At 35.0% G+C, this 60948-nt stretch overlaps 2 protein-coding genes across 15 annotated transcripts in view; both read right to left on the reverse strand.

Annotated features, from left to right (window-relative positions):
- Positions 1–49, reverse strand: part of LOC129801107 (uncharacterized) — a 7747-nt gene extending 7698 nt beyond the window's left edge. The window contains exon 1 of the mRNA XM_055845869.1: positions 1–49. This exon is cut by the window's left edge and continues 24 nt beyond it. Within this exon, the coding sequence (XP_055701844.1) occupies positions 1–49 (49 nt within the window).
- Positions 50–9330: 9281 nt separating this feature from the next.
- Positions 9331–59362, reverse strand: LOC129800517 (rho guanine nucleotide exchange factor 18). Of its 14 annotated transcripts, none has more exons than XM_055844959.1 (19): positions 59143–59362; positions 58393–58510; positions 42928–43158; positions 42232–42338; positions 41981–42159; positions 37034–37157; positions 34613–34749; positions 33799–33870; positions 33182–33288; positions 28986–29106; positions 23635–23706; positions 23205–23370; positions 20306–21291; positions 20126–20232; positions 15591–16640; positions 15412–15538; positions 15218–15332; positions 10447–10550; positions 9331–10373 (listed from the first exon to the last, which is right to left on the reverse strand). In XM_055844959.1, exons 1-19 carry the CDS (start codon positions 59182–59184, stop codon positions 10151–10153), a joined length of 4188 nt encoding a protein of 1395 aa, XP_055700934.1. In that variant the 5' UTR covers positions 59185–59362; the 3' UTR covers positions 9331–10150. The 14 variants fall into 14 exon arrangements, with proteins under 14 accessions (XP_055700934.1, XP_055700944.1, XP_055700941.1 ...); XM_055844969.1 differs by having other exon boundaries at positions 15412–15517; positions 58393–58521; XM_055844966.1 differs by having other exon boundaries at positions 58393–58521.
- Positions 59363–60948: the final 1586 nt, after the last annotated feature.

Raw genomic sequence — 60948 nt, forward strand, 5'->3', positions numbered from 1 at the left:
ATATGGCAATTTTTGTGGGATTGGGTGTGACTCTTGCAGTTGTGGTCATTGTTGTTGTTGTGGTGAGATGATTATCCTAAAATTTTATTGTGCAGGCTTAAGTGATAACGTAGGTACTTGTTTGAAGGTTGTACTTCACTCCAGGAGAAAAAATAGTCGAGATCGTAGATCAAGTGAAAGAACTACTACTACTGCAAATTCGGCGGAAAATCCTAGGAGATGTAAGATGTCCTCAGATTTATGAAAAATACAAAATTCTACTGAAAGGTCTTCCTTTCAGATGGCCTTGTGAAGCCAGAAGATCAAATCCCACAGCCCAGAAGATGTACCAGAACATCCAGAGATGATCCAGAGGTATTTGTGATATCGCAACGAAGACAGGACAACACCCGTCCGGCAGCTCAATTGCCTCTTCAGCCGAGAAGGGTGAGAAATCCTCCTCAACAGAGACTCACAGACGAGCAGATTATTGGTAAGCCCGAGCCTACCCTTACAGAAACCCCAAAACTCCCCAGAATCACTTCGAAATGATCTTTTAGGACTGGATCCACCACCCTCCTATGAGATCGCTATCATAGAATCTGAGCGCGAGAGAGAGCCCCAAACCGAAGTGAGATAAATCCATCCACAAACTGTGAGGAATTTTCCAAACCAAATGACTCCATACTTTTACTTCATTCTTCTGTAAATAATCACCCAAAAGTGTAAATAGATTTTTTATCACCTAAAAGGTGTCTCACTGAGGTTTCACCGATATTTCACTGTGATTTAAAAGATTTTTATTTGGGAAAAATGTGTATTTTGTAAATTTAATTAATTGTGGTTTATTTTAAAAAGATTGTCGAGATGCAGACGGTTTTTGCTAAATTAACTGAATTAATGACAAATGTTTTAATAAAATTATTACACTGAGAAAAAAGAGGCTGCGATTAACTGTTTTTCGTCATTACTTTAACGCTTTTTGCTTGTAAAAATATATCAACATTTTTTAATGTTAATTTTACACCTTTTAAGGGTAAAATTAACATGTAAAAAGGGTAACTTTAACCCATAATACACCTAAAAAGGGTAATATTTACACCGTTTTCGCATCAATACTGCAGGGTAAAATTAACATTTTCGGAATGTTATTTTAACTTTTTCTCAGTGTAGTTACATTATAGTAATTCTTTTACTATGAAGGCTTCTTATTATAAGTCAACAGAAAAGCTTCGTGAGTGCATTGATTGTTTTTGAAGAAATTTCAATTTAATTTAAGGCTGAATCCTTTAAGGATCGAGGGTCAAAAAATGTTGGTCACAAAAAATCACTTTTTCTGACTTCACAATACAAAACACAATTTTGAAAGCCTTAGGAAAAAAATAGGTCTCCGGTGCGGTGTTCCAACACTGGTAAAAATAAAAGGGTCAAATTGACCCTTTTCAAAAGGATGGATCGTATTTGACCCTTTGAAAGGTTCACTTTTGTATCTCTTGAAATTTAGTATGCACATTTATCACGAATAATCATGTTTTATTGTAAACTTATTACTGATATCATATTTCTCTCATCTGAGCGAACACCAAAGATCACTTTTTCATTGTTTTTTTATTCGTTTATTCCGGAATTAAATAGATGTCAAAACCGTGACCCTTTCGAAGGGTACCTGGTGACTCTTTCAAAGAGTCAAATATGATCCATCCTTTGGAAAAGGGTCAATTTGACCCTTTTATTTTTACCAGTGAATCGTCCTTAAAGGCTTAAAGCTTAGACAAACGACCGATAGGGGAAAGTACTCTCCCTTCGAACGTTCATGCTTTCGAATAATGTGAATTTTCTTTTAGTTTTCCTAAGAGACTTACACATTTCTATTAAATATTAGTTGGCTTCACAACTAATATTACAACTAATATCACAAGCCTCCAAGATTACTTTTCATAGGATTTGGACTGGAATTGCTCGAGAAATTACCCACTAAAGAGCGGAAATTTCCCAAGTAGATCATAAGTGTTTCCATTGGAATTTTCTTCTTTCGAAAATATGGTAATTTCCTAGGGAATTCCAGTGGAATTCCTAGAGAAAGAGATTTCTCTAGGAATTTCCATTATCGTTCTGTAGGATTTCCCAATGAATTTTCGATATTTACGTCAGGGCCTTTCTACCTAAAATCTCCGACGATTTCAACAATGAGAATTAGGGTGAAATCTCTGGAAAAATTACCCCGCTGAGCTGTTGACGTTGACATTTTCCAAAGAGATCGCTTTAAATTCCCTTGGTAAATTTTCCTTAAAAATTCCATCGGAAAATTTAACTGGCTCCCAGTAAATTCCCGATGAATTCAAGGGGAAAATTTTATGACGAAGTTTCTACCATCATTCTTGGAGATCTAAAGAGGAAATTTCCTTCTTGTGATTGGGAAAATTCCTTGGCCATTCCTAAAGGATTCCGCCAAATTCTCCGAGGAATTCTTCGAATTTTCACACGGAGTTACACGAAAATTTCGTGGCGGGAGAAATCCCGGGGGAAACTGTAAAAGTTAAGCTTATACTTCGGGCGAGATGGTTTTCTGATTGGAAAGTTCAAAGAATATTGAATATTTTTTAAATGAATAGGGGAATTCAAGCAGCTGTGTGAGGGAGCTCCTTAACTAAGTAACAAAAAGGATAAGGTAAAAAAGGAAAAAATTGAAGAGATTTAAAAGAAAAGTAAATACAAAGATAAGAAATAATAAAAGAATAAAAAGTGTGGGGATTTTTTATGGTTTTTCCCAAGGATTCCCCTGAGAATTATCCTCAAGTTTTTCCGATCTTCCCCGAAGATTTCCCAGAGATTTTTGTGAGAAAAGTTTCCTAGTTTTTCGGACTCCTGATTTTTCACGGGAGTTCACGGGTATATCCCTGGGTAAAATCTCTCAGTTTTTCTCACTATTCTCGGAAAGTTCGGAAAGTTCCCCGAGATTTCCTTAAGAAAAATCCCCGTTTGCCTGTACCATATTACCGGGGATTTCTCAAGGACAGCCTGAGGAATCTTCTCCCCCGAGGTGGGGAAGATTCCCTAGGAAGTTGCGTTACTTATGCCGATTCAGTTTTGTTTCCTGGCCTCCCCTTTCTTTTCCCTATAAGTACTCGTTGGAGAATTTTCGGTGAGGAAGTGTTGACACTTTTTGGGCAGATTTTTTATAAGGGCTGTACGCAGAAACGTCAAAATGCTATCAAATATTCAATTTTTACGAAAATTTCACAATGTTATCACTGGTGTGATTAGTCCTGTAGGGAAATTCTCTAACAGTATGACAATGTCATGTAACAAATTCAATTTTTTTTAATTAGTTAATTCTTAAATGCGAATTAACTAATTGAAAGTCAGATTCATAGCAGTTATTAAGAGCTTTATAGAGCTCCTAGCAATGGCAATTCGATGCTCTCTAGGCTTTAACCCTTTAAGGACAATTGGGTCGATCTGGACGATCTGTCTTTAGAGGATTTTCGAAGATTTGAGGTTAGACTGTTTCATGTTTTTCTTTATGTGTGCGCAAAATAGTTAATTATTCGTGTAATATTGTGTGATTTATCAATTAGCTGAGATTTCCCAGTGCAATACTGACTGAAGAAGATAATATTTTGATAATTTATAATTTATTGTATGCGAAATTTGTTTCGATGAATATCATAAAAATTAAAAATGAAGTAAACAATAATACATATTTTCATAAAAATTATTGTTTCCTGTGTGCAAGTCTTCAAGAGTCTTTGAGACCAAAAATTGAATGAGATTTTTTAAAATTAATTTTTGATCGTTTTAATTTTTACTCGTATTCTAAATTTTTTTTTTATTACAAATATATTGAAGTTATTTATCTTTCAAAAATAACAGAGCAAACGAGTAAACTAGTCGTCTGGAAAATTTTGTGCTTTTTTACCTTTAAGGACGATTGGGTCATATATGACCCATAGTTTTCCAGGACTCCTAGGGATGGAAAAATTTCTTGTTAACCGTAAATCTCTTATTTTGGCTAAAATATCGAGGGAAACTTGATTGCGTTGAATTTCGCTCAGCGGAAAGCTTCTCGTCCTTAAAGGGTTAATGTTGCCCTTCTAACGAATTTGCCATGAAGATTTGTCATATGACATTGTCATATCGTTACAGAATAGCCCTACTGAAAAATTATTGGTGATCAGAGGACGTGCTATGGACCAAATGGACTAAGATGTTTAAAGAAAAACTCTAAATGTTTGAGCTCAATAGTTTAAACATATATATTTGTTTTCTTTCTGTCCTATATACACATCAAAATCTAAGAGTCTCTCTATATTCATATTAATTTAATTATAAGTTAATGCTGCAATTAATATAGTGATCAGTGGACAGTTTTACATCAAGTAAATAGGATTGAGAGAGTAAATAAAATTAAAAATTAATTAAAATAAATGCCGCTTGTAAAATATAGTAACACAATTATTGGGATGATTTCTTGCTGAAAAGATGTTTTTTTTATCTCTCTGAAAATATGTCTTATGAGGAATGTTTCAAGTGATCCAAGTGATAGTTAAGTCTTTTTTATATTTAAAAAAAATCAAATCAAAATTAGTATTTTATCTTTCTGAAGAAAGAAAAAAAAAATAAATGGGTAACACAGCCTCTTCGTAAATATCTTTTTTTTTTCTCTAAGTGTCTTCTTTTTCTTTCTTTTGTAAATTTTCTTTTTTTTTTTTTGTAAAAATAAACCTTTAGTTTCTTTTTCTTTAAGTTTAGTAAAGATTGAAAAAAAAAGAAAACAATCTTGGAAATGAGTGATTAATTCATTTTGTATAGACGAAAGTTTTTTTAGGCCATTTCCATGTAATACATTTAATTTTTTTAGTACTTTAATTCTTGTATTTCTTTTTTTTTGTTTACTAGACAATATAACATCTTTTTCTCTAAATCTTTTTTTTTATTTTCTTGTCAATAATATTGAGATATAACACGTTAGAAAACGATTAAAGTCACAAACAGATTCAGTGCCATTCTTGATCATTTCTTAATGCATTTGCTTTTGAGGAAATTATTGATTTTTATTTTGTTTTTTAAAGAAATTACTGGTACGTTTTTTTGGAATTCTAATGTTTTATTTTGAGCAAGGGACAATTAAATTTTTTTGGTTAATTTTGTGGACAAATGGCAATTTGGCACTTTCAATCAGAATTTTTATTTTTTTATCTAATTAATAAAACCATTATTTTCCTGAAGTGATTTAAATTTTTTGCCCAAGAAATCTCTTCATTTGTTGAGCTTCTCTAAAACTCTTATTTATGTGATTTCTTTTTCTACACAATATGTTAAGAAGAGGTATTATTTTCACCTTGTTTTCCTTTCCTTTCTGAATAACAGACGAGTACAAAAATAACAGCATTTTTTCCTCTACTCCTTCTTTTTTTTTAAATATCATTTTGAGTGAATTTATTTGCTTGAAAAATCTCTCTGCCATTATAAAAAAAAGTGTAACTAGAGACTTTCAACAGTTTATATTTCTTTTTGCTATAACAACTTCACATTTAATAAAGAATCTTCTGTCTTTTTTTTTAGCAGCAAGAGAGAGAGATTTTTTTAATGTTTTAATTTTGAAACACTTTTATATATTTTTCAGTTACTACTTTTGACGTTTTCTCGATAAGTCTGAGCTTTGTTTATTCTTTTAAAATCTTTCATTTTTTTTTAGTAAATATTTATCTTCTATATATTGAATTTATTTACATATAATTATTATAAAGATAATAATAACATGTAAAGATAGGAATAAAATTCACCTCATTTATTTTTGTTTTTGAGATGCATTTTTTCTGAACTTGAGGAATATTTCAGTAATGTTTTTTTTTTCTTTTAATTCTCTTCTTCACATCTCAATATAACACTAATATTGTATTGTCAAGAATGTTTAGATATTACGATTATTACGATTACTTTTTTCATTTTTAAATGTTTTTTTTATCAGTTAAAGTTACACGAATGTCTATTTTATGCTTTTATTTGCTCTCATTTTCTAATTCCGCAAAGAGGTTATACTGGAATGTGAGGTTATGTTAGACATAACCTAAAAATACTGAGGCATATTTTTTGTTGTGAAAACTCTAAAATTTCCATCTGAATACATTTTCATGCCTTAATAGAGCTGTCAGGTGTAATCTTAACAAAACAAAAAAAAAACACATGCACACACAAAATTCTAACCTAAAAAAATATTTAGGTTAGAATTTTGAAAATTAACAAATTCGTACATCAATAACTTTTTTTTAAAGAATAGAGTTTCCTGTAACATTTTGATAAAGAAAGAGGCGTCTATTTAACTTTGCGAACCTCTTCTAACAGCCCTCTCTTGAACTTAATTTGTAAAAAAAGAGTAATGTCCTAATTCAAAACCATTTCCAGACGCTTTAACTTCAACAGAAGATTCAACACAATAAGTTCATATTTTTTCTGAAGAGAATTACATAAATTTGCTCCTTGACTCTTCTAGAATGTTACTGTTTAGTGAAAATTCTTTAAATATAATTTGAAAACTTCTTAAATACAAGAAAAATACGCGAGCGTAAAATGCTGCAATTGGAAACATATTAATCCAAATAGAGACAAGAAAACTTTCTATTTGGAGACAAACAGTGTAAGTGAAACCGCGACGAAAGACTTCCAAAACCTTGTTGAGTTGCTCCTGAGTGCAGGATTTGTTCTTATTTTTGGTCTTTTCTCCTTTCCCATCTAAAACAATAGGAAAATCTATCCAAAAAAATCACATTTCCGGGGTTTCCTATTGAAGCATTTGCAGACACTTCAGAAAAACCCTTTTTTTGTTCACTAAATTATTTCATTTGAAAATTTCACGTGCCATTAACAATAAAGATTAGCACTTAATTTAACTAAAATTAGCCAGAAATATGACATAAATGTTAATCAAAACGAATAAACAACAGTCATCTCATTGTGTTTTTCATTGGAAAACATGGTCGATCGATGAAAAATTCAATGGTGAAAAGGTACACTTTTAATTTTTCTGAGAAATTAACAAATTAAAATTTGTGAATATGAATGGATTTTCGCTTTATTTGGAGCAAAATTAACTAAATAATGAATCTGTGGTATAGACAATATATAAATATAATAATTTAGTACTGTATTTATCATGAAAACAATGACGTTTCCATTTAGAATAGAGAAAAATTTCCATTTGGAGCAGGTTTAGAATTAGCTTAATTTACCCTAAAGCATTTTGAGCTAAGAAATGAAAATAAGAGAGAACAGTAATCCAAATGTTGTGTTTTCTCCCGACCACCTTCATTTACATTTAAGATATCGTATTTTCGAAGTGGTTCAATATCTAGTTAAACTACTTTGGAAGGCCTATTTCTCAAGTTAATTGCTTTAATTAGGATTCTTTTTTTGGAAGGTCATGAAATTTTCATCACGACAGCATTGGCTTTTATTGGAAATGATTCGGAAAAGTCTGTTTAAAATTCCATGGAATATTAATGCAAAGTGGGTAAAAAACAGTGTCTATCACCTACAAAACGTAGTATCATCGTTAATTTGCCCAAAGAAAATGAATCCATCAGAAATATTGCACAAAAATCAATAGTTTCCAAAGACGCTGTTGAGAGTGCCATCTAGATTTTCAAGAAAACTGATGGTTTCAGCTCCGAAAACGCTCCGATCGGCCCCGAATTACCACGACACGCGAAAATATCTAAAGTACAGTAGACTCTCTCTCAATTGGGCACTTGGAGCGAAATGTCATCCGGTTTAACGATAGATTTGGGCGTCAAAGCCTTTGTAAATTCCACAAAAAGCGTTCAATTTTAAAGAATCACGATAAAATAGGAAGAACTACTGCGAATTTGAGCGAATTACCTTCATAATTAAACGTGAAAATTGTTAACAAAATTTTTCTCCCAATTGAAAAATAGCCGATTGAGCGACAGTCTACTGTATATAAATTGGCTAGTGTTACCAACTGTCAAAAAAATTATCTATGTTTCACATATGTATCTAGCGTGCCGAAAAAACTTTTGAGTTCATTAGCTATTTTCTGTCATTGTAAAATGAATTAGCAAATAATAGTAATACAAAATAAAAGCCAATTTGATATAGAATAGGCAACCGAAAACCCCAAATTGGCAACCTACGTAGTTTCGGAGACATCTCGTGAAATGTGTACGAAAACAGGAAAAAAAATACACTAAAACTGGTCGCATTTTTCAGGGCTAATGTCACCACCCTGGTTTTGAGTAATTTAAAATTCTGTTCAAATCGGTCGTGAAGGGATTATGAGCCAAAAAAAAATTTCGTCTGAAAATCAATTTTATTACTTTTAAAACTATTTTGAGCAATGTTTTGAGTAATTTATAAAACGGTTCAAATCGGTTGAGAACCGGTAAACGGTAAATTATGCAAAAACACTTTAAAGGTATAGGCATGTCCCAGCGAGCACAGTTAATAGTTAAAAACGCAGTGTTTTCAGCATATTTTCGCGGATCGGAGATATTCGGCTTTAAAGTTTTTCAGATAATTTTTGTGCATTATTCTTGCAATTTTCTACATTTTCAAGTGAAACTTGGCATTTTCCAGCCTAAAGAAAGCTCTAAAAGTATGTCAAGTTTGAGGTCTCTATCAATCTACCTCGAATTCCACGCATTTCAAGGTTGCCCGTAATGAATCTCAGCTACCATAAGCTTATCTGGACTTCGAATTTGCCCCCAATCCGAATTTGCAATGAAAGAATCACTCCTGCCATAAGCCCAGTCAGGCTTATCACTGGGTTTCTTTCTCATATGAATATTTATGTAAGTAAAAAAAACTGTTCTCAGATGAGCAACATTAGAGTTTATGATACCCAAAATATTCACTGTGCGATTGTTCTTTTTGAGGTTAGATTCAACATAACCTCACAAATAAAATTAACCTTTTTGGTTAGTCTATAATTAGAAAATGAGGCTCTTTTTCTTCTTCTTCAATCTGAATGATTAAAAAACAGGAATTAAAGATTATATTCTTTATATCTTGCTATTGCATACAGAGAAAAATAGTTTATTTTTTTAATCAGCTCTCTCACTCTCCCATTCTTCAGTTCTTTGCGATTTTTTTCCGGATGAATTTCTCTCACTTTATTTTTATTTCATTTTCTTCTGATATAACAATTAATACCAGAAAGTTCTCAAAAATCATATCAGCCAAATCTCGGAGAAGCTTTCTGCTATAAATATTGCATAATATTGTCAATGTAGAATTAGGATTGAATTTTTTTAAAGACTTTTATAGTATTTTTTTCATTTTATCTTCTGAAATATTCTCATCAATTTAAGTACAGTAAATATCACGATAAAGTTTTCTTTTTTTTAAACTTTTTAACGAAGAATTTTCTTTTTCATCTTGCGCTTGAATTTATCTTTTTTTCTTTTTCTTTTTGATATGAAAAAATGAAAGCTTAAGAATTGCTTGTGATTTTTCAGTTTTTCTTTTTTACGTCATCAAAGAGGAAAATTAAAGTCTTATAGGATTTTTTTTTATCTCTCCAATCATCAATATTAATAAGTTGCAATTACGTGACTTTATCTCTTTTCTTTTTCAACATGAATAACAATTATTTTCTGAAAAAAGTACCATTTAGCAGAGTTGTTTTTCCTTCATCTTCTTCATCTATTAATAGTTCTTTTTCAACACAGACTTTTATGTTTTTCACTAAAACACTGTGATTATATTTATTTAGGATGATTTTCTGTCATTTAAATAAATAGATTGCCTTTTGTTTTAAATTCTTCACTATCAAATTTTTATCTCATTAACCTTCATTTCAAAGGGGACAAAACAATACTGGAGTTCACGATAATTTAAAAAAAAAAGAAAAAAGTGTAAAAGACTTACAATTAAAAAGTGAAATACGCATAATAAATTCAATCTTATTGACAATAATATAAATTAATGGGTGTGATTTCTTAATATTGAAAAAAAATATTGCATTTTAAACTTATGCTAGTAAATTGTTAAAGATTAATTAAAAAAAAAGAGAAGGGTCATTGAAATGATTCAAAAAATAAATTATTGTAGTTATACTTTGCAAAAAAAAAGGAATGATGCTGAGATTCGGGGCTGTTACCTGCATTTTTTTCTTCTTCTCCTTTTAAATCTGCACCTCGAGGGCCGGTCATCAGAAATAGATCACCTCCTCCTCGGTCGTCGGAGGAGGTTGCTCTCTGGCGGCGGGACGTGGTGGTGGCTGGGGCGGTGTTACTGTGGATGGGAGCTGGGCATACACGGACATGCTTCGTTGCTGCTGAACAACCGTCGCCTGACCACCGGAATTGCTTGTGAAAGCACCATCAGTGCTCCGAAGGCGATGCCTCTCCGGAATCTTGGGATATGTATTCGTCCTAAAATTGCAGAGAATTCCATTCCTGTCACAGTTTCAATCAATAAAAGGACAAGATAAGAAAAAAAACTTACTTTAATGGTGGATTGCCTGCATGAGATGCTAATGGCTGTTGAATAACAGCCGGACTACTTCCTGTCCGTGAGTGATTGGAATTCACTGAAGATGCCGCTGGAACCTGATCAAAATGCCACAAAACCAAATTAATTCTGAATTAGAGGTTTGTTTGCTTTGTCGGCTTGGTGCATAATTCTGTTTTCGACAAATTTGAAGTATATTTTGAGTATTATGACTTAGCTGCTATACAGTAGACTCTCTCTCAATCGGGAATATGGGGCACAATGTCATCCGGTTTAGCGATAGAATTGAGCGTCAAAGCCTTTGTAAATTCCACAAAAAGCGCTCAATTATAAAGAATCACGATAAAATAGGAAGAACTACAGCGAATTTGAGCAAATTAGCTTCATAATTAACGTGAAAATTGTCAACAAAATATTTCGCCCGATTGAAAAAGAGCCGATTATTGAATGAGAGTCTACTGTACCTCAAAAGCACTATCGCATCATTTACGGTCTATCAGTTCATAATCAATTTAAAAAACCGATTCATCAATCACCCAAAAGATCCCCCAAAATAGTTTTAGAAGTAATAGAATTGATTTTCGGACTAAATTACTTATTTCCTCATAACCAGTTAATTATCGGTTCATAACCGATGGGCTATAAACCGGTTCAGAACCGATTAAAACCGGTTCAGTTTTATCGGAAATTCCAAGACCTTTCCAACGAGCCCAAATATGTTACTATTCGGATGAGTAATACGCTCTATAGAGCCTGTTTAACCTTTAAACTTGAAAAACCGTAATCGGAATTATTCAACGGTATTTTCGTATAATGACAAAAGATATGAATTTCATAATGTGGGGGCAATGCGAATTAACACTTTATTTAAATGGGGAATGGACCGGCTTGTGAACAATTAACTGGGGTGGGCCCCAGACTGGTACACGAGGAGCTATCCCTAAACACGTCTGCCCTGCACGACGGTCCGCCAAGAAGAGAGAGAGTTCTCCCTTTCTCTACTTGCATGCATATTCGTTACTAATAGTCCTATAAGATACTCGCTTGACAGTCGTCTTCACCACCCTCAGAGGTTCTGGTCCTGGGAAGGAGACTATTGTCTCGAAAAGAGTGGGAATTTTGCCAAAGCAGAGCCTTTGTTGCTTATGGCGCGTTTTTATTGCTTCTACAATAGTGAATGAAATCCAGATGTAGTCATATCGCTTGATAAACAATCATAGTGGCTCGGGTTCTCGGTTCCCCGAAAATATGTATTGTGACTGAGACTTTAACGACTTTTAGGTAGGAAGGGACCAGATCCTAGCCCAGTGACCTTCAGGAGACGTAGCGTTAACTTCAACTTGACAATTTATTGACCATTGGAGATCTATATGCGTACCGTATGAGGTTTGGCATGAGATCGGACTTGGACAGTCGGTATTTACCTTTATAGGATAGAGCAGGTTGTAGGAACCACGACAGCAAGGCCCGTTATTCGTCGGACTTAGTTTTCCGTTCTATGACGGTACTACAGCCGGAGTCAACGACGTGAACAGTGTCTGACACAGTAGAAGTTAGTGCTAAAGCGTGGAATCGTTTGCATTTCCCCAAAACTTGATATGATTTTGATAGTTTCAACTATTGTTTACTTTTTGTTTGTCAGTTTTCATTTTTAGTGCATTTCATTAGTTTTATTTTGATACCACTCTCGTTAAAAAATATTGATTTTTGGTTAAGATATCTCAAGAAGATTGAGAGAATCCGACAACAGATAGTTGACATTTGCCTACAAAATCCAAATGCGACTTATGCGGAAATAGGAAAACTCACCGGAAAGTCGAGCTCAGAAAGCTTGCTCCGAAAGCAAGCTTGTGGTAGTAAGCCTGGAATTCAAGACCGCGACATGGAGAAAACGGTGCTGGGGTACTTTAAGAGGAACCCTTCTCTATCCCTCCGAAATGTGGCCAAAAAGACGGGTATTTCACACTATCTAGTTCATAACATTAAGAAGAAGAATGATTTAGTGACTTATTAAGCCTAACCTGCACCTCATCGTAAAGATAAGCAACAACAGTCCGCCAAAACAAGGTCTAGAAAGCTGAATGATCATCTTCTTAAAGGTTTTGAAAGATGTGTTTTAATGGACGACGAAACCTTCGTGAAAGCCGACTTCCACCAATTGCCTGGACAACAATACTATACGGCAAAGACTCGCACAGGTGTATACAGCATGTATCGATACAAGAACTACACCAAGTTCCCGAAAAAATACTTGGTTTGGATGGCAATTTCCTCGTGTGGTCTTCGAAGTCAAGAATTTTTCATGACCGGGATCATGAAAAAAGAGATTTACATACAAAGAGGCAGAAGACGTTTCAAGAAACGTCTTCTGCCGCTCTATCGAAGCCATGATGTTCCACCATTGTTTTGACCAGATCTAGCATCAAGCCACTAGGCTAAGGATACGATTGCGTGGTTCAATGACAATAGACTAATTTATATGCAGAAAGAGTTTAATCCGCCCAACACACCGGAACTGCGTCCTATTGAAAACTATTGGGGAATTTTAAAGCAGGACCTCAGGAAAAAGGCTAAACCAGCTAATAGTTTGCCTGATTTTAAGCAGAAATGGAAAAACGTCGTCAGAGCCCGTGGAGAAGAGCTTGTCAATAACCTGATGAGGGGAATTAAGAAGAAGGTGCGGGAGTTTGTTAACCAGCCATTGGAATAAAGCAAAGAAATGGTTTAAAAGAATCACAATAAAATGACCTTTCCAAATCTGCATTAGGTTGTTTTTTTTATCTACTGCAACTAAGATTTGAGAGCCATTTTTCCGTGGGGAAATTCATTCGATTCCACACTTTAGTTGAATACACGGCTGGAGGTACCTTGTCAACCAGAAAAACGGAAATGACACTTCCCAAGAATAAAGATGTTGGCCCTTCTACCAGTCAGATGAGGCATGAGCTTCGTCTCTCTTCCCTTTCGTTCCCGAAAGGAAGAAGAGGAGCAAAGGCCTCGACACTTTAATTGAGGCGTGACGGCTCAATTCAAGTGAATCCATCTACTAACCTCGACGACTAACTCAGAGACAGTTTACGTCAACTAAATAGGTATCCATCAAAGAAAAACTCCGATTCTGAAATATAGGAAATACCTCTGCTGCAGTCACGGTGTTAGAAGAAGTGGGCTTAGAAGCAGACAGTGACCATGAATGGGGGCAACAGCCTCGATGCTCTCTCTGGAATTAATCTGTTGGATCTGTTCTCCAGGGTAAGTAAAGAGTAACGACCATGGCATTTCAACAACCGTTCTCTCAATGTTGGAGAAGGCAAGCTTGTGCAACAAAGATGGTCACGGAAGCAGGCAACAGCCTGGTCACTTACTAAAGACCAGTCAAGCATTCGCGGTCCCAGTCTTCTTTGGGATATCTGTGACCAATCCCGCTCAAGGAGACGATTTCGGGGAACCAATAGTAACTATAAAAAACGCTAAGCTTGATATCTTCTTGGATGGTTGTGTAACACCCCTAGTTCAAGCCCAATCCCGTACTCAAATAAATATAAAAACAAATATAAAGCGACTCAAAAGAGTCGCTTTATATTCTAGCCCAAGTTATTTTTTTCTTCCAACCAAGCCTGGTTGCCTTTTCCTCCTGAGGAAGAGACCTCAAAAACTATTTCTGGTTAGGGTTCTCTTCTATAATCCTATAAGATCTGTAATTTTCAGGGACAGAGGAATAGAATTCTTCCGAACCGGGCATTCGAGAGCCTGGACTCTTAGATTTCCGACTCTCCCAAATCCGAGATTTACGAGTCCGGAAGTAGAGTCCAGACTCCCGAACTCCAGACTCGGAAGCGTTCGAGACGAGAGTCCGAGGTTTGGGAGGCTGGAATTTCGAGACTTTGGAATCCAGAAGTCCGGAAGTAGAGCCCAGACTTTACTATATTAGTCCGAAGTTCTGGCGTTCGAGAGTAGACTTCCAAATTATTCCAAGTCTACACTCTGAAGTTTAGAAGACCAGACTCCTAGAACTCTTAAACTTTTCCAAGTCCGCGATTTGTTTGGCTGCCTTTTCGTTGCATTTTCACCGAGTTACTTCTGCCGGGTCGCGGCTGGCATCCTTTTCGAAAAAATATATGAGTTGCCCGGGTTCAAAAACTCAGACAATTAGATATTTTGCCTTTCAATATCTAGCATACTAATGTCCAAAGTCCTACCCTCATAACGGGATTCTGGGAAATTAGTTTTCTCTTAATCTTTTCTAGGGCCATATTTATTATTTTTTATGTTTTTTAGAGGTTTCCAAAAGAACCTTTATGGAACTGACCTTGAGAATGTTGTCTTAGACTTATTCCAAGGTCATTCTCTCAAGTTGTTCAATCAGTAATACTCTGGAAAACGATATAAAGTTTGGTTCGTCCCTGACATATTCAAGCAAAACGCCATATGTTCTTTTTGGAAGTTCAATAGGAAAGTATTTGTAACAGGCATGTGATGTTCTGACTTAGAATTGATAAGACGTACTTCCAGGACAATATTTTGACCTTGAAGTAAGTCTTAAAGAATTTTTCAAGGTCACCGGCGTAATAAACGTAAATAAAGTTAGAGAATTTCAAGTATTTTAACGATTCGAAATAGAAGCTACCAAGAGTTCTTCCTATCTAGAGGTTCGGAAGGCTGCTGACATGTTTCTTTCAGATTTCGCGAAGGGAATGGAATTTATGAGACAAAGAAAATCATGCACCAAGTCAAGATGTTTTGTAGATTAATTCACTTCACTTACTTTTTTATCAGCTAGTTTTAGTGGAAACATTTGTGTGACATTCGCACTATTGCTACTCGGTGGTGATGTAAGTGCACTACTGGACACATTTGTCTTCTCCGTGGAAGATTTTGTGCTGGAAAATCCGTGATTACACTCTGGGTTAGCGAAAGAAATTTCGAGAAAGAAACAGTTCAAGAAGAAAAGATTCTCACCTGGACACTGAAGATAATTTCAGAGGAAGTTGCTGCTTGACACTCGTCTGACCTCCTTTCTGGGCATTCGTTGCACTGAGCAGAGTTACTGGATGTGTCTTGGAAACTGTTGAGAAAAAAGCAATTGCTGAAAGATTAATGAAAAACTTCAAAAGGATTATCTTGTTTTTGAATCTTACTGCTGGAAGATCTCCATTTGTCTTTGCGACGATCAACACCTTGACTGTCTGCATGACTTTCGGCGTCCTTCAAGTGAGGCGTAGAGTGTCCATCATCGGGATGATTGACGTGTCCGGGAACTGGAAGAGCAACATTTGGTGAAAGAAGGAGTCCTTGATTGGACAGAATCTCCATCTTTCTGTACAGTTGCTCCCTCTGCTGCTTAATATCCTCCTGCTCAGCTCGAATATGTTCCCATTCCTTCTTCAATTCCTCCTTCTGCCTCTGCTCTCGTTCATCCAATTCCGTCACCCTCTGCTTCTCATACCTCATGAATTCCGTCTTCTGCTCCTGCAATTTGTCCAGCAAATTTCTCACCTCTTCCAGCTGATCATTGTGCCGATAGAGATTCTTGCTGGTATCCTTGAAGCTCATCAGTTGCGCCTGGAGACTCTGGATTGTCGTCATTTGCTGCGAAATGATGCACAGAAGCGTGTGGAGATTGTGAGAAACTTGCAGAGCAGCAAAATTGTGATCCTTTATGGACACATTCTCGCTGCTACACTTGGAATTCTGCGAAGCTGGTGATAGTGTCGAATCAACTTCAGATGTCATCGAATCTCTCTTCTGACCCATTATAACACCCGTGGGCAGAGTCGACAGAACAGCATCCCTCCACGGATGATTGCTCTGTTTATTGCGCCTCTCATCGAAACCCCCAAAGGTTTCTGCCCTTTTAGGCAGAGTCGGAGAGATATACATCTCACTGTGCTTCTCTCCTACAGAACTGAAGGATCGCGACAGAGGCAATCCCGTTGCAGCTGAATAGAGAGTTGCTGCCAGTTGACCAATTTCCTGCACTGTGTACAGCACACGCTTCCAAATCTCAATGGTATCACAGTCATCTGTTACGAGTTCGCGGTACGAGCCAAAATTGGCCAGGAACTCATCAGCTCCCATCTGATTGCCACCCTCCCCTGCATTCTGACTATCTAGCCACAGACTCAACTGTAGCGCAATCTTCTCCTCCAGGATCATTGCCTGCTCCAGATCCTTCTGTCTCAATTTATCTAAATCGGATTGTATTTGGTCGGGAGAAATAGGGCTCCGGTTAGAAGAGGGGATACAATCCTAAATGAACACAGTTCTAAGTATGTGTTCTTTAAGGAAAGTGTTACATAACAGGGAAAATTTCAGTTTTCATAACTCTTATGCAAGGTTGAGCGACCGGTCTGTCACCCATGTGTCATACGTTACCCATTACTTTGAGTAATCACGAAACACCTAGCTTTAACCAACTAATGAGGGTTAGTTGGGAAACAAGGGAAACAACAAGGGAAAATTCCTCAGTTTTGAAAGCATTCCCGGTTTTATCAAGAGCACTCAACGGGTCAAGTGGTAGAGTACTCACTCTATGATGCAAAGGTTCCGGGTTCGAATCTTCTTCAGGTCACCAGGCGTTTTTATGGAGTTAAAGTTGTTCGGATTGTATCCAGTGATCTTCATTCCACTAAGATTTCTCAACGGTTACCGAGGCTACTACTGTATAGGCACTAAGATTTCTCAACGGTTACCGAGGCTACTACTGTATAAGACTACGATCCTGCTAGTCGTCAAGTATTCACATAAAACTTTGGGTCCTCAGCAAACAGAATTGCGAAGTCTTGGCCGTGTTTGAGAGGAGGATCCTACGACGGATTTTGGCACCGTATGTGACGAGGTGTATGAGCGCTACCGAGGAGGTAGTGTCATCGTTGAGCAAATACGTTTCAGTGGACATTTTCGGAGGGAAGCTCCGTCCGAATGCGGCAACACAATCTATGGAGTCTTCAACCCTAATATCAGAAAACTCACTCTTCATGAAAAGTTCAATTGTCTCCTGATGATTGAAGAGTGTCTGATGCTGTGTCTCCGAGATCTTTGTGTGAGCACCCTGGAACCCTCCCGCCAAGGTTATACGATCCCCCAATTAACGAAACCCAGTGATTTTTGACATCACTCGACCACTGAGGAAGACACGGAACGTGTCGAAAGCTCTGGTAGAAGAGTGAGTTTTCTGATCTTAAGGCTGAAGACTCCTCAGATTGTGTTGCCGCGTCCGCACGGAGCTTCCCTCCGAAAATTTCCACTGAGGCTGAACGGCAATTTCCCCCACAAATACGTTTCAATAGACTCCGGTGCGTTGGTCAAATGTTTCACAAAGATGAGAAGAACGACCCAGCCTGAAGTCTTCAAGGATGGACTCTACATTTCGAGAGAACGAGGCAAACCCAGTCTTCGTAGTACCAGGTCTTCGTAGTTTGGATCGGGACACCAACTCGTTAGGGGTGCGGAAATGAGGAACAGTCACGCGTAATACGCTTTACCGGCGACGGATCCTTAGCCAGGCCAAGATCAGCAATTCACTGTAGCACCGATTAAGTTAGTAAGGATAGGTAAATCAAGGTTGTCTTGCGCAATAGGTACTCTCGCAAGCTCCTGATTTTCTCGGACTCCAGATGAAGATACGCAAAGCGATGTGATGCAATCATCGCAGATGCTTGTGTCATTCATTCACATCTATTACACTTTTTCAGATTACACACTTTTCTGCAGTACACTTTTATATCACCAATGATCTTGGTAGAAATTGCAAAACGGTAGGGACCTTGGTAGGGACTTTGTTCTTTATCCACAGGAAGAGACCCCAGAAACTATATCGTCGGTTGCGGCTACCTCTGTCGTATTTGCATTTGTTTTGTATCTGCATTCGGAGCAAGCTACAATACAGACGTCCCCTTTTGCGTGAAATGCTGACACAAAAGAAATGCAGATACGACAGAGGTAGCCGCAACTGATGATATGTCTGGTTAGGATCCTCTATAATTCTATAACCTCTGTAATTTTCGGAATAAAAAAACAGAGTTCTCCAGAATTCGGCGTTTGGGAATATGAATCCTTAGGCTTTGGAACTCGAGCTTCTGATCTTTCCCAAGTCCGAAATTTGAGAGTCTGGTAGTAGAGTCCTGACTCCCGAACTCCGGACTCGGGAGAGTTTGAGAGTCTGGGACTTCTAAAATTTGGAGTCTGGAAGTAAAATTTGTAGTCCATAGCTTGAAAGTCCAAGAATACAGACTACTGAATTCTGCCGAGTCCAGAGTTGGGAAGACCGGACTCAAATAAGTTCGAGAGTCCGGAGTTCGGGAATCTGGAACTTCGAGAGTTTGGATTCCAGGAGTCTGGAAGTAGAGTCCAGATTCCAGACTGTCGAACTTCAGACTCAGCAAAGTTCAGGCGATCGAGAGTATAGACTCCCGAATTCTCCCGAGTCCAGACTCCAAAGTTCGAAAGACCGGACTCCTAAGACTCCTAAAGTTCCTAAAGTCTTCCAAGTCCGGTATTTGGGATTCTGGAAGTAAAGTTTAGACTCTCGAACTCCGGACTTGGGAAGTCTGAGACTTCGGGAGTTTGTAGTCCAGGAATGCGGAAGTAAATCCCACACTCTTGTCCTTCAACTCGAGAGAGTTCAGAAGTCCGGAGTTAAGGAGTCTGAAAGTACAAATTCCTGAATTCTAATGACTCCGGTGTTAAGAACACCGGATTTTTGGGACTCCCAAACTCTTTCAAGTCCAGGAATTCGGAGTCCGGAAGTAAAATGGAAACACGTAAAGTTCGGACTCGGAAGAATTAGAATCTAGAGTTTGGGAATCTGGGACTTTGAAAGTTTGCAGTCCAGGAGTGCGGAAGTAAATACCAGACTCTTGTCCTTCATACTCGAGATTTCAGATGTCCGGAATTAAGGAGTTCGAGAGTACAGTCTCCCGGATTCTAATGACTCCAGTGTTAAAAAGACCGGATTTCTGGGATTGCCAAACTCTTTCAAGTCCAGGATTTCGGAGTCCGGAAGTAAAGTCGAAATATGTAAAGTTCGGACTCGGAAGAATTAGAATCTAGAGTTTGGGAGTCTGGAACTTTGAAAGTTTGGAGTCGAGGAGTCCGGAAGTAGAGCTCAGACTCTCAAACTTCAGATTCAGGAATTCAGGTCTTTTAGTATTTCTGTTTCTCTGATTCCACGGTTCCTTAATTCGAATATCTTTTATATGAATCATTGTCTCACTCATGGAAATACACCCACAGATATGTTATTTAGCCTTTGACCTTGACAATCGGCAGAATGGATGTTTCAAGGTTGTTGGCGTATACAAATAAATCTTCCACCCGGATACTAACACAAATTTTGTAAATTCTAGTTTAAATATTTTTCAGGATTAGCCTGAGGGCAGAGTTTTCATCGTTTTCTGCTGGGATTAGGAGCAACGCTAAGACACCGATGGTCGTTACCAAAGGAAGTATATTCTCCTTGCAAAACAATATTTTTTGTCTTCGTAACTTTGTAACACTTTCCCTAAAATTATTATTTTTAACATCTACAACAACATCAAAATTAGCCCTTTTAGATACCTTCAAGCTCACTAGTTCCCATTGCTTTATTTTTGAAAGCGATTGAAAGGTGCAAAATTTGTAATTGGTCAAATTGCAAAAGCTCCAAAACATTCTTTTTTTTTCAGGTACTTACAGATTATCTCTCGGACATTCGCCTGGCGAGCATCAATAAGCTTCTGCTTCTGCTCCACCGTCATATCAGGCTCCAATTCATCCGATGGACAATCGAGAACTGCAGCCCTGTTGATGAAACGTATTTTCGAATTTAAGCCCTATATAGGAGGATTTTCTTGGCTGTAAAAGAAATGCTAACCTTATTGCCTGAATCCAGATATTTTTGTCCTTGGGATTTTGTACTTTGAGCTCATACATTTCTGGATACGTTGGATTGGAGGAGATGATGTAGATGCCACGGGATTCAGTACCAGCCTTCTCCCGGATCAGTAGTTTCTGCAGCGAAACAACTCCAGCTTTGTTTTCCGGCGTGAAAAATGTATATTTGTGAGAATTTTCCTGAAGAAAGAACAGACAGTCCGACAGGACAACCACAAGGACTGTTTGCATCTTTGATCTTCCCTGCATTAATGTAGCAACACCCTCAAATTTCAGCTTCCGATTGGCATTTATTATGTCGGATTTCTTGAATTTATCCTCCTTGTAGATTGCATAGGATTTTGCATCGATCTTCTTGAAGATACTCAATTGCCTTTCCTCTTTATCTTTGTCAGCAACTCTAGCATCTACATCCACCAAAATCTCCTTCACCAGAGACATTGCCTTCTGCAACTTTTCCTGCTCAATCTTATCTTCACGCGAACTCTTCAGCAGAGGATCAATCAACAAGGGATATTTGGTGAGACGCTGAGTAACAAAGAGGATACATTCTGGAATACCCTTTTTCTTCAGCAACGGATTCGTCTGACAGTGTTTGTACCACTCAGAAAAAGTATGATCTTCCGTCATGTAGCACTTGAAGGTTTCAAGAGCCGATCGATGGTTCGAACAAAATTCCCCATAGGCATTCTTGAGTCTCTGAGCGGACAATCCCGAAAAGAAGTCCAACATAATGTCGACAATGCTGTCAACTATGTAACTTTCTCTCTGTTTCACTTTCAACTTTCGCAAGAAGCTCGTGTGGAGGTCAATAAGCTCAGGGAGACATGGAAACATCCTCTCCAGATTCAAATGATTAAAATGCCTCTGGAGACTCTCTACAAAGACCTTCTGCATTACCAGGAGGTTCTGACAGTGAGTCTTTTCTGTCATGATAAACTCATAAATGTGTTCTTGACGCTTGACCTAAAATATTATTTTAATCCTTTTAGCTAAAGTTTCTTCGAAAATTATTTTAATAAAGTATTAACCACTCATAGACTTAAGGATTTCGAAGCAGTAAACTTTGTTTAAATTTGGACTTTATGCATACAAAACTCCTGATAAAATTTACAAAGGAAATTAAAGGAACAACGGAAACAACGAAAAATCTTAAGTTCGAAAAGAAAGTACCATCAAGCGCTTAAGTGGCGGATATGCGAATTTCTTTTCACTTTCGGTGAATTTTTGAATACAATTGGTTAGGGTTTGATTTTTTTCGAACAATATTGAGAGTTTCAGTCTTTCGAAACCAAATTGTAGAAGAAACTTAAGTTATCTTTTATTCGAAAATCGAAAAAAGTCCGAAAAGAAAGTACTGTAAGCGCTTAAGCGGGAAAAAGATGAGATTCTACGGTAAAGTTTTAGTGTATTTCCCAGTAGGTTTTGCTTAATTTTGACATTTATTTTTAGTTGAACGAGATAATTTCAGTTTTCCAAAACAAAAATAACGAAGAAACATCACTAAAGTACCCTTTTATTTGTTAAATAAATCAAAATTAGTTCGAAAAAAATACTGTCCGTGATTAAGCGTCAAAAATGCGAATTTCTAAATTGAATTTTCGGTGAATTTTCGAACAGATTTGACTTGGCTTTGATTTTTTCGAACAATCCTAACAATTTTAGTCTTTTGAATCCGAATTGTAGAAGCAACTGAGATACTTTTTTATTCTAAAATCGAAATAAGTCCGAAAAGAAAAAACAATCAGTGCTTACGCTTCGAACATAGGAACTTATACAGTAGATTTTTGGTGCATTTTTGAATTGGTGTGGCTCGTGCTTGATTTCTTTTTACTAGTTTGCTCATTCGAATCCGAAGTGTCCGAAAAGAAAGAACAATCAGCGCATGAGCGTCGAATATTAGAACTTCTACATTAAGTTTTCAATGTGTTTTCGAAAAGGTTAGGCTTGGCTTTGATTTTGTTGAACAATCGGAACAATTTCAGTTTTCTCAATTCCGAAAAACAAAATAAGTCTGAAAGAAAAAAATACTATCAGCGCTTAAACGGGAAAAAGCTTGGCTTTGACTTTTTCGAATAATAGAGACAATTTTAGTTTTTCGAATCCAAATTGTAGAAGTAACTTAAGTAGTCGTTTATTCGAAAATTGAGTTTGCGCTTACACAGTGAACATAGGAAATCCTACATTTAATGTTTGATGCATTTTCGATTTTCGAATATGATTTGCTTTTTGCCTGATCGGGAAAATCCCGCATTTTCTAATCCGTTTTTCTTTTCTGAATACAGTAGACTCTCGCTAATTCGGCTCTTTTAAGATCAGGCTACTTTTTAATTCGGGCGGCAGTTAAATTCGAAAAAAGTTTGTTGACATTTTTCGAGTATGATTATGATTATCAAATCAAGCAAATATTTTGCATTATCAAAAGGTTTTAACGAAATATATAATACCAATGAGCGATAAACTCAATATGAATATACAGATGAACAAAAAATCGTTGCATTTAAAAGAATTTGACGCCCGAATTTCTCTCTAATTCGGTTGATATTTCGGTCCCAAATTCCAGAATTTGAGAGAGTCTACTGTAACTCGAAATTATCTCGAAAAGAAAGTACTATCAGCGCTTAAGTGGTGTAGACAAGAATCTCCACAATAAGATTTTTGATGCATTTTCCACTAGGTTTGCCATGGCTTTGAACAATTTCGACTTTTCGAATTCGAAATTGTAAAAGAATTATTTTGAATGTTTGACATATAGATGGCGCTTTAAACGTATGTCATAATGTAGTTTTCGAAATCGAATTGAAAATTTTAGAATTTCAAAATCGAATACCGAGGGAATTCCTTAAGTTTGTGGTGAAACAAGAAAAAAACCTACTGACCTGTTTATCTTTGAGGGATTTTACCACTTCCCGAGGGACACTTGGACTCCATGAATCTGGCTCATCAATAGCCATCCCGAGAATTGGATCAGCTCCCAAATCATGCGGACCAATTGGTGGATCATAGAGAAATTCATCCCGAATCAGAGGTGTATCATCCGAGTAGCTAAAAATTAAATAATTTCATTGAATGTCCCATTGAATTTTTTTCCACATTGAATTCTCCTCAACACTTTCAGGGGATTTCTTCACAGGACATCCTGTTTCACATTAAACACCATTTCTTTTAGCACGATTCTTACTCACAAAATACTTGAGCAACTAACCATTTAGGTATTTTTGAGCGACAGATGATGCAATTAGAATTATTTTGAGAATTGATAGAAAATGAAGAAAAAAAAATTGAAGAATCATCAAGCAAAGTACTCACTTTATATGATCACCCTGGCCATGTAGCTCATAGTAATCTCTCGAGTGGTTGTCTTGATGTGAAGTACCATGGCTAAAGCAAGCAAAAAAAATCAAAGAGAACAAATTATAATAAACTAAAGATCAAAAGAAAATTCCGCAAAATAAATATAAATACAGGAAGATATAAAATAAAATAAATCATTGAAATAATTCTTCTTTTTCCGAAAATATCCAGCTGAAAAACAAAATTAATTGAATAAAGCGAAAAAATTGCATTGCTCAAGAGAGAGAGAGAGAGATAGTGATTGCTAAGAATATTAAAATGATTCGAAATTGAAGAGAGTTTTACACAAAAAGAAGAATAATATTTGATCTCAAGAGTACATTTTGAGAAGAGCGATAGATAAACTTTCTACCCTAAAGAGAGTGATTTGACAGCAAATAGCAGATTATAAGAGAGCAAACATTTTGATCTTTAAGATTATTAAGAACTACAATGTTTATTTAAATTAATATTTTTTTTTGAGAGATAGAGAATATTAGATATAAATATGACCAAAGAAATGCTACAAGATTGCAGAGAAAATCAGACAACATGAATTTTGCAAAATGAAGATATTTCGACTCAACGCCTAAGAGAAGATTGTCAACAATAAAAATTCATTTTACAATGAGGGAGGCAAGAAAATCTCTTGGACAACAGAAATATTTGACAATGAAGATAGAATTCAACATTGAAAAAAAAAATTAAAGAAAATCTAACGATTAATCACTGTATAGAATTTTTATTAGAAAAACAAAGTGGGATTACTCTAGAATATCATAACTTTTTTTTTAGTTATTCTCATATCTTGCAGGATAGTAGCATTAAATTTCCTAAAAAAAATAGCTACACCTTGAAATATTTCATTTGTGGGCGTGTTAAAACAGCGCTGTGTAAAAAAATAGGCCACGCCCCCTTCAAAACTTTTAACATAAAACAAAGAATTGGCAGAGATATTCGACGGTTTTGTCTAAAATTTATTAATTTTCTAAATTAAAATCAATTTTCTAAAGCAAATACTCTTTAAATTTGCAAGTAGCCCTTCATACTTTGTTAAAGATAAATAGTAATAAGGGAAAGTACTCTCCCTTCGAACGTTCATGCCTTTGAATAATATGAATTTCTTTTACTTTTCCTAAGAGATTTCCAGATGATCGTCACATAATTATCATTATTTGATAATAAGCTAGCTAATATTTAATAGTAATGTTTAAATTTGTTAGGAAAACTTAAAGAAAATTCACATTATTCGAAGGCATGAACGTTCGAAGGGAGAGTACTTTCCCCTACAAAGAGTACAAAGCAATAAAGCGAAGAAGAGCTAAGGGTGACTCATATAAGAAATAAAATTGACATGTCATTCTTGTTTCTAGAAACATGAAGAATTTTATTTGTTTGTTTTCTGACGTAAAGAACAAGAACCGCCTGTTTTGTTATGTTTATACTACTCTGCATTTTATGTATTTTGACTGTTTTAACCAGTTTGGACCATGTTTTTAAACAATTGTTTGACGCATTTCTGAAATTCTAATAATGTTACTTCGATTCTTCAATGTGTTTCTGATATTTTAAATCATGTTTCTGTCGTTCTTGAATGCGTTTCAGTAATTTAAATCACTTTATACGATTCGTCGATGCATATCTAAGACTTTAATAACGTTTCTGTGATTTTTCGATGTGTTTTGAAGATTATAAACCATGTTTCTGTGATTCTTCGATGTGCGCTTCTATGATTTAAATAAGTTGGTGTGATTATTTGATGCGCTTCTAAGATTCTAATAATGCCTTTGCGATTCTTCAATGCATTTCTAAGATTGTAATCATGTTTCTGCTATTCTAATAATGTTTCTGCAATGATTCGATGCGTTTTGATATTCTAACCATGTTTCGGTGATTCTTGAATTCATTTCTAAAGATCTTAATCATGTTTTTGCACTGAGAGAAATCCGAAAAAGTTAAAATAACATTCCGAAAATGTTAATTTTACCCTGCAGTATTGATCCTAAATCGGTGTAAATATTACCCTTTTTAGGTGTCTTAGGGATTAAAGTTACCATTTTTCATGTTAATTTTACCCTTAAAAAGGTGTAAAATTAACATTAAAAAACGTTTATATATTTTTACACCTAAAAAGTGTTAAAGTTATGAGGAAAAAAAGTTAATCGCACCCTCTTTTTTCTCAATGTGGGATTATTCGATGCATTTCTGAAATTCTAACAAAGTTTCTGTCATTCTTGAATACGTTTGTGTTACAGTTTGTACAATTTTTCTATGCGTTTCTGAATTTCAAAGCGTTTTTAAGATCTTGATCATCTTTCTGTAATTCTTGGATGTGCGTTTCTACGATTTAAATAAGTTTGTATGATTGTTCAATTTGTTTCTAAGATTTTAATCATGTTTCTGTGATTTTTCGATGTATTTCTGAAATTCTAACCACGTTTCAGTTATTTTTGGATGCGTTTCTGTGACTTACATCAGTTTGTACAATTCTTCGATCCGTTTCTGAAATTCAAACCATGTTTGTGTGATTCTCCGATGCGTTTGTGTGATTTAATTAAATTTAAAAGATGCTTTGATGCGTTTCTGAAATTCTAACCATATTTCTGCGGTTCCCGGATGGTTTGTCATGGTTTAAGAAAATTTGTACGATTTTTTTATGCGTTTCTATGAGACTTAATCACGTTTCTGCGATCCTTTGATACGATTTTGAAATTACGATCATGTTTCTGTGATTCTCCGATGCGTTTCTGCGATTCTTTGATGCGTTTCTGAGAGTTTAATCATAGTTAAAAGATTCTTGGATACGTTTTTATGATTCTAGCTAAGTTTCTGGAATTCTTAGAAATGTTTTTATGATTATTACTGCGATTTTGCGATGCGTTCCTATGATTTTGACAATGTTTGTACTATTCTTGAACGAGTTTACGTAATTATAACAGCGTTTTTATGATTTTTTTGGATATGGTTACGAGTTTCTAGTCAAATCGCTTTGATTTTTGGGTTACAATTTTGTGATTCTGCATCTCCCTAATTCTAGATACCTTTTTATAAATGTTTTTGGCTATTCCTGTTTTCCTGTCGAACATTTTACGAACATTTACGAACAAATGACAAAATTTTACGAACATTTTTTGTGTGTTTACGAACATTTACGAACAAATGTTTTTTTTTTTGGGTTACAATTTTACGATTCTGATTTTCCCTGATTCTAGATACGTTTTTATAAATGTTTTTGGGTATTCCTGATTTCCTGTGAAACATTTTGCGAACATATAGGAAAAAATTACAACATTTTACGAATTTTTTTTGTGTGTTTACGAACATTTACGAACAAATGTTTGTAAAAGTACAAAAAATGTTCGTCCAATGATTATGTTACGAACAATGTTTGTGAAAAAAGTACAAACTTTTACGAACTTGTTTGTGGGTAATACGATTCATGTGCATTTCGTAACTCCCCCATAGGAATTCACAAACATTTACGAACATTTTTACAAAATATTTTTTCTGTGCAGTGAAAATGTCTTTTTTCTGACATTCAGTTGTTTGCACCAGGCGGGATTCGAACTCACAACTTTGAAAGTCGAGTCAGAGATCTCATCCGCCCAAGACCAGCGGTCTTGCCTATTGCGCCACTGAGATCCCAGTCCCCAATAGGAATTTACAAATATTTAGGAACAATTTTACGAAATATTTTTTCTGTGTTGACAGAGAAAATTTAGGTCAACTTTTGTCGTTCAGAATTTGTCGTTCTTGTTGAAAAAGTTTTGTAGAGGGCGTGGCTGAAAATTCGTGTGTGAAAATTTTCAATTTTATCCCACTTCTGAAAATGTGATACTTGCAAAATATATTTTTGGGTGAAGCATATTGAGAGTGTCTAATGCTTCTTTCCTGCAACATATGAGGATTTTAAAGAACAAATTAGGATATTCTGAAATAATGGCAACAAGGTTCGGAGGGATTCTTTTGGCAAAAGAAAGTTGTTTCTCAAAAATACTGAAGAATTTACTTTTGAAAAGTTCTTTCTAAAATAGGATAATCATTGTGATTTAACGAAGAGAGTGTTGTGTGTTCTGTTTTGGTCTCTCAAGTGGTGGATTTTCTTTTTTTTTCCTGTTGGTCAATGAGAGCCCCCAAAAAAGAACCCTCCTCTATGTTTTACCTAGCGTGATGATAGACCACGCCTAATTTATAAGCCACCAGCCGCCAAGGAGAGTAGCATCCGATTGATTTTTTGCCGCTTTGGTTTGTTTGAAAAAAGACAAAATCAGAGAAAGAATTTTTGCTGTTGTTTTCTATGTCCATAAATTGCAAATTAACCAGAACATGTTCAATGTGTTTTTCTTTTCTTCTTCCTCAAAAAGCCATCTTCAAAAATACAACAAAAAAAAAACGAAACAACAAGCTAAATCTGTGTAATTCTCTATCTTCTTGTTGTTGATGTACAAACTTCTTCACTCTCATTTAATTTTTAACTCTCATTGTTGAGTCTTTTGCAATTTTCCTTCAACTTCTTGTTTTATTCATTTCTGTAATACCTCAAACTTGAAATCAAACTAAAAAAAAAAACCACAGTGTCTTATGCTTTTTTCCTTGCTGTTTTTTGTTGTTTGTTTTCTTGCTCAATTTCTTTATGTATTAACAAAAAAAAACGTACATAAAAATTCCACAAAGTGTAATTAACGTTTAATGCTTCAATAACAAGACACATTAAAAAATATTTAATCGCAGAGACGAATTCTCCTTTTTGTGCAAAATCTACAATTAATATCATCTCAATTAATTTTATATTTCTCTTGCTCTTTACCAAAGTATATAATAATGTAAAAATTAGATTTAGAACCAAAAGGTATAATTGCTAAAATTGTTTAATAAAATTAAAACGTTCAATCAAAATCAATTTTCTGCATATGAAGCAATGCAAGCATCTAAAGTAGCAATAATTAAAACAAACTCATCCTCATTTCTTCAAATATATTGCATTTTATAATAACAATAAAAAAATATATATATAGAAATAGAGGGAAAAATCGTGCACAATTTTTTTTCTGCACGACACTTGCAATTAGTGTTTAAAAAAAAAAACTTACTTTCTCACATCATTTTCTCATATCTTTCTCATCATTAAATCATTTCTTTTTTTTATTCTTCATACGCTATATATATATTGCCCCTTTTCTCATCTTTCTTTCTTCATATATTTTACTTCAAAATTATGCAACACATTTCATTACCATTCTATTTTTAATAATTATTTTTTTATAATTAAATTATTTAAAAAAAATTTTAGAGGGTCATTTTGTTGAATGGGAAAAACAGTAACATACCTGTTTGATGATGACTTCTTTCCCGATCCAGACTTTCCACCATGCTGACTTTTGGCTATTTTGGCCTTGCACTCAATTGCATGCTCCTTGTACGATGATAAATTGATAACAGCTCCACAAACTGCAATATAAAAGCATTTATGGTAAGAAAAATTTCATGAAATCTAAATTCTCATCTCTTTCTTTCTCAAATGTTTTCCATATGTCTATCTCTCTCTTTCGCACTCTTTTTCTTCTTTTAAACGTCACAACAAATTCAATTCAGTTCAAATAAATTTTGATTGCAAACAATAAACGATAAACATTTACAAAACTCTTGAGAAAAAGAAGGATGAAAATTTCGATTTCATGAAATTTTTCTAAACAAAATAGTTTGTTAATTTTTTTTTGTTAAATTGAGGTAAAGAATTTATCAAGATGGAAGTAATTTTTAAAACAATTTAAAGCAATTTTTCACATTAGTTTGTACAATTTTTCGATGCATTTCTGAACTTCAAAGCGTTTTAAACATCTTGATCATCTTTCTGCAATTCTTGGATGTGCGTTTCTACGATTTAAATATGTTTGTATGATTGTTCAATTTGTTTACTAAAATTTTAATCATGTTTCTGTGATTTTTCGATGTATTTCTGAAATTCTAACCACGTTTCAGTTAATTTTGGATTCGTTTCTGTGATTTACATCAATTTGTACAATTCTTCGATGCGTTTCTGAAATTCAAACCATGTATGTATGATTCTCCGATGCGTTTGTGTGATTTAATTAAATTCAAACGATTCTTTGATACGTTTCTGAAATTCTAATCATGCTTCTGCGATTCTTCGATGCATTCTTGTGATTCTAACTATGTTTCAGCAATTCTTTGATGTGTTTCGGTGATTTAAATAAATTTGTACGATTCCTTGATGCGTTTCTAAGATTTTAATTACATTTATGTGATTTTTCATTGCGGTTCTGAAATTCTCACCACGTTTCAGTCATTCTTGGATACATTTCTGTTATTCAAAAATCCAATGGTACGATTTTTCGATGCGTTTCTGAGCTTCTAATTGTTTTTTTTAGATGTTATCAATGTTGTATGATTGTTCAATTTGTTCCTAAGATTTAAAACTGTTAATTGATGAGTTTAAGAAACCATCGCAATATTTTTATATTGCTCAAATTCAAGGAAGCTGCAAAATTACCAGTCCTTTTATTGTTTTCCATTCGTTATGAGATCTAGTCCTAGAGGTCAAACGGTTTGAGATAGCGACTTGAGGTCTATAGAGGCCTCCCCTTAGAAGTCAACTTTCGCAGTACTAACTTAAAAATTATTTTCAGAAGTGGTTTATATCGAATTTTTACTTAAACATAGAAAAAAATATTTTGTAAAATTGTTCCTAAATGTTTGTGAATTCCTATTGGGGACTTACGAAATACACGTTAATCGTATAACCTACAAACAAATTCGCAAAAGTTTGTATTTTTTTCACAAACATTATTCGTGGCATGATCATTTGTCGAGCATTTTTGTACTTTTACAAACATTTGTTGGTAAAAAAAAACACAAAAATATGCACAAAAATTTACAAACAACAAAATTTACGAATAAATGATTCTAAAAGTTTGTAAATGTTTGTTTGTTTGGCAAAAATTTACGAATTACAGAACATTTTTTGTGTGTTTACGTACATTTACGAACAAATGTTTCTAAACTAAATGTTTGTGAAAAAGTATAAACGTTTAGGAACTTGTTTTTGAGTCATAAGATTTAAGAGCATTTCGTAAGTCTCCAATAGGAATTTACAAACATTTACGAACAATTCTACAAAATATTTTTTCTGCGTATATGATTAATTCTGTTCAATACAGTCAGTGTTTTTCAAAAAAACGACGAATCTTGTTAGAGGGTCCTTTAAAGGCTTTTATCAAGAAGAACGCCTAAAATTAGCGAGTGTTTTTTTTAAATGGAACAAAATAGATTTTGTCGAATAAACATTTTTTGAGAAAAATAAAAATTCAATTTAAAAATAAAATTGAACGACCAACGCACTTAAAATGGCAACTGTTGCATTTAAAAGGAGTCTATTTCGAGCAAAGATAGAATTTAAGTGTTATAGTCTCTTCGCAAAAGGCCTATAACATCTTAATGATGATGCTCGTCCCGGACATCAAAAACCGATTAAAAATTGAAACAGTAAGGAAAATTATTATGCAAAACTGACGAATAACTATTAATCCTTTAAGGATTAGAAGGTCAAAAGCAGGGGGTCCGAAAAATTACTTTTTCTGACTTTTTATCAGGGGTATAACGTTTCCTATGTTTCCCATATGTTTCCAGCGTGCCAAAGAAACTTTGTAGTTTATTAGCTGTTTTCAGTCATTGTAGAACGAATTAGGAAATAATACACATACAAAATAAAAGCCAATTAAATATAGAATGGGCAACCGAAAACCCCAAATTGGGATACCTACGTAGTTTTGGAGATATCTCGTGAAATGTGTACGAAAACAGGAAAAAATTAACACTAAAACTGGTTGCATTTTTCAGAACTAATGTCACCCCCGCTTTTTATAGCAAAACTTAACTTTATATGGCTGTAGCAAGAATTTTGTTTTTGGGTCACCGGTGACCCAATCGTCCTTAAAGGGTTAAAGAATTTTTTGAGGTTATTAGTTTATCTGTTGGCTCATTTCATGCAGTTCTTTTTGGATATTTTGGGCATGAAACGTATGGAAGTGACGATTGCTCCAAAAGTTCACTAGCACATCCTTGTTTGATTGTGATCCTTGTTTATTCACCATTTTTACCGGAATTGCCGTTTAGGGACTTATCCTCTTTCTAGAACTGAAAATACTTTCGAAACGTTGGTGTTTTGGTACGATAGATAGATAGATAGATAGATAGATAGATATTTATTTCATCATCAATGACTTAAAAGCGCAATACAAATATAACTTTGTGTAACTTTTGTAATTATGCGTCCACCGCCGTCTTAGCGTTGGTAACCAATCTACTCCGGAGTAAAACGGTGGAAAAACTCCATCTCAGGTTGTATCTGCCAGAGAAGTCTCAAATGGTTACAAATTAAAAGTTATACAAAACTGACTTTCATTAGCACAGCTTAATAAAGGTCACAGAAAAATGCTGATCTGCCTAATTTTGCGCGATTTTAAGCATTGTGAGAGGGTGAATGGCTAGCTCTAACTAAGCTGTGGGCCATTTGGGCAAACTTCCGAGTGTGAACACTAAGTCACACATTACAATGTGAAGATTCCCATTAAGATTAAGATTCCCATTCCGATTAAGGAGATAATGATTCCATCGCCGGAAGAGCTCAAAGCCACATCACAAAGCGCATATAATGACTTCGAGGATAGGTAAAGTCTCAAGTATAAGTAAAATAATTTAGATGAATATTTCAAAATTTTAAACTTTGAGCATCTGTACCAAGATAACTGCTTGACTTAGACCGGAACATAGATACGTTCTGAAAAGGTCTTGACATCAGCTACATCATACTAAAATTTCAGTCCAATCGGAGAAGTTTTTCTTTTTGACGGTTATGACAGTTATTCAAAATGGCGGACAGAAACGTCAAATCAAGATGGCGACTACGTCATTTTGAAGATCTCGTGCATCTTACCCTTTGATGTGCGAACCTTCATTGTCGTTTATCATTAGAGCTTGATTATTTTAGTATTTATTAAAAAATGCAAAGTCACCCTCAATTTATCCCAAGTGCAAGCCTATTTTCCTGGTTTTTTAGCATAGTAACATTTTGAAAAATAAATGATAGTGACACAAAATCCATTTATTAACAACTGAATACGAATAATTTCACGTATTCATTCTTTGTTGGGACCATTTTCGAAATAAATCAAGAAAAATTTGTTTTACACAAGAAGGAAAAAAGTTCTATATGTATTATTTTAATGGGGGGTCATCACAGAACTGAAGTTAATATCTTTCACAGTTTGAGCTCTATCCCAATTTTTAAAAATGTACATACTATTTTTTTAAATATAGATGCGATCGTCACATTTATTGAGAAGCATAGAAAAAATTAGTTTTTACGAAGCTTGGGATCGTACGAAGTATAGACACTTTCCCTTACTTATTGCTTTCTTTTTCAGGTCTAGCAAAAATTCTGTTTTCAAAGGTGAATTTCAATAATGGCTAAGAGGGATATAAGAGCTAGAAAAAGTTAACTTACCATCACAGTTGGTTGATTGACCCTTTGCCTTGGCTTTGTCCTTTTTCTTCCGGAAAAACAGTGATCCCCTCTTTCGGCGTTTTTCCGGATGATCTGCATAAACTTCGCTGCAGTCCCAGGAAGGAATTTTGAGAAAAATAAAATGAAATAATTACACTTGATGCCAAAAAATACTTCTTGATAATATTTCGTGTATATTTTTTGTTCAAAGACAATAATATTATGTTTACGAAAAAAACTCACAAACATTTAGGGTTTTAATTTAAAATACAATATATATTTTGGCATGGACAAGAAATTAGCAGGTGCTAAGCTCCGAGAATAGAATCCTCTGGGAAATTAAATAATTTAGCAAAATTTTCCCCCAGAACATTCTCCTCTCGAAATAATATAATTTTCTCTTGGTGTTTGTGTGCGTGTTGTGTTGAATTATTTTGTGCATATTTTCAATTTATTAATTTAAGAAAAAAAAAACAACAGTGCAAAAAACGAGGATGGAAAAAAAATAACTACCTAACAGATATTCCAAGTTCATCATTTGGGGATCTCCTAAAAACATTTTACCAACAATATTTCTTTTTTTTTTTTTTTGATTGGAAAAAAGACAAAAAACTTACTTTTTATCTCGTACACTAAGCAAAGATCTATCGTCCTGATTTTCATCCTCACTGTCAGATAGGTGCCGTGATCTAGCAATAAAATACACAATTCAAAGAGCAACAATACGCAAAAAAAAATCAACGAGACAAGACTCTCAACAATGCAATCAAAAAACAATCTCAATGAATTGGTAGAAATGAGTTAAACAAACTGTGTTGTCTTTGTGTGTTATTAGTAAAGTTACAAAAAAAGTAATTATTCAAATTGAGTTAATCTCATGAGAAATCATCTAAATTCTTTCACATTGCCACTCTCTTTAAAAAAACAAAAATAACAAATCCAGCAAACATTCCTCTGCATTTGCATTGCATTAAAAATTGTACCACATTTTTCTTCACGTGAATTTCATGTGAATTTAGATGATTTCATGGCAAGAGAAAAATGGAGAAAAACCACGGGATTACTTCAATTAAAACCTTCATGGCAAAAAAAAAATTAGCGATACCATGTCAATCAAGTGCCAGGGGAAAAGAAAAACTGGAGGCCAAAGCACTATCACAGCTCCAGGTGATAAAAAAGCATATAAAAGCATAGCAAGAAATTGACACGTTTCTTTTCTTCTCCACTTCACTCCCCACCGGGTCAACCTTCTAATTCACTTAATTCCTCAGAGATTAAAAAAAAAGATACTCTTGTACATGGATAAGCTTTGAACGCATTCGCAAGGTGGATTAAATATTAATAGTAAAAAAAAAGTTAGCAGGATTAAAGATTAAAAAAAATCCCATAAACTCTCTCAGGTCCAGAGTTTGTTTTTTTTACTAAACTTACGTGGGAACTGTTTTTTCCTCTTTGGCATTTTGACTCCTGACAGGAGCTATTGAAGGTGTTGAGATGCTCTTTTGCAGTGGAATACGGCAAATGATTGGCGCCAAATTGCGCTTTGCCAGAATCCTCTCAAAGTCTCTCTATATTTTGAATCCAAAAAAGAATTTAAAAAAACACATGACAAAATTTATCTAATTGAAGAATGAAACATATTTGTCGTTATTATTTTACCATTATAGGATAAAATTTGTAAAAAAAAAACAATACGACTTTACAGTAGAACCCCGCTATAGGCCATCGCTCTATAGTCCACAATTTATCGACCGTTGATTTCAAAATACTGATTTTAAGTTAGGTTATGTTTTTTAGTACGCGACATGCAATGTTGTCATAATTATTTTAATATTTTTGTCAAACTTTATTGAGTAATTTGTGATAATTGTGATCCACAATTGTGGAGCTCAGAGGCAAAATGACACATATCCTATGGCTAAAGCATAGGATATGTGTCATTTTGCCTCTGAGCTCCACAATTAAGAGAGCGAGGACAAGTACCACAATCGCAAAGAAAGTTGAAGCCGTCGAGCAATTTCAATACTAAAAGTCGTTGATAATTTTAAAAAAATTATATGGACTATAGTGCGACCCAAGTGTCAAATCTGAAACCAAATATGGACTATAACGAGACTCTACTGTATGGCCTACAACGAGGCTCTACTGTATATGAATTTGTTAGCTGAAGCTGTCCTTAACAGTCCGACTTTAGAAAATTACCCTATCATAAAAACTTTACAAAGAACCATGGGCAAAAATACATGGGAGCTGGTCCAATCTTTCGCTAGAGACGGGACTAGGACTAGGCCCATTTATTGTAGGTATTGGTGTATAACCTAAAATTTACCGAGACCGAAGTCAAAAAGGACTGTCAGAGTCCTTGAGAAATTAACGATGTCCTTATGGAAACTCACAAATTTGGCTACTTATTACTCGAAAACGGCTTAACCGATCTTAACGAAATTCGGCTCAAAGTCGACATATAACTTAAGCTTTAAATAAATACAGTGGGACCTCGATAGAGTCAACCCCCGATAGAGTCAATCTCCAAGAGTCAACAGCTATTTTCTTATTTTACGGACTCCGTTAGAGTCAACTTGGACCCAAATTGACTACGATAGAGTCAACTTTTCCATTATTATTTAACTAATAATAGTGTATGACTTTTTCTAAATTAAAATGAGTGTTTTGGTGTATCAATGTAACGTTTATAACACAAGAAAAACAATATTATGATAAAATTCGTATATTAACCATGTAATCAAGTTTCAACAAAATAAACACCGAATTGCAATTCGGAATGCGTGAAAATTCGATTGTGAGTTGAATTTTGGGGGTAAAGAATCGCGTCGAGCCAATTTTATTTATTTCGATGGCCGAGAACCGTTTGCTCGACGCGATTCTTTACCCCGTGTTGCACGCATTCCGAGGTCACCTGTAAAGAATCTCAGCTACCATAAGCTTATCTGGGCTTATCACTGATTTTACTGACCAAATTCCAACTCTTTGCAATCAAGTTTATTTCTTTACTAACAAAATTCGATTTATCGTTGATAAAATTCATTTTTTTTTGCTGACCGATTTCAATTTTTTTTTCAAACCAAATTCAATTTTTGCGTTTTTTTTTACTAACTAAATTCAGTTGTTCGTTGACAAATTCTAATTTTTCGCTGATCAAATTTGATCTTTTCCTAACAAAATTCAATTCTTCTACTGACCGGATTTAATTTTCAAGTGCCCAAATTCGATTTTTTAATGACTAAATTTAACTTTTTGCGGCTGTCTTTAATTTTTTATTTACAAAATTCGATTTTTTGTTGCCAAAAACAATTTTTTGCTGACCAAATTTAAATTTTTTTGCTAACTAAATTCAGTTTTTTCTTTATTGGCCGATTGAAATTTTTTAATGACCAAATTGAATTCGTTTACTGACTAAATTCAATTTCTCATGGCTCCGGCACACCTTTTAGATCAGGAAAATTTCATGTAATCGAAATTTACACATCTTTCTATTTCAAACGTTTTGAATATGTCTGTCCCACTCTTTCGGACTCCTCTTTTTCATTTAAACGTCAGATCAATTTAAATTTAGTTCAATCTAATTTTGAGCGCTAAAGAATGACATAGACATATTCAAAACGCGTGAGAAAAGGATCCGAATTTTGACTTCATGAAATTTTCCTGATCTACAAGGTGTACCGGAGGATTTAAATTCAATTTATACTTCTGGAAAATTAAAAAAGAAAAACTATCCAGAAAATTTATGACCCATCGTAGTACATTAACCCAAATTTCCCATTTATCATTTAATCTTCTCTATCACAGAATTTAGGGTAATGAAAAATTAGTTGAAAATGTCAAAGAACTTACAGCAAGTTCTGCCTCATTAAGTGAATGCGTCGAAATGCCTCCTGTGCTGTTTCGACTGCCACGATTCTGAAGTCTATCGGCAGCTCGAAGACTCTCCTCACTGTCCACACTCGAAAGGCTAGCACTGGAAAATGTCATGTTATTTGTCACCAAACTCAAAATTATTAACACACCATCTCAAAGAGTGCCATTACATAGTTTGAAAAATTAATAAAAGAAAATAAACAAGCCCACAAATTCACAAGAAATCCCTCCTCCTCCCCCCCCTTTTTAATGCAGAAGGTGGTGTTGATGTTAAGAAATTCCATGAAATTTGTATCAAATTACCAAACATTTGGAGCACATACAGCAAAAGAATGCTCTGTGGAGTAATTCAAAACCATGTGCCAGCTGTCTCACACCGAAAGGAAATTCCTCATGCAAGATAGTCAACAATTGACCGAATTTAATCACAAAATGTAAATTTCAATATCTCTTTTTTTTCTTCTTACTCTCTTTTATAATTCAGCTGTGAAGAAAAAAAAATTCCACTCCCACTGTCGATTGTGCAATAATATTATTTTTTTTTGTGTACATAAAACTGAATTATATATCTTTTCAGCACTCTTCAACTGAAAGCGAAGGGGAATATCTTTTAGGAGAATTGTCGATGAGAGCTTTTGTGAACTTTTAAGCTAAATACACTTTTCTTTGATTTTCATGAACCCTCAGGAAGCATTTAAAGCATTTTCCTGGAGAAGCCTCCTGGCCTACCTCCAAAATCATTTTATTAATACATTTTCTAAACTACTGACAAAATTTTAGCAAGTAATTATTGGCCAAAGCAATCTTCTCTATATTTGGATAGAAATGAGATAATCTCTCCTCCGCAAATTTAACCAAAGATTAAATGAACAACCCATCTTCTTGATTTCCACTTGAGATATTGTGCAAAATTTTCACACATATAATATACACTCTTCTTCACTTCACAGACGAAACTAATTAGGAACACAATTATATCCCAAAAATTTCCCAAAGACAAGTTCTCGAAAGTGCGATGCCATAAGATGTGTGAAAGACAAAAAGTTTTCAATGGGGACAAACTATTTGCTCATAGAAATTATTGTCTTTTGACAAAAGTTGAACAAAATGCTCTGAAAACTTTCATAAAAACGTATTTTGCACAAATCTTACAAGAAAATACGATGCTCTGGGAAATTAGATGTTTTTTTCTCTTCAAACGACTGGGAGTGATAGTATCTCTGAGCAAGAGTGGGCTATTTTAATAAAGAAATGCATATCCGATAGGATGTTTTTGCTCTGAGCATCTCAATTGTACTATAGGGTAAATGTGCCAAATTCCGACCAGCTTGCAATTTCGGCCACTTTTTATACCCCAAATTTTTATTAATTTTTAGTTTTTGCATATACTCTAGAGCAGGCCTGAGCTAAAAGAAAAGCCGAAGAGAATTTGGTGGTACCTGTTGACATTCTTCGAAATGCCGCGAAAATTCACGTAGAGAAAATGAGAGGTTTTTAATGTGAAAATTGTTTAATTCCTTAGAGTTAAGCCGTTAAGTCATTTTCACAAGAAAATCCTTTTAATAATTTAGTTGAATACAGTTATTTGGGTTAATTGTGAATAATTGTCGATATTACAACAAAAACATTGGGATGAAATTTTGAGCTGGAAGACTCATATTCTTTTGAGCTGTCCCAAAATTCAGGATAGGTTTGAGAAAAACCCTTTTGTACAACACTATTTTGGTTAATAAGGAATGCAAAAGTACATATTACAAGATGGGACACGGCCTGCTAATAAGGATAAAATAGAGAAGAAAATATTTTGTCGCAGCGCCTCCAGACGTTTGTAAAGCGAGCTATTTGTGTCTCTATCTCTCTCACAGTTGAATTGCGCGCGATTTAAGAACTTTCCATTAAAAGTGATATTTGCATTTAATTTCTTTATATTTCTGCAAGATTCAAGTAAAAGGATGTGTAGTGAACAGCTATCCGTCTTCCGACAAAGATATCAAGAAGACAATTTCTTTTTATGTGAGTTTTTATTTCTGTTATGTCTTTTTGGCGCAAAAATATTTATCATGGCGTGTAATTTCCATTAAATTTATCAACACAAAATTTCCGATATTACACGACTATTAACGAGCACATGTCTGTCTGCTCTAGAGATTATACAATGCAAAAAAATGTCACTTTGACGAACTAAAAAATACATTGGAAGAATTCCGGAAGGGCAAAGACCTACGAGAATGAAAGTGGCCGTAATAGGCCACCAAAGCTATGTCTATATTTTTTATTCATTTTCAAATGCATTAAGAATGACTTTAGAGAAAATAAAGACGATAAACTGTCTACAACCTTCCAAGCAACAATCCTTAAAAATAAGTAACAAAAAAATCAATTTGAATTAAAAATAATACATTACAAAGTTAAGACTTTGGCGCTTGCATGCAACTATGTCGAAATTTGGCACACCTACCTTACTCCTAGGCCAATGTTCATTTTGAACATTTTATTCTTAAATCTACAAGGGCGTGATCTTGACTAAAAAATAATTTAGAAGTCGTAATGAACATAACCACAAATAATTTTAAAATAACCTCAAACCTAAATCAAGAACTAGAGTAAGTGTGCCAAATTTCGGCATAGTTGCATGCAAGCGCCAAAGTCTCAAGTTTGAAATGTAATATCTTTAGTAGGAATTTACTTTTTTCATTCCTTCTACTTAAGGACTGTTGCTTAGAACCTCGTAGACAGTTTATCGTCTTGATTTACTTTAAAATCATTCTTAATACATTTTAAAATGAATAAAAATGTTGACATAGCTTTGGTGCCCTATTTCGGCCACCTTCATTCTCATAGTTCCTTGCCCTTCAGGAATTCTTTCAATGCCTTTTTTACGTCATCTCGTTTGTCGAAGCTACATTTTTGTTATTCTTTTGCATTGTATAATCTCTACAGTATGTAAAAACTAAAAAATCATGGATATTCGAGGAACGAAAAAGGTGGCCGGAATTGCAAGCTGGCCGAAATTTGGCACACTTACCCTAAGTCCTTCAAATTAAACTGGTTATGGCTCCTTAGACTTTATAATTGAAGAAAACTGTGAAATGAAAACCTTCAGAAAAAGGTTCACTTTTACTTTTTTTTCGCAAAATGCATTTCTAAATGTCGAAGTTTGAGGTTATGTCAACCATAACCTCACATACGAAATTTTTTTTTTAAATTAAAAATAAATAATGAAACTGTACGACTAATCGGTTTAGCGACTGAAATCCCTGATATTATTATGAATCCTTAAAGACTGATTCCTCTCGTTTGCAGTAATCCCAGCAGCGAAAGTAAAACTCACATGTAAGTGATAGTGATTTGTAAGGCTCTGTGTAAGCCTTACTTTTCAACGACATGTAAGCCATACGAAAGCTTTGCAAGTTTATTATTTTCAAAATGACCAACATGTATAGTATATGAAAGTGCACACTATCTTGTAAAGAATAAGTAAGTTACAATGCAAGGCTTTCTTTCAATGAACATGTAAACGATACAAAGGCTTTACCATGTAATAGTAACATGTAAGGTATATGAAAGGGTACACCATCATGTAAGGCTTAAGTAAAGTAAGGTGTAAAGCTTTCTTTTAATCCACACGTGAGCTATCCTAAAGCTTTACCAGGTTTTGCTTTCATAAAATTTAGAAATAAGGTATATGAAAGTTTATACTGTCATGTAAGGCATAAGTACAGCAGGGTGTAGTCTTTCCCTTCTTCAACAATAAATCATTATGAAAGTTTTAATATGTATTGTTTGCAAAATAATCAACATGTAAGTTTTATGAAGGATACATTATCATGTAAGACATAAGTATACCTTACGAATGGCTTACTGGAAATTTTCACTTTAAGGATATAATTCATGCGAGCTACACTGAAGTCCTGCTGCAAAGGTTCAGATCTAATATTTTATTTCTATTCATCAGTAGGGTTTAGTTTTTCACTAAAACCTACTATTAAGATGAATGATTATGAATATGATGCTTATGATCATATTCTATAGTGACTTTTCTAATGAGAGTCACTTTAAGTTTTGATACGAATGCTTTTCATGAAAAGCGTTCGTCGACCTTACATTTAAGTGTTACGTAGGTGACAAAAATGTAGTTATAGAATGTTAAACGTTCATAAGAGTTAGTTTAACGTATGGCTTACAGGATGGTCCTTTTTAAGGCATACTTAGAGCATTTTTTGCCTTAAAAGCAAAGCATCCCACATGAATGTATTTCTTACGGCTCACATGTATTTATTACTACAGTTTTACAGAATTTGCTTATAAATGCTTTACATGTGTATTTATGTAAGGCATCCTTAAAAGCCATAAAAATGCATCAATAGCTTTCCTATGCCTTACAAGTAAGGCTTATGTAGGTGATAAAAGTGTGGTTATACCGTGTTAAACTTTCATTAGCGATAGTGATTAGTAAGGCTTACATGCACTAACATGTAACACTTTAAAGCATCTTTTCGCTACTGATATTGACGATTGGAAGTGTCAAGAATATCGAAATTCGAAATGGCAGAACAATCAGCGCCAAAGCGGCGGATATATGAACTTGCACTTTAGGTCCAGTAGATTTTCGAATATGTTTTGGCACAAATCTCACTTTTTAAAAGATGCTCTTGGACAAGTGTATTAAAATGCGACCTTAGTATCCTCAGAAAACATATCTGATAATTAAATTAATTTTCCTGCTCGAACTACTCTGTAGATTTTAATAGGAATTTCCGTTCAGTTGAAATCCAGCTAAAGTATCCCCAGATAGAAATATCATAAATTTAATAAGAAAACAAAAAAAAAATATACTCCACGAACCTAAAGCAATTTTCCTCTTCACAATTCACCATTTGTATAAAAATAGCCCGAGAATATTGATTATCGTTCTTTTCTTACCTCTTGTTGGAATTCTTAGCACACTCTGTGAGATCTTCAATGGCTGTCCATGATTTTCGTCGGTCCGTATTCAGTCCATACATTGCAGTCTGAGCTGGCCACATGTTGTTGCTATTTGCAGTGGCCATCGAGAGGTCAGGCAGTGATGGACACGACGAGAACAGTCTTGAAGATTGCATCTGCAACAGTATAAACGGTTAAAATTTGCATGTTGTATATGCTTTTATTGCATATGCAATTATATATCTCACCAGTGAATTGGCAAAATTTGCTGCACCAAATGTCTGATTGTGAATTCCGGGATTTTTCATTTGCATCAAACTCTCTCTGATGCATTGCAATTGATTCAGGGGATCCTCTGCAATTAACATCAACATGACGGTTTTTAGGAGGAATTTCAAGACTCCCTCTAACTACTTTTTAGCTCTTTTACATTTTGCAGGAGAATTATTTTGAAAAATAATAAATAAGCTCCGCCTACAATTTTAGGTTACGCCTCTCTAATTTATTTTACCTACCCCGTTTTACATTTCTTTATGTTCTATTGAGAAATAGGCCCCTCCCACTAAACAGTTGCAATAAGTACACTGAGAGAAATCCGAAAAAGTTAAAATAACATTTCGGAAATGTTAATTTTACCCTGCATTATTTATCAGAAATCGGTGTAAATATTATGTTTTTAAGTGCATAATGGGTTAAACTTACCCTTTTTCATGTTAATTTTACACTTAAAAAGGTGTAAAATTAACATTAAAAAATGTTGATATATTTTTACACCTAAAAATGTTAAAGTTACGAGGAAAAAAAAGTTAATCGCACCCTCTTTTTTTCCTCAGTGTTCAGATCAAAATGGCAGCAGTAATTAAAGGAGGCGTAACCTAAAATCACGTAGGCGGGGCTTAATCAGAAGTTTTAGTATACAATCTAAGAAAAGGATTTTTGCTTACCTAGGATCCCACTGTACTTTGCACCTGGACTGTGAGGTGTTACACTAATTATGGGAACCATGTTATTGTTGTTCAAATTATTCTTTATTCTCACAGAACACTTATTCTGCCTCTGTTCCCCAGTGCCCGATTTCCCTTGAACACTATTCACATCCTGTGTCTGCGTCGAATTCTCCACATCTTTGTTCATGCTCAAATAATCCACCACGAGATCTACATCACTATCATCATCTGCCAAGAGAGACCAAAGAGAAAATTCCCAATTGATATTCTTGCAAAACATGTATACAACAATTCTTCAACCTCAAACACAGAGAAAAAAAGCGAAATAAAAATTACTTAAAAGTGATAAAGAAAAGCCATACAGAAAATCAAACAAACACATCAATATATTATTGCATTATCGATAAGAAGAGGAATTGTATCACACAAACATTTAACTGTTGCTGCATTCCACGGTGAAATATATATTTTGCTAAAGAAACGTTCCAAAGCAAAAAAAAAAGACACACGGGGAAAAAAATATGCGGCCTTATTGTTGAGAGATAACACAAAATCTACCAACGACATTCCATTGGAAAAGTGTATAAAAAATATCCTATAAGTAAAGACATACAATTATTGCTTCCAAAGCAAAAATTGATAAAGTCAAATACTCCAAAATGCAAGCAAACGACGATGATTGAAAAAAAAATTGAAAGAGGTGCGAGAAAAACAATCCGGAATCAAATATGACCAACTTTTCATGCAAATATTTGTTGACTACCAATTGACAGACACGCAAAATAGCCTTGAACTTGAGGCACTCTGGTTTATAGTTATTGGTAAATAATCCATGCAAGAATCCACGTGTTTCTGCTGCCAATTCATTGACCACGTCCAATTAATTCAGGAATTTATCTTACAATCAACCTTCAAAAAAATGCAACATAAGTCACCATCTACATATATATATATATATATATATATTGATATTCTCAACACAGTACATTTTGTCCCACTAAAACCAATAGATATACACCACAATCAAACCATTTGACTTAAGAAAAACGAGTTGTGCAAAAGAAATTCATGCCTTGTGATGGATGAATAATTTAAAGACAAGACAGAGTGAGATGGAATTAAATATAAAAATTTAAAAAAAAAGAAAGAAGAAGAAACGGAAAATGCGACATGTTTGGAATATTGACGAAATCTCAACATTTTAATCAGCGAATTAAATCATCAACTTATCATCGTTCACCGTGCTTTTACAGTTAATTGTTTAAAGTTCGAGGGAAAAAAGAACCACAGAAGTCTCGTTTTTTCTTCTTCTGTGGTGTGAAAAATTTGCATATTTGAAACAGTCATCCACCAGAATGTTAATCAAATGGCCAATTTGATCAACACTCTTTAACCACTGACGCATTGAAAAACTGTTTACGCGATGAATTGTGGCGACAATGATTTATACAAAACAAATTTTGAATAACGCTATAAATCCCTTCTAAGATTTATTACATGATGTACTTAACCTCAAATTAGGCCGAACTAATTTGACCAAGAGGTTATGTTGCATCTAATCAACCTTGAAAAACTTGAAAAATAACTGAGCAAAATACCTCAAATAGCCAACAGATTAAGCAGAAGAGTGAGTTCTGATCCAGAACTTCATTTAGGAGTCAATTGTTAAAGTAGAGCCCTAAATGCAATATTTTAAAAAGTTCTAACCCCAAAATAAGTACACAGTAAAAAATTTTTGGGTGCAAATTTTTGTAATCGTGTGTACTATTACACATTTGTGTAATTTGTACACATTTTGACTGAAAACTGTGTAATTTGTACACCTTTTATTTGAAAACTGTGCAATTTGTACACATTTTGTCTGAAAACTGTGTAATTTTACACGAATATGTAAGAAAATATACAAAACTGTGTAATCATTCCCAGTTGATTACACGATTTAAAATTACATAAACTTTAAATTACACATTTTCATATTACACGTTTTGTTGAAATAAATAATCCTCTCGTTCAGTAATAACCTTCCCAATTTGAGAGCTCTCTCCGGTTGAGGTTTTTCCTTTACCGATTCGAAGGTAAATCAGAGACAACTTACCTAAAAAGCCGTTGGAAGTTCGAACGTTTAAACTGACGTGTTACACAAAACCGAGCAAGTTCATGAAAAGGACATTTATCTAAATAAAATTGCGATTCAAACGTTCTGCCATCCTGAAATTCCACAAAACTACACCCAAATTCACTTTTTGCAGCAAATGTTTGCACACTGTTGTTGACATTGTTGACGATTGAAGTGTCAAGAATATCGAAATTCGACAAGGCAGAACAATCAGCGCTAAAACGGCTAGTACGTGTACTTGTACTTCAGGCTTCCGGTAGAGTTTCGAATAGGTTTGACTTGGCTTTGTATCTTCGAAAGATTATTACTGAACGGAGCCAATTTGTGTAACTTTACAAGAATAATCGTAGTAAAAAAGCAAACCAACGGTTATCCTTGTAAATATTTTTACTGTGTAATAAGCGTATTTGACGCACTAGGAAATATTTGATGAAGAATAGTCACGATAAATAAAGGCGTCTACACATTGGGAGCAATTTTCGTCAAAAATTGCGTTTTTGACAGAAATTTGACGTTTCCCCCTACAACGCTGCAGGGAATTTTCTTCAAAAAAGCAATTTTTGACAAAAATTGCTTCCAATGTGTAGAGGCCATAATATAAAATCAACGAATAGTTGATTGGATCAGCAACTATGTTAACTGCATTTGCTTTGTGTGTGCATTCATTGTAAACACAAAGCAAGTGCAGTAAGTACAGCTGTTGATTAATCCTTTTTTAGATCTCAAAATGTTAACCTCAGAATTTTTTGGGAGTAAAATAATTTAGGGTAAATGTCCTAATTCAAAAACATTTCAAGACGCTTTAACTTTAACAGAAGATTCAACACATAAAGCTCATATTTTTTCTCAAGAGAATTACATAAATTTGCTCCTTGACTCTTCTAGAATGTTACTGTTTAGTGAGAATTCTTTAGATATTATTTGAAAACTTCTTAAATACAAGAAAAATACGCGAGCGTAAAATGCTTCTATTGGAAACATATTAATCCAAATGGAAACAAGGGAAAGTTTAGAATTGGAGACAAACATTGTAAGTGAAACCGTGACGAAAGGCTTCCAAAATCTTCTTGAGTTGCTTCCATCTAAAACAATGAGAAACATCTCCATCTAAACATCTCCCCATCTAAAACAATAATAAAATCTCTCCAAAAACTCATATTTCCGGGGTTTCCGATTGAAACATTTGCAGAAACTTCAGAAAAAAAACCTTTTTGTTCACGAAATAGGTCATTATTTCATTTGGAAACTTCACGTACCGTTAAAAATAAAGATTAGCACTTAATTTAAATAAAATTATCCAGAAATATGACATAAATGTTAAACAAAACGAATAAACAAGTCACTTTAATGTGTTTTTCATTGGAAAACATGGTCGATCTATGAAAAATTCAATGGTGAAAAGGTACACTTTTAATTTTTCTGAGAAATTAACAAATTAAAATTTGTGGATATGAATGGATTTTCGCTTTATTTGGTGCAAAATTAACTAAGTAATGAAACTGTGGCGTAGAAAATATATAACTATAATAATTTAGTACTGTATTTATCGTGAAAACAATGAAGTTTCCATTTGGAGAAGCGAAAAATTTCCATTTAGAGCAGGTTTTGAATCAGCTTAATTTACCCTAATACTAGGTGGCTCTGCTATTGAGAAACCCAAATTATTCAGAAAGAACCAAACTTCAAATGGTTATGCCCCAATTTTATGACTATATCATTATTACTCTGAGAAAAATAGTTTGCAAAAGTTGGTCACAAGACTACATGGTTGCGATACAATTCAGCTTCTGTTTTTTGGCATCGCGTTGAGCAGTCTGACTGATTCTGGGGGTAGATGGAAGTACGGTGAACCCTTCAAAAGTGGTGAACAATTCACTTCGCTTGTTCATTTGAGGTTATGACTTTCACCTTCATTTATCTGGTGAAAACGGATTAAAATCTGTTTTCAACGTTTCGGGAATACGATGTCCGCTTATATTGCATTCCACTAGACCGTACATAATCGAATCACCTCTATTTATGTGAGTGAACCAATGAAGTGATGGCAAGTAATAGCACCAGGATCAAGAAATCCGGATTGAGTGAGGCGAAAAAGAGTTTCCTCCCTACTTATTAAGTGGAGAACATTTTTGTGGCCCGCAATCAGTGAATTTGATGGTTTTTACTCGAAGAATATCAAGTTTTCTGAACATATTTTCATTGCAGAATCCCATCGCATCGTAAATAGTTGGGGACTAAGAATTGCAGCGATACTAGGATGAAATAGTAAAACTATTGAACAGCACGGGAAGTGCTTCTAAAAGAGTCTCTGAGGGTGAAAAATGTTGGACTTATCTCCGGAACAGACCCCGAAAGAGGTCCACGGCAGAAAAGTCAAAGAGACATTAGTAAGAATAAGAAGATTAAGTCTCAATTTAAAGCATGCACCCTGTAGAGAATCCAATAAGAAGCGATCAGTAGCAAGATCACTTCCTAAATCACGAGATGTGGAGAAGACAGAAATGATGCGAGATCTCTTGACTATTAAAAAACGTAAAGTTAGAATTACTCCTCATGAACGTCCGACAGATATCCTACGACAGGCTGAATACGTTTTTGAAATACCCCTCCGGGCAGGGGTATGGTGTTTCCTATTTATCCCATATGTTTCTAGCGAGCCGAAAAAACTTTTGAGTTTATTAGGTGTTTTCTGTCATTGTAGAATGATTTAGCAAATAACACTAATACAAAAAAAAGCCAATTTAATAGCGAAAAGGCAACCGAAAATCCCAAATTGCGGACCTACGTAGTTTTGGAGATATCTCGTAAAATGTGTATGAAAACAGGAAAAAATTTACACTAAAAGTGGTCGCATTTTTCAAAGCTAATGTCATTCCCCTGCCTCCGGGTAATCTTCAAACAGATTTATCGGTTTTGAAGGAAATCTTGTTCAAAACCGATTTTTGAAAAAAATGCTACCAATGTAAAAAGGTCTTAATGCTTTTAATACTTTTAAAGGGAATCTGAATTATAAAAAAACCTCTTGATCAAAAATAAACAACAATCAATGCCAAGATTGCAAAGTTTTACGCCTCTGTTGTTTCAATTTCCCAGAAATTTTCCAGGCACAAAAGAAAAATTGCTTCAGCTTTAACAAAGATCAAATTGCGGCAGAATTGTAAAGAAGTCCATAGGAAATGAGTGTAATTCACATTTAATTGAGATCACAGATTCAACTGTGAAGATGTAATTACAGAATGTCGGCGAATAAGAGGGCAAAAGAGGCCACTCTTGGCGCCGCGTCGACTTGCATCTTTCACGCTCAACAATATTGTTGACTTCAATGGAGTTGTTGGTAGAGAAGAATTTTCCTGACCAATTAACATGAAATTGTCTCACCATCATTCTCACCAATTCTTTCACCTCAAAAACTGTGAAAAATCCAAAGTAACATAGAGAGAGAAGAACCAAAGAGAAAGAGATCACGACGAATGGCCCCCAAGATCTCTTACATTGCAATTTTGAGGTCAATTGTGTCTCAACTTCAGGATCTTCTCTGGAAAAGTTATTCAAGAGCCCCAGAGAGTCTATGATAGACATTGACCCAATTTTAATCTTTTGTTCACTCTCGCCCTCCAAGCACTCCAAATAAGATACACACACCACACACACGATTTTGCCATCTCTTAAGCCACTCACTTCTTTCACCTTCTAAACACTGCAACTGTGCGCCAGATTGGCGGGGAATTTCTCATATGGAGATCCATCAGCCACACACCGGAGAAAGAATTGAAAACCACGACCTCCAAATAGCAACTCTTGTCGAGATGCATTTAAAATAAACTTCAACTTCCATAACAACCTTTTTTCCGCACCTTTCTTCCAATTCTCAGCTATAGAGAGGTATTTAAATTACTCAAACTCAAAGAGATAGGGCAATATAGTAAAAAGTTCCTATGCAAGAGATTATTTGAACTATGAAAATCGCCAAAAACATTTCGTGCATTTAAAAAAAAAACCACACACTGCACAATTTAAGATACCGACTCTAGGTTATCGATGACCCCTCCCATAAGTCAACTAAGCTTTCGATCTTTCCAATAGAATCACAGCCAAAAAGGATGTTTTTAAGTGAAACACTTGAATGGATAATCATTCTTTACATTATTGCATCAGAGATTCAAGAAAATACTTTCAACACTTAAGCATATACTTCGGGAGAAAAAGCTATAGAGAATTAGTTAAATATAATATTTTGCTAAGATTGAGCAGATGCTTTCCAGAGAGTAAATGCACAAAGATGCAACTAAGGCCAAGCGGAAAATTTACAGGGAATTCCCATTTGAGGTACAGGGTCAGTGGATAGAGTTGTGTCTCTATGACTGTGACTGTCCACTGAAGTCTCCAAATCCTAAATAGCAAACTGTTTTAGAAATTTTTCAAGATCTAGTTGATCATATGCTCTTAATAACCTATTTTTAAGTCTACATTTTTCTACATTACAGAAATTTAAAGAAGTTGAGCTAGATTGTGTTAGAACCGTCAGGGAATCGATAAGGGCGGAGCCCTTAAAGCAATCGCGTGGATGAGCACCTTGGCCACCAGAGATTTCTCTAGAACTTTCAGCGTTCCTCCTAACGATCTATATCAGAGGCGTGCAAGAACCGTTGAAACCGAATAAACGTTAAATGAAACATGTACGTCAATGGTCAAAACGCTACTATAACAAAGTTATTTTGACGTTAATTCGGTTTCAACGGTTTTTGCACACCTCTGATCTATATCCTACGACGATCCAACATGAACTAACTCTCACAATACTAATCCTCTCTAGGATACCCCTCCCGAAGAGGTAACTCACAGGCTAACACTAGGAACGCTCTTAGGAAAAATCGGCGCCGCTTCGAGAGACATCTATGTCAAATTCAAATACCAACGGAGGGTTTAACCGTTGGGGAGAAGCTAGTGCAAACAATTGCTAAACTTATGTTCTAGAAAGTCTTATGTGCTGGACATACCAATACGGCTTAAGCCCAGAGACAGCCTCTTTACCGTTTTTTGTTTTTTGTTTTTTATTTTGATTACAGTCACATTGTGACTGTTATCAAAATAATGATTACATCTACTAAGCCGTAGCTCTGTCCAACACATTAGATTTGAAGCTTGTGTATGATATAACTGATAGATGAGGTCTTGAAATTTACAAAATGGACCATTAACAACTAATGCCTTACGTTCATAGTAATTTGAAGAACTTCTGCAACGACTAATGAACCGGTTTCAATCGGTTTTGAACCGATAAACAGTAACTTCTAGCACTACGATTTTTCCTTCATCACTGTTTACTTGTAAGAAGTGTGCAATCAGGAGAAAAAAATGAGCAATATGTGTGAGATAAGTCTTTCAACACAAAAGAGATGGTATTCAATCTTCTCATTTCACAGCAATCATGCGAAGGCGGATAATCCCCTCAAGATCAAAATCATCTCAAAACACAACTCCACGAGACACTTGAGCTGCATTTGAATTCAATGGGGACCCCGTTATGATTATCCAACATTGGCTTTTATCGTTTAGCACGCACAAGTGGAGGAAAAAAATAGATGGAGAAGAGAGAGAGACGCGTCCCAGACCCAGGAACAATAAGCCCCAGCAATAAAAGATGATTGTAAAAATTATTCTTGGCGCGCTTCTTTTTAGCCTGCAAAAATGCGCGGGTGTCATTGACTGTGAGCCGGAAGTTAAATACTGTTGGCGTTGCCACTGTAAAGGTCACATTAAATTGCCTCTCTGACACTCCTTCCACCACATCAGAGCACTATCTTGCACTGGCCCTCCTGGAGGCACCATAATTTGAGGCTCGTCAAGACAAATAGACAATTATTTCAGACCAATATTAGGAGTTTCACAATCAACAAACACTTTCCGGCATTAATATCAACAAGTTTTACTGCCATTTGGAAATAAACATTTACCAACATTAGTCTTTAATAGAATCCGTGGCATTATATACTCTGGAAGAAATGAAGTATTGTATACTAACGATTTCAGTCAGAAAATTATTTGTTTAACAATGACATAATTTATTGCAATTTTTTTTTAAGAAAAGATCAGTCGAAATGGTAGACCAAGGACAATTATTCATTTAGACTTGAGAACTGCACTAGAATAAATTGTTGTATTAATAAGACACTTTAAATTAGGATTAATCTTTTCAGTTGATATCCCTTATACGCCTCAATTAAAACTCTAATTTTGTTAGTTTTCAATTGAAAAAAGAAACTTATATAAGGCAAGACTTTCAGGTTTCACACACACTCTGGTTTCGGACAATTTTATTTTCCTATATTTCTTTAAACCCATATATAGATATATAGGTTTAGAGGGCTATTATAGGCCTGACCTAACTGAAAAAATGAAATTGAATGAGCAAAACTTGAAAACCTATCCCTACAATTTTAATTATTTTTTGTTTCAACATTCAGACGTTAGAGAATATATCGTAATTCCGGGTGACTTTGACCCCCTCCTGTTCGTAAGCTTTTCTTTACTTCTAGAACCGTAAGGATGGTCTTTACCGATCCAATCCACCATGCCTGATCAGTGAGAACGGTTATTAAACATTAAAATCAAAGAAAGTCCCCTGCAGGTCAAAGTCACCCGTATTTACTGTACCATAATTCTTTTATGAAAAGTTCTAAGCAGATCATTATTCTAGGTAATAAAGCCGGTATGAAACTGGTAAGTCATCAGGGATAGATCTTCAAACTTCAGATGACGGAAGCTTCTTACGACTTGATTTCATACTGTGCTACTTCATGATTTTCACGCAATATGAAGCACTAATGTTATAAACCTAGCACCACAAAGTACTGAAGTGCCCTCCATTGCCAACCTTTCGGAGTAGAGTCCCAATTGCCTACTCCCGGTAAACCACGAATCGAGCTCCCTCACAAGTTCACGGTTGAAGTTGTGCTCACCACTCCATCTATCAGCAATATAATGCTCTCTGAAGTTATCCGTTATAGCCCCCTCATAGACACTACCCCAACCACCCTAACTGAACAGTGATTGGTACCGTTGGCTTAGAAGAATCTTCGTCAGGACGGACTTTCTCCCTCCAACTACTCTAGGCTCAACAGTACTACTAAAAATTGCAACAAATATTTTAATATCCAGCCTTATATACTGGACACACGTACGACTTTAGTCGAGAGATGGCTTAACGTAATTATAATCAAAATAATTTCTAGAGAAGATTAAGAGATTAATCGGAACCGCTGCACCCAGGTCACTTATATGGGCCCATTATTCACTCTTAATTCTCCTATTCTATCTTAAGCACCAAGGCGGTAAACCTGCTCTATATCACAGTGCTCGGTGTGTGTTCTGATACACACAGTACCGCTTTATATTACGGTAGACGGTAGACCAGCCTCGGTTTGTGGATTTGGGGGCAGTGAATGTGTATTTGTATTCGGCTAAACTCTGCATGTCTACACTTATTTAAGTAATGCATTGGCATTACTTTTACATTTATTTACTGGACGAATTCGAAACTAATACAACAGCTGAAAAATCTGCCGCTGCCTAGTCTCGAACCGAAGATCGCATAGTCATAGAGCCACTACTCTATCCACTGATCAATTGAGATCCCTAGATTAGATTACATTTCCATCAGTTTCTGACTAAACCGTCTCTCGGCTTAAGCCATGAAACGGCTTAGTGGGAAATTGATGGTAATTTATTCAAATCATTATTTTCAATTCAATTCAGTTCAACTTATTTAAAACCGTTAGGACAAACTGTCCTCTGTACAGAAAATGGTCCTACACATAAAGTTAGGACGAGGCGTTAATGGAGGCCACATGACTCAGGATATTATATGACCCAGGATCTAGCCTTAAGTTGTAAGTGTGACTAGCACATTAAAGTTATAAAGGAAAACTCGAGTGGTACGATACTTCAAATACCTGAAGCGTCGAAACCTACTCCTAATGTTTTGCCGGTTCCATAACGTCTTTTTAATTGAAAAAATAAGCTCTTGGAGTTTACATGAAAAAGTGAAGTTATACATTCTAATTTAAATCATCCGGGGTTTCCAAACTCTCCCATGTGAATTAGAAATAACAGAAAAAGTCCCAAGAGCCATATTGCTCCAACATTAAAGTGTTAGTGAAGCAAATTAAAAGATTTAAGTTTTGATGATCTTCAGAGTAACAAAGAAGTTTTACTATCTTATAACTTACAAGAGCAAGTTTAGGAATTAAGTCTTAAGAACATACATTCCTTGTTAATTCTCTCTCCTGAGAACCTGTACACAGAATGCATTTACCTCTCAAGAATACTCCTTTGTAAATTAATATGTTGTTGGAAAAGTTCATCACAAGTTCTCAATTGCAATGAAAACAAAGAGCTTCATGTGCTTATCTAAGTTTTGTGTAAACACGATCTCAGAGCAAACAACAAAGAACTGAAAAGACCTTTCCACAAATATACCTAAACATTTTTATATGAAGTTCCTCGAGGAACACTTAAATTAATCACCCAAGAAAAACTCCATCATTTCCAACTGCGTGAAATTTTCCTCACAAAACGGATTTCCACCCACTCTTGTTTCATTGTACCAACAAAGAGATCTTTCTATTTCACTCTCACACTCTTTTATTATGTTATACCCTTTGGTAAAATGTGGAAATGGAAAGAAAAACGAGAAGAATTAGGAGTGAAATTCAATATCATACTCAATTTTGAGGGATAAGAGAGTGTCTCAAGATGACTTCCTCTGTCTCTGGTGGTTGTTTTTTTTTCTTCTTTTTTCTACCTCTATACTCTTGCCATCTTTTGCCTCTTTCAATCTTCTTTTCATCCGGAGCCAGAAGAGGAAATCAATAAGTGGAAATGATTTCCCCTGGAGGGTATATAAGTTACAAGAGCCCAAGCACACCTCACTTTCGCATGCGATGAGGGTGTTTTGTAAACAAAACGAACCTCAACCAACTATCTCAAAAATTCCCCCCAAGCCACACACATCTTCTTTTGCCTATCTTATTCTTTGAGTCACCAATATCGCATTTATCCACTCCACTGACCTCGGGGGCCACCAGTGGAAAGATGTCCAGTGACATGGTCCAATTATTCACAATTCCCTCATGCACACAAATTCGCCCAGAAGCATCTCTCTCTCTTCTCTCATCTCTCACACAGAATCTCACAAGATACGAAAAACCTGTTGATCTCAAACCACCCACTTTTTCTCGCCCATCCATTCTGGATAATTTCACCTGTCGCCCAAACGAGGACAAAATCAATGAAGGACACACAGAATTTTGCACCATTAAAGCACACTCCCATCCCAACTCTGCCCAAACTCCCTCTGGAAAATCATGGGGAAAAAAAGTGGTCAAGGCAATATCATATACTTCTCCCGGAACCATCTCTAATAAGGGACTCTCCGTACACTTCCGTCAAATACGATAATAAACTTTTGTGAGAGATAAAATGCAATCAATACTTTTTTGCGTGGGCGTTCGAGAGTGATTTTACTCTCAGTCTCGTAAAAATGGCCATAATTTTATATTATTGCAATTATTATGTAAGTGCTTTCCGTGCAGATGCTTTAATTATCAATTTTTTCCACTAATTTTACGAGGTTCATTTATTTATTCATTTATCCATTAAAACTCAATTCTATTTTATTGAAATCAAGTTAAAAACAATGTACACCTTGTTTTTGAAGTTTAAAAATATAATAAATAATCATTATTTTATGTGCTGTATAAAAGCATAACAGAGTAAGTTACTATTCATTACATTATACTTTTCTGTTTATAAATTTCTCTAAAGCCCTGGATAAACTCAGGCATTAACAGGCAATGACTTAGGGTTCAGTTAAAAATATGAGGATCGATACAGACAGTTTCAGTTATCAGAGCTTAAATTTAAAGGATCAGGCTGATTTTCCAAATTCTTGGGGTCTAATGAAATTAAGGGGATTATACCAGGCTTAAGACCTACGGTTTATCCATATGGCTAATACAGGCTTTAGATATAATGTACTGGACACACTTAAGACTAAAGTTCACAGACAAGCTCGTTCTAGATTATAGCAAAGTCAGTTCCTAACACGTCCCTAGCAAGTTGCCTGAAATTTGAAGCCTCTTTCTCATACTTCGATTTAAATTTATATGGGAATATTTTTGCACTCGCGACCGGTACACTAAATAGCAAAAAAAGTGAGAAGTTTTTCCGTATTATAAGATACCTTTCCGTATGGAGGGATAAATATTCCAACATTTTTGTTTAAATAATTTTTTTCCTAGGAGCACTGTGAGCTGAGTCCGAGATCAATTTAGGAGTTGGCTTCAAATAGCTCCATATAAAAAAAATAACTTGCCACGTGCTTGATTCCTAAAGCGGTCTTCAGATTGGAGGTTTAGTCAAATACCCGAAGGGCATAAAATTCTAAGTAGCAATCAATTTTATTAGTTTTTGAGAATCTAATAGATCATTATACAGGGAGTTCCGCTTTCAAAGAAATTCTCAGGACCGAAAAACAGCCCGCGAACTCACTCCAGTGACACAGAAAACTTGCAAACCTACAGGAGAGATCTTAGGAATTAAGGATCTTAGGATTTAAGATCGGGCTACTTTATAATTCGGGCGGCAGTTAAAATCAAAAAAAGTTTGTTGACATTTTTCAAGTTCGATTATGATTATCAAAAAAGCAAATATGCTCAAATTTGTCATGATTTGTCTTAGCTTTGATGTGATTTTGCATTATTAAGAGGTTTTCATGAAATTTATAATACCAATGACCATATAAACTCAATATGAGTATGCAGATGAACCAAAAATCGTTGCATTTCAATCAATTTGTTGCCCGAATTTGCCTCTAATTTGGTTGACATTTCGGTCTCAAATGCCCGAATTTGGGAGAGTCTACTGTATGTTTATCCTAGTGTTTTGCGCTCTTCTTCTTTTGAATATCACACCAAATTAAATTTAGTTTAATCGAATTTTCAATGCGAAAGAATAAAATAGTCATGCAAAATATTTGAGAAAGAAAGGGATGTCAATTTCGATTATATGAAATTTACCCGATCCAAAAGATGCGACAGAGCCAATTTGTCCCGGGACACGTTTTAGATTGGTAAAATTTCATGAAATCAAAATTCGTGTCCCTGTCTTTCTCAAAAGATCGGCATTAGTTTATCTCATTCATTCGGTCTCAAAATTGGAGTGCACTAAATTAAATTTGGTGTGATGTTCAAAAGAAGAAGAAGAGTACGAAAGAGTAGCATACCCGTCAAATAATTTCGTCAGATATCTTTAAGATTTCTGCAGAAAATATCTACACCTCTGCCGAAAATCTGCCGAGAAATCTGTAGATATTCCTACGAGTTTTATTTGGACTTGGGACAAAATTCGTCAGAAAATTTTGCAGATTTTCTGACGAATCCTGTTACATACTCTGACGAATTTCTATAGATATTTTGCCGATTTTCTGTAGATTTTTTTCTACATTCTAGACTTTCCAGACAGCTGTGTCTGAAAAGATGGAATATTTTTCATTGAATTTTGTTTGGAAAATTCAATAGTGTTTTTTTTAGTGATATCACAGATAAAAAATTCTGCGACGCCGTGTGATAAGTAAAGAATAGTGAAGTAAAAACTTTAAGCAGAGTGACGACCTAAATTTCGCGTTTTTTATCATTCTATTGGCGATTTATAAGAAATTAGTGTTTTTGCTCGCATCTTTTTAGTTATCTAAAATGTTTAATCGGTAATGCTTGTTAAGCAGAACATAACATTTTATTTATAACTTCTACTGTATCTTCATAAATCAACAATACTTTTGTGAAGTAATGGACACTATGCGGATTTTCTAGGCAAAAATTCTGCCTAAAATCTACAGATTTTCCATGCAGAAATTCTGCCGAAAATCTACAATTTTTTTCTGAATATACTGGAATATACCGTTATAATTCAAAAATCCTCCGAGTGAAATCGGCAAGTAGAGCAATGATTTGACGGGTACACTCGGCTCTTCGTTATCCGGCTGACATGGGGGCAAAATGACATTTTGGTATTTTGAATCTGGTCAACGTTTCTTATATTTTCTGCTGTGGGAATTTGTTTTCTGTCGAAAAAAATAACAGAATTTTCTTTGTGGTGTGTTTATGTTTCATTTTGTAGCACGATTGTGTGTCAAAAACTTTGATAAAATGAAAATAACACATTAATTCACTCTGGATAAACTGTATGTTTCGTAAAAAAATCGTTTTGAATACATCAACCGCCAGCGTTTGGCAGCTGTCACCCGGATAACGGAGTGCCGGATAATGAAGAGCCGTGTGTATGTAAAGCTTTTAAGGAAGGGATGTGAATTTTGAGTTTATGAAATTTTCCTAATCCAAAGGGTGTGCCAGAGCCATTACAAATCAAATTAATGGGGCGTTGGGCATTATGACCAACGCACAATAACTTTTGTTTTGTAAACATGTTTTCAAAATTTCCTATGAGACAGAGCGAGATGACTAGATTTAGATCTCTTTCACTCTCACTGAACTGGTAAAAACATGTTTACGAAACGAATGTTATTGTGCACTGGGCTTTATAATGCCCAAAGCACAATAACTTTTGTTTTGTAAACATGTTTTTGACATTTCAGTGAGAGTGAATGAAAGCGAGTTCTAGTCATCTCGCTCTCTCTTATATGAAATTTTGAAAACATGTTTACAAGCAATATTTATTGTGCGTTGGGCATAAGATCTTTATCACATGCTTTTAACAAATATAATAACAAAGAAAATTCTGTGAATGCTAGAAAAATACGATCATTTTTCAAATAGTCTTTTGCCATTGTTTCACCAGTTCTTACACTGTACTGCAATATATTCTTTATTCTGGAAGCATCCAGTCTAAAAGTAGCGACAAGTGCCTAATTTTACTGTTTTATCGCTAGATTAATCATTTTCGCGAGGAAACCACAACAGAAGGCTGAAGTCGATACAAACAGCGAATAGAGTCTTAATTTATGCTCCAAGTGGGATGAATAATTTCTCGGTTTCTTGACCACGAATGTTCCGCCAGCATATGGATAAAACCCACTTGCAACAGGGTTCACCCTGTTTTTATGTGTAAACTCTACCAATTCCACTGACACAATCTTTGAGGAAGTTTTGGGGAGGAGTTTGGTGTTTGGGACAAGGGAGTTTCTCACAATTTTTTTTATGTGCTTAATTTGTGTGTCCTCGCGTGATTTTGCCCTAGATCCCCAATCACACAGGATTAATAATAAATAGGCTATTGGCGTAGTTGTAGTAGAATACCCTCCACCAAAAATTGTTAGACAGAATAAATACCTGAGGACATCTGGACCAAACGCTCCGTGGAAAACATTGTGTTGCACAGCTCCAAAAAGGGGGGAAATTTCTGAGGTGAAAATGTGGAAAATTCACTGGAATGCCTGCTGATTGACACCTGTGGTGGCCCTAGAGCCCGAGGAGAAGGGGTTGTACGCACACTCTTAGTCACTATTTTTAACTTCTTCCGGAAATAAACCAGCCCAATCGAATGTGGGGGAAAATAATGTGACACCTTCCGCCCCAATGCCTCCCAAAAGCCACCCACTCCCGGAATTCCGTGTCACTCCGGAGTGAGCACGTCAGTCGCACTGGAGAAGAACTTTTTGGTGTCTCTTGTGGAGCCCCCCACGGAGTTCCCACTCCCCACCTGGATCCCTTCCACCAGCAAAATCGCGTAAACAGTTAAAAATTACATAATTTTATGCGAAGAATTCACTCTTCTATTATGAGCTTCTGTTTTTGTTTAAAACATTTTTTTTCTCTCTATTTTATAGCATACTGAATTGGAAAAGAAAAATTCAGAAAATACAATTTTTCTTCAATTTCCGATTGTTTATGTTATGCAAAAAAATTGAGAAAAGTAATAGGATTCTATACCCTTAAGGATTCCAAAAAAAAAATCAATTTAATTAAAGAAATATCTAAAATTTTAGAAGGTTTTTCACAAAAAAAAAAAGAAAAATCGCGATTTCTTCTTCTTCTTCCGTCATCCACATAACAATTTCTCACCAATCTTTTTTTGACAACCTGTGGATTTTTTCCAGCCACTTTTCGCCCCTCACGCACCATCCACTGCAACAATTCTACCCACAATCACTTCACTGGACCTCCGGGTACACTTTTCAGCACTTTTCACACGAAGAAAACCATTTTTTCCTGCTGAAAATCACAAAAATCCCGCAGACGAAACGCACCTCCGACACTACAAAGTTTGGTGACTACGCGAACTCACCACTTTTGTGGTGAAATGCGTCCGAAGAGGTGAATTGACACGGAGAGGTGAGCAGCTGCGCCTAGAGGCAGGCAACAACCCATACATCAGCATTATTCAAATTTCCAACGGCTCTTTAGCTGTATCACTGGGAATAAAAAAAAGAACATTGAAAAACCCAAAAAGAAAACCAGTAAAATGATGAAATAACAAGGGGGAGATATTAGGGTCGAAAGTGGTGTACAGCTGAAAATGAAGTGCTTGGAAGTCTTTGGAAGTGGGAGTGACCGAAAATAAAGTCTTCTCGTCTAATTCCGAATTTTGCACACTATGGGCTCGTCTGCGAATAAAGATAAAGATAAAGTTTCAAAATAAAAATTTTAAAAATTTCAAGATTTAGTATTCTGCGATCTAGGATAAAAAGTCGAAGAAACGCAAATAAAGGCCTCAATTCTGAGACCAAGATCAAAATCAAAATTTCAAGCTGTCAAATATTTCCCAAAAATCAAGATTTCATATTCTGACGCAAAGCATTTATGGAATTTTAAAATGTCTTAGCTAAGAACCAAGATTTCAAGATTTTCCACACTTAACGAAACGTCACTTTTGACAAATATCTTCATTTCTTTGCCGAATTTGTTGAAATTTCGCCATATAAAAATAGAAAAATTAATTATAGGTTTTATTAAATAATATATGAAAGGCCATATCGGGAATAAAAGAAGTGCAAACAAAACTTGTAACGTGTGATAAACCCTGAAATGCTTCTGCATGATGTGATTCTTTTGCAGGTATTCTCAGGGTGTTGTATTTCAAAACGTACATCTAGAACATTTTGAATCATTACGATTAAATTACAAGATCAAACATAGCATTTTTCATAGTAATTCCCTTATTGTATAATCTTTTATAGAAATATTCCTCATCAAGAACGATTTCCCCATGAAACTCTTCAAATTATTAGTATCTTGAAAATTCCGAGTATCTCTGAGAGGTTCTTGGAATTATTTCAAGAAAACAAGAAATTTGACGTCTTGAAATCTTGAAATATTGGTTCTAGAATTGCAAATCTTGATATCCACATGGTTTGTGTCTTGGATTTCAAGATTTCAAGACATTTGACAGATTTGTCATCTTGATCTTGATTTTTTGAATTTAGAATACCAAAATCTTGAAATTTTCTTGATCTTGATCTTGGTCTCAGAATTGAGGCCAAAGATTGCAATATCCAAACTGTCACTTATGCCTTGTCATTTTGGCACTTTAGTAAACTAAGCTGATTTCCTGGTAGGAGATATTTTTTCTAGTTAATTTTCACTACAAGGAGTGGAAATTTTCTTTTAAAATTGTGGTGGACGAGGAAAATCTTTCGGGTGGTATGAAATAGCTTAAAAAATTGACAACTTTAAGTGCAAAAGTCCTGGAAATAATTTCACTTTTCATACACTTCTCAGGTACTTTGAGAAAAAAAATATTTCCAGAACAAAAAGAGCTTGAAATTGATTGAACACCAAGAAATCAGAGGGAATGTTTTATAAATTTTAAGGCGTCTACACATTGGGAGCAATTTTCGTCAAAAATTGCGTTTTTGACAGAAATTTGACGTTTCCCCCTACAACGCT

The sequence above is a fragment of the Phlebotomus papatasi genome, chromosome 2, assembly GCF_024763615.1.
Source record: "Phlebotomus papatasi isolate M1 chromosome 2, Ppap_2.1, whole genome shotgun sequence".
Classification (NCBI taxonomy): Eukaryota; Metazoa; Arthropoda; class Insecta; order Diptera; family Psychodidae; genus Phlebotomus; species Phlebotomus papatasi.

Excerpts from the sequence above, each read along its gene's own strand:
- LOC129800517 (XM_055844958.1), bottom strand. The coding sequence starts at position 59,184 with ATGGTGCGTGAGGGGCGAAAAGTGGCTGGAAAAAATCCACAGGTTGTC. Across the intron at positions 42,160-42,231 it reads CAAATTTTGCCAATTCACTG|ATGCAATCTTCAAGACTGTT; the intron begins GTGAGATATATA and ends ATACTGTTGCAG. Across the intron at positions 15,333-15,411 it reads AAATTATCTTCAGTGTCCAG|CACAAAATCTTCCACGGAGA; the intron begins GTGAGAATCTTT and ends CGGATTTTCCAG.